Below are 60,948 nucleotides of genomic sequence, written 5' to 3'. Positions count from 1 at the left end.
TCTACAATGTAGGCACCAGAAGTTTTATTTTTGCATCTCTCGGATCTTGCTAGTGTCATAATTGTCTTCCAATCATTAAGACAAAATACAGGAATGTATTTTTTTGCACTTTCAATTGCACTATGTATCGAATCGGCCTCCATGTGCGAGTGACCTTTTTCTAAAAAGTTGTGAGTAATAAACTCTATAGGTAACTGGTTGACTACAAACAACAAAAGAGCCGCAATATATTTATTTGGGTTTTGGCCGCCACATGTGTCGCTAAAGAGTGACACTTCTTTGACAGTATCAGGTAAAGTTTTAAACCACTTCAATAAAGCTGTACCTATTTCACAACTTCCTCGTTGGCTATCAACTTCGGACCAAAGGTAACAATATCCCTTATTTGGTGGAGCTGCTTCATAAATTGCTAAATTGTATGCACATAGCTTTCGACTGTAGTAAAGAGGCGATACATCGGAGCATGGAATTTGCAGGACACTCTGTAAGTCAAAACTTACTGATACAAAAATTTTGTCATGAATTGCTCTTTGTTTATCTAAATCTTTTGCTCTATTAGCATCATCCCTTCGCTTTATGTGAGAAAGAAATTTTTCTGATTTTTCAATAGATTTAGCTTCTTTAACACACAGCAAACATTGATCTTTCTTTGGTTTGAAGAAAGATAAGTTATACTGCGTACAAAACACCCTCCTATATGTTATTGGAGAAACAAAATCCTTTTGATTGCTGATCTGTAAATCATTGTACAATTCATACATTTTAAGAATGGATAAGATAGAGTCAAGATACTTCCGTGTAGTTCCACGTCTACAATAGTGTGATTCCATCACAGGAAATGATTCTATATGTCTCTTCACCTCATTCAAAATGACAGGTTTAGTCTTATTTCCTGGGAAACTTTTCCCAGGAAATAAGACTAAAATAAGACTATTTTTCCTCGTCGATCTTGAATTGAATGATTTATTCCATTTGTGTCTATGTTCATTATAGCAGAATCAACCGGTCCATGACTTATCGACAAGGTTTTTAAGTAAAAATTTTTACAAACTCTTTTCTTTTCTCCGTTTTTAACAAATGTATAAATTTTAGAGACATTTTTTACAGGTCTACTAGAGTCCCTTGTTCGTTTTCTTCGGCATTCAGAAGTTGCAACGGTATTAATTATAAAGTCCTTTTGTCTGTCATAGGATAGACTGTGATACTGTTTACAGATATCTTGTCGACGATCTGCAGGAAATACTTCTGTACATTTGTAGCGGCAATTGTCACAATTTACATTTCTAGGGGACTTTGCAGGCATTTGTTTGCCTTTAGTATTAATATACGCTAAACACGATTTTTTTAATAACTTGTTTTTCTCACGTTTTGTTCCTTGAGAATTTTTTATTACCCATCTGCGTTTTTCTATAACTTGCGTAGGATTTACTAGTGGTTCATTTATTATTAAAGTCGTAGGGCTTGTATTACTAGAATTAGTAGCAAATTCTACCGGAACATCCCTAAGATCATTAATAATTTCTTGTGCGTTGTTATAATAATTTTTCGAACAACTCATTTTGCCACTAAAATAAGGTATTATTGCATTAGCTTATTATTTTTTAAAACTAAATATCCGAAAAACAAAATTATTGTAAAACGTGTAGATAGTTACCAAAGATTAAGTCTAATAACATAGAACGCAATTTTATTTTGATTTAAGTAATAATTGTTATGATTTATGATAAACTGTTTAAACTTCAAACGTCACTCTCTTTTCCCTGTCTGTCACCTCATATTTCTGTATCTTTTCTCTCGTTTTTTTTTCGTTAAGCATAATGCATGGCTATCTTAATTTAAGTCAAATACTAGAGATAAAAATATTGACAAGAAAACATGACTAAGTCCACTTAGTCATTATCTCCTGTACAGGTTTTTACAAAATGGACTTGGTCATTATGGAATTTGAAATTATAAGCATTATTATGGCATTTTGGACTTGTTCATTTTTTCCAGAAAAATAATATTGAATTTCCGGTACATGAGCATTGAAACCTAAAAATCTAAAATTTTGGACTTGGTCACAAGTTTTTGGACTTGTATACCGACGATATAATAAATCATTGTTTGACGGAAGGTGTTTTTCCAATAGCGTCGAAGATAGCACTGGTAAAGCCGTTGCCTAAAGTTAGTCGGCCCTTAGTGTTTGCTGATCTCAGACCTATAAGTGTACTTCCGGTGTTATCAAAGATTGCGGAAAAGGTTATTGCTGGCCAGCTGCAACGCTATATTAATAAAAATAAAATCTTACCAGATGTACAGTTGGATAGGGGCAGAGCTACTGTATTGTGTCTATTAGATTTTTCGAAGGCATTCGATACGATTGATCATGAACTGTTCCGATCCGTGTTGCAGTTTATTGGGATGGATGATATTGCAGTCATTTTGCTATATAATTATGTAACGCATCGGCAACAACACGTTATTATAGATGAGGTGTTATCGTGTCCTATGGATTTAAGGTCCGGTGTGCCGCAGGGTTCTGTCCTGGGCCCGCTTCTATACACTGTCTACACTAGTAGGTTTTATTCTCACTTGACAAAACACTCACAAAATATTGCAGAATACATTTTTATGCAGACGACACTCAGTTGTACCACAGTTTCTTGCCAACAGAGTGTGCGTTAGCTAATCAACACATTAATGATGACTTGCGGAACGTTATTGAGATCTCTCGCAGGCATGACCTTAAAATTAACTTAATGAAACCTGAATTGGTTTTATTCTCACCGCAGAAATATCGGGATTCAATTAAGTCTAGCCTTGATGTTTGTGTTGGTGACGTGAGGGTACCTTTTGCAGCGTCGACAAAGACTTTGGGCCTGATTATTGACGAAAAGCTGAGATTTATTGATCATATAAATAAATGTACTTAGAGAGTTTACGCTAATTTGCGGTCAATCTATAGCAATAGAAAGTTTTTAAACAAAAAAATTAAAACTATACTTTGTAATGCGTTCTTTCCCATTTCAACTTCTGTGATGTCGTGTATTCTCCGCTTTATTATTACGCTTACAGCTCAAAGAATACAACGAGTGCAAAGTTCTTGTTTGAGGCTGATTTTTGGTGTTCGGCGTCGCCAACATATAAGTCATAAGTTGCGGGAGGTAAATTGGTTAAATATGAAGCAGTGACGAGCTCTGCATTCGGCGTGTTTATATTTTACAATACTAAAAACTGAAAAGCCACCGTATCTATATAGAAAAATAGTATTTCGATCAGACGTACACACAATAAATGTCCGTTTTAAAGGTACACTAACTCCTCCTCTACACTCGCGTGAATTTTTTAAAAAATCGTTTACGTATCAGATTACAACAGTTATTAACAGTCACCCAATCAGGAGTTGTAATACGATAAGGCATAAAGTCCCTAGATTTACAAAGTACCACGGTTCATGACGCCTGTTTTCGAGCCAAAATGGCGGTTTGGCAACTTGTCACTGCATCTCACCACTTATTTACAAAAATATTGCCGTCTTGTTGCCTTTGGAGTTGAAAAAATAGCAGTAAGAAGGGCTTTCAATTTTTTAGAGTACCACGAGAAAAAAGAAAGAAATTTTGGAATAATGTTATCAATAGAACGACATAGTTTTAAATTTCCCGCTTGATTTTCGAGCCAAAATGGCTGCAAACCGCGGTACTTTGTAAATCTAGGGACTTTACTTTTGCATTTTTTTTTGAATTATTGTTTTATATTATTATGTTTTGATTGTATTATTATTATTATTTTTTGGTATTATTTTCGTTATTATATTACGTATCTGTATTTTCGCTCTCTTTAGGTTAAGTTGAAAATCAGTATTATACTGAACTTCGCCTTTTCGTTCACCTTTTTATATGCATAAAATATAATTTGTATAATATACAGTATGTCCCCGGATCGAGTTACAAAGAGGAAAAAAATTTTTGTTACTGATTTTTCAAACCTATCTCAGCATAAATAATGCGTCGGATATGTTCAAACTACTAAATCGCATGAATTTTGTACTCTAACTATAAAAGTTAACTAATTATTCCAATTTTTATGTAAAAATTGGACTTTTTTCTAAATTGAAAATTTTTCAAGTTCAATTTATGACATGTAACCATGGAAACCATAAAAGTTAAAACTTATGTTGGTGAGATTAAGTCTTTTCATGCGATGTTGCAACCGTGAAAGAGAGAATTTATTTAGTACTGTGCTATGGTACTAGTGAATCATGTTTTCGTGTAGTTATACAAAAATTCCAGCAAAAATATCCGAACACAAAAATATCTCATGTGGGGCTCGCAAACTGATGAAAAAATTTTTGGAAACGGGTTCTGTATTATCCATAAAGAGGCAAACAAAGAGACTAAACGAGAAAGACGCTGCTTTTCAGATAGTTTTTCAACAAATGACATTGTTTCTTCCCAGCATTGTCATTATTGGATAATTAATTTTTAATTTAATAAATAAATTAAATTATACTTAAATTTTATACGGTCAATGTACTTTCAGCAAGACAGTTACCCAGCTTACCATTCACACATTGTGCCAAATGGTTAAAATTACAATTTCGTCAAAAATGGATTGAATGAAATGGTCCTATTTGATGGCCAGCACGTAGTCCTGATCTTACAATTATGGATTTTTATTTTTGGGGACGATTGAAACAAATTGTTTACAGTGAACCATTAGAAGATGATGCAGAACTATCAAAACTAAGAATAATTAAAGCGATACAATCTCTACCACTGGCGGAAATTCGTACTTCTTATAAAGAATAAACTCGTCTTCAAATATGTGCCGAATTGGGAGGGAATTTGTTTGAATGAGGATTTGTTCACTTACAAATAAATAATATTTATTAATATTTTATTCAATTAGCCATATTTTAATTTGATTTGTCCGTATATTTTTCACTAACATAAGTTATAACTTTTATTTTATTTTATTGGTTTCTATGGTTACGTATCGTAAATTGAACTTGAAAAATTTTTAATTTAGGAAAAGTATAATTTTTACATAAAAATGGGAATAATTAGTTAACTTCTATAGTTAGAATATAAAGTTCGTGCGATTTATTGGTTTGAACATATCCGACGCATTATTTATGTTGAGATAAGTTTGAAAAATCAGTAACAAAAATTTGTTTCCTCTTTGTAACTGGATTCGGAGACATACTGTATATAGGTGTAAGTGAACGAATAAAGTCATTTATTATTATTATTATTATTAAATAGGAGGTGCACAATCAGCGATTGTGTAGAATCGAACTCGCCCGTCACTCGCTTCGCTCGCTCGACTCGCAAACTCAGACTCGTTCGATAAAAACTTACTTTGCTGACTTGGTACATAAATATCTATTATTGAAACATTTTTTTCAAAAAACGTCATTTTATACTCCTGCTTTAATTAAAGGAAAAATAACTCAACAATTTGATATGAATTGCTTTAATTTAAATTTAAATTAAATTAATATCAAATTAGAGAAGAAGAAGAAGATGAGTTTAAAATTAAACATTCATTAATTTAAATTTATATCCAACAATTCTTTTAATATTAAATTTTTAAATGGTGATTAAAATTTCTTTTTTGAAATCAAAGTAGAAATTGTTCTAAACCAAGCATAACATTTTCTAAGATCCTGCAAAAAATTATGTTAATTTTTCTCCAAATATTATTTTATATTATTTTACCCCAGTCATTGAAGGATAAGACACAACACCCAACATTCCGAATTTGATGTTAAAAGTGAGTTGACTTAAACACAAGAAAATCAAAACGTCCTTTTTAAGTTTAACATCCGCATCATACCAATTCATGTCATAAATAGCATCAGTTAAAGAAACGTTCTAAAATCAAAAAGATTAATTTCTTATCTCGTAGTATATTTAATTATTTACCGCATCAATAATACGTTGTCCAATTGAATTAAATATCATCAAAGATAATAAGCATAAGATCATGACACAAAAAACAAATATATCGAATCGCTTAAAAATATGATACAAATGATAAATAAACAATTTAAGTAACACAATTAAATACTAACCAAAGCAAACGCTGAAGCAAGTAAAATAATGAACCCAACACTACAAATTCGTTGAAGCACAATTAGTTTTCCATAAAGTTTATAAACAAAATTAAACAATCCAAAAATTTCTTGATGATACTGCAAAACTCGGCGCAGTTGTACGTTTTCTTTATCCCCAATTTTAAATTTAATTTGATTTATTAACAAAGTAATATGTTTCAAACGAATTATAATCAATTCAAACACGTACACAAAGAAAGCTATCGCCCCTATAACCAAATTCGAAACTGCAATGAAGAAAAACATTTCGCGTACAACCAAAAATCCTTCAAACCACGGTTGGCGTTTATACGGCATATAATATCCCAAATATAAATAACAGGTGTTTCGGGTGTTATTAAAACATTTTTTCCTTAACAACATTGCGTTCCATAGAATTGTATATGAGTACGGTGTGAGATAATAAACATATTTGAAACCGTATTTAACGAAATTATCGATAAAACGAACCTGGGTTGGCACTCCAAAACGAGTAAAATCGCTTAAATCATTCATTACGTTTATTATTTTGCCCCTTTTGTTACCAATTAATAAAGTTACCAGTACTAAATTTGTGTACATTATAAAGGCGAACATGTCGAACAAATATGAATAAAGATCTGATTGAGTATCTTAAAAAAATATTATTACAATTAAGTCTAGATTTTTTTGATCGAAGACTTACCCACAAATTTTTGTATGACGGGATAAATAATCCAGATTAAAGTTAAAATAATATTTAATATGATCCTGTTTTTATAAACTGGTTGAAGTGGAGATGCGTGAATTTGATCAAAAAAATGTTCCACTTTTAAAAAACCTAAGGTTTTAACCCACATCTTGTTTAAACTGTGTTTAAAAGCAAAATGAATGTGAATCAAACGATCGAGTTGTTTTTAAAGAAATTGTCCTTAATGGAATATGATCTGATGATGGTGAATTAAAAATTAAGAACGATTAAATCGTTTTTAAATCGATTTTTATGAGGTACACTTTAATGATTCGAAATAAAAAAATACTTTACATACTGTTCAAACTCTGGGCAGGCCAGATATTTGAAAATGTTTGGGAAAAAATAAACTCCGGGCAAGCCAGATATTTATTTTTGAATGGATTAAACTCCGGGCAGGCCAGACGTTTAATCCAGGAAGGAAATTAGCATTACGAAGATATCAATAATACTCTTTATTAATTCAAAATTTGGGGTTTATATACAAATCTTACTGCTAACTTAACAATTAATAAGCGATTAAAAAACTAATTAATTTAGGTCGCATAATTGCGCGCGGTGTGCGTTACGCAAGTATGCGGTGCGAGCGATGCGTTTGGTAATTTGTCTGCTGATCTTATTAAAAGAAGTAAAAAAAATTAAAAGAAAAATTGAATAAAATATTGTTTAATCGAGATTAAACATTCTGCCCGCCTAAAAAAGAGAAAATTTATTACTTAGTGAGGTTATTGTCTTTTGTTATGTTAATTCACTACACTACACTTCCCTACACCGTATTACTGTTCGGAGTTCATTCTTTGGTGAATTTCCGCGTAGATTGGTTGTAGTTGAATTCCTCCGACTGCAGATGATTCCGAGTTGATCGGTTGCAGAGGAATCCCTTCTTCAATATTGGATGTCTCTTTTGGTTTTGGTTTTCTTTGACATTTCACCTTACACCATTGAGACAATCCCCATGATATGACAACTACAATGACGATTGATAGAGTTGTAAGAGTGCTGATCAATGCTGAATGGTGTTTCACATAACGCCAATTCACGTTTCATATCTCCTCATTTACTAATTCTTCTGTGGCCATAAGCTGAGAAACTTCATCTCCAGCTTTGATGACCTTTTCTTCAGATAGTTTTGGAATGACCCATGGTTTTTTTACGGTGATATTCCTTGGAAGTACGATGGGGTGATTGAAACTGGCTGTTATGGTAATACTGTTGTCTCTCTTGGGTGCTAATATAATTTGTTTAGTTTTTATAACGCAGTCCTGAGAGATCTGGATTACACCAATTGAATTTAATAGTACATCTTCTCGTGTACCAGAACATGTTATAGCGATCTTCGAATTCCTGAATTCCGCATGGTGGCTCATCTTGACGTTTATAAATCTCATTGATGACACAATTGGGATTATTTTCGATGCTTTTTACTAATGTGGGAGCGCATAAGTATTTCGTAACTTCTACCACTATGCACTCATGAATTTCTTCGTGGCTGAGTTGAAAATATTATTGATTGTTGTAATCAATTGCGAAGGTTTCGTTTGGAACTTCTAGTATCCAGTATGTTGCATTTGTAATCTTGAGCGGTATAGTATTGACTTTAATAATTTCGAAGTCAATTACTTCTGCCATGGAAAAATACGTAAATATCGTAATAAACTCTTCATCTTGTTCCATTTTTAGTTTTATGATTGGAGCTTGAAGGATTTGAATATTCGACGGAAGTTTTGAATTTGCTGAAGTAATTATTCTGTGTATGTAAGCTGGTGGCATAATGTCATACAGACCTCCTCTTCCCAAGTGTAGATGCATCACCTTGGTATAAAATTGACTTATTTCCGAAATGATGTTTACAGCTATGTGATATGAGTTCAATACATAGATGTTCAATTGATTCACATCGACTTTGGCGAACCAACGATTCATTTCGTTTAACGCAGAAAGTCCTTGGTTTAGTTTTACGCGAAATTTCTCTAGTTGGGCATAAACTCTTGCTTCGGTAGCGTTGAAAGTGGAAAGTGTAGACATCATGAATTTAGTTTGATGGTTTGATGCTTTTATTAGAGTTTGTTGATTCTTCTCTAACGCCTCGATATATATACTTCTTCGTTGACGCCGAAAACGCTTGTTAATAATCGTCCCAACAGTCCTCTCTTCTGTCTTCTTTGCATGACGTTATATAATCCATCATGAACCCATTTTAGTTGCTTGTTTTCTTCTTCCAGATGATGTAGAAGAGTTTCACAATGAGTAGAATGCCCCATTGCAGTAATATTATCACATAAGTATTTGAAATCTCTAACCGCGCCTGCGGCTGTTTCCATATCTTCGTCTATTTTTGTTTTGTTGATCTTGGACTCGATTCTGAATTGTCCTCTTTCTATTTTCGTATGTCCCATGTGTTCGATGTACAATCCAGAATGTGGATATTTCAGATTGTATGTTGCTGTGACCGAACTGAATATGGTGGTGCATAGGATCAAGAGGGAAATTATGGTTGATATCTTCTTCTTACGACTTCCACTGTTTACGCAGTAGTGATTGCAATTGATATTAACTGCTTGGGTCGGTTCTTCCTGTTTCTCTTTGGTCATTGGTAATGGTACTAAGCTGTGTATCGCTCTTTTCAGGATACTTCCACCAGACTTTTTTAACGTGACCACTCTAACATTGCCATCATCTGATGGATGGACGTCTGTTATTTGTGCTAATGGCCAACGATTGGGATCAACGATATTTTCTTTGATAATAACAACATCACCAGGCTTGAAATTATCTTGTGGAACTTTGCATTTGTGTCTCTGTTGTAAACGACTGAGGTACTCAGTGGACCACGCTTGCCAGAAGTCTTTATTCATTTTTCGAATTAACTTCCATCTCGAAGATAAATCGTGCTCATCTTTGATATAAGGATGATTGTAGGATAACAAGGGTCTACCGATAAGAAAATGGCCAGGAGTCAAAACTGTGGTGTCATTCATGTGGTTACTTAAAGGTGTTAATGGACGGGAATTTAAGGATGCTTCTATTTGATAAAGAAGCGTGGAAAGTTCTTCAAATGTTAATGTTGTCTCCCCAATGACTCGTCTCAAGTGATGTTTGACAGATTTCACTCCGGCTTCCCAAATTCCTCCGACGTGAGGACCTGCGGGCGGATTAAAGTGCCATTGCGTCCCTTGAGTTGCAAGGCTGTCTTGAAATGACCGATCCTGGATGACTGTTGCAATCTCTGGTTGTAATAGCTTACTGGCTCCAACAAAATTTGTTCCGTTATCACTGTACATGTGCTCACAGTGACCACGTCGAGCGGTAAATCTTTTTAGTGCAGCCAGAAACGTTTCTGTGGTCATGTCACTGACTGCTTCCAAATGAATTGCTTTCGTTGTCAGGCATACAAAGACGGCGATGTACCCTTTATATGATTTGTGGCCTCTTCCTTTCGTGGTACGAATTTGAATCGGGCCGGCATAATCTACACCAGTATGAGTGAATGGGGGAGCTGGGCAGACTCTTGGTGCAGGAAGTTCTCCCATCATTTGTTCTGCTGTCTGAGCCTTGTATCTAATGCATTTTACGCATTTTTGGAGGATGTTTCGTACGTCACGTTTTACCATTTATGATCCAATATTTTCTTCTAATATAAGCTAACGTTGCTTGATTTCCTCCATGTAGAGTTGAAGCATGTGCATTTTGGATCAGCATTTGAGAAAATTGCGAATGGTAAGGAATAATTATTGGGTGTTTTTCATCGTAGGCTAGTGGTGATTTTTGTAATCTTCCGCCAACACGAAGTAAACCTTCTTTATCTATGAATGGATTAAGTGTCGAAAGCTTGCTTTTCTTGTCCACTTGGTTATTTTTTCGCAGACTTTTGATTTCCATTTCGAACTTTCTGTTCTGGATTTCGATGATGATTACGTTTAGGGTCGTATTCATCTCGTGAACGGTAAGCTGTCCATGTTCTTTAGCTTTGTTCGAACAATTTGTTATGAATCGACGACAATAAGAAAGTACTCGAATCATTTTTGTCAATGATGAGAATCGTTCGTACTCTTTCGGTATATCGATTGCTTTCACGCAGGCAATAATTCTTGGGATCTTCATCTCCTCATTGGTGTTCTCTATCTCTTCTTGTTGTGGCCAGCATCTTTCTTTTAATAGCCATGATGGACCATTCCACCAAACTTGATGCTGAACTAATTTTTCAAGATGGATACCTCTTGATATGATGTCGGCTGGATTTTCTTCGCCGCTCACGTAATGCCAGTGTTCTTTCGAAATCGTATTGTTTATTTCAATGACTCGATTTGCAACAAACGTCTTCCACTTCGTTGGATCTTCTGTTATCCAAGCTAATGTGATTGTAGAATCTGACCATGCGAAGAGTGGAGTTTCTTGATCTAATTTTAGTGTTCTGGTGGTTCTTTTAAATAATCTTGCAAGTAATACTGCTGCGCAAAGTTCTAATCTTGGTAATGTGGATTTTGTTCTTGCTACTGCTCGACGTTTGGATTCACCAAATTCTGGTTCAGTTTTAAAAGGGATTGTGACAGTGTATGTACCGTCTTCATTTCTCTTTGTGTTGTTTTGGTAATGATCTTCACAATCGGCATCTTCTTTCGTTTGAATTCTTGGAACTAAAACTTCTTCAATTTCCCAGAACTTCTTTAATTGAGCGTCTTCTTCGACTCGATTTATCATACTTATAATTGTGGTAGCTGGTTTCTCTTTCATTGTTCCTGATAAAATCCATCCAAACTCCGTCTTCTGTCCCAATAATCTATGTTCAGCTTTATGAATCCCGTCTTGAATGATTTTTCCACATTCTTCTGCTCCGATGATAGCATCTATGGGACCAGGAATATTATAGGTGGGATCAGCAAGGATTTTGTTGTTCCAGTGTTCGTCTGAGGAAATTGGTAGATTTTTATTTGGTAATGATTGCGTTAGCTTAGATAGAATAAGGAAAGTGGTATTGAGGGTAAAGTTACTCGGAAAATGAGGTTGAACGTTTAGGTCCACTTTCCATTTTGATATCTTTGGTGAGCCGTCTTCCAGCCCAGATATTTTGGCATGTATTTTTTGCCTTGGATGAGCGAGTAAGTTCGCTGCTTCTTCCGTGATGAAGGAGGCTTGGGATCCTGGATCGATAAGTATTCGGAGTTTTTTGGAACTTCCGGAAACTGTCTTGACTTTCACCAGGGCTGTTGCTAGAAGAACTTCACTTTCTAGTCCGCTTGACGCAGTCCTGTTTTTTGTTTCTTTTTTGGTAGAAACTAGGATTACATTTTTTGTAGATTTTGTGCTTTGGTTAATCTGCTTGTTCTCATCTCTATGAAGCAACGTATGATGTGGTTTTTGGCAGATGTGACATCTTGATGTTGAGTTGCACATGTTGCTTTTGTCGTGAGATAAACAATTTCTGCACAATTTTTGAGCTTTGATGTACTCTGTCCTTTCTGGAACTGTAAGTTTTTTGAATTTCATGCAGAAGTGTATTATGTGGTTTTCATTACAATATCTGCACTTATTCTTATTGTAAGCTTCTTTTGCTTGCATTGGATTGTTTCGCTTTTTTGGTTCAGCGATTGCTTCTAGTGTTTGGAAGCGAGTTCTGAGAAACTTAATAAATCTTGGAAGTTTTGTATTTTATGTGGTTCTTTCAACGACAGTTCGTATTGCTTGTTCGTCTCATAGTCCCATTTTCTGACAAGTATTCTTCCTATGATAGGACCCCAAGATTCCGTTGGAATTCCCAGGTTCGATATGGCTTGGAGACACTCGACTGTTGTGTCGTGTAATTCCTTTATCTTTTCCCCGTTTTCAGTCGTAGTTGCTGGCAGATCCAAAATCTTGTCCAGTAGTTTTGATAGAATTAATCGGTTGTTTTGGTAACGTTTTTGTAGAAGTGTCCACGCTGCATCATAATTACTATCGGATATTTGCAGGTGTTGGATTATTCGACTAGCTTCTCCTTTCAAGTACGTCTTCAAATATTGCATTTTTTCGACTTTTGTTAGGGATATACTAGCATGGATTATTTTTTGGAAAAGGTCATAGAAGGTGATCCATTGGTCATAGGATCCATCGAATACGGGAAGTTTTATTTGTGGAAGAGGTATAGCAGTGTTGTTCTGAGGAATATGTCGTGTTTCAGAGGAAGGTGGGTTAGAAATGATGTCTTCTAGTTCTTCCATTACGGCAAAAAATTCCGTCTGAAGGTTGGAATATACATCTTCTTCGAAGTATGGGGCTTGAAATCTTGTTTCTTCTACCTGGATATCTTCTTCCAATCTTGAGATGCTGTCCATTTGTTGTTGAAGTTGACGTCGAAGATATTCATAAGTGCTTTTTTGTTTAGATTGCACCATTTCCAGTTTTACTTTGTCGATTAGTTTACCCATTTCTTTGATTCTTATTTCTTGCCTTTTTATTCTTCGGATCTGTTCTGGATCTTCAGTTGCTTCTTGTACTCTGGTTTCGGGATGTTGTGCTTTTTGACACTCTTTTATGTAGTTTAGAGCATCGTTGTATAATTGCAGGTAATAATTTGAGGTGTAATACGAATGATTGGGTATTTTTATTTCTTCCATTTTGTCATCATTTTCTTCGATCTTCTTCCAAAGCGATTCGAGGGTGTGTAGACGCTTTTGTATATACTCTGGTGTCTTCCGGGACTGTGAATCTTTTGTCATATTGGTGTGTAACTTCTTGATGTTTTGACCGATTTCTTCTTGATTTTGGGCAGATTGGTTTAACGCCTCCATGATTAAGGAAAAGTGTAAGGTTTTGTTTATTTATTTTTATTTATTATATGTTTGAAAAGATAGCTTTGTTACTGAGAGCGGCCTCACTCTCTAATTTGGCCTGGTCCGTAACAAAGTGGATAATTCGCTACTGAGAGCAGCCTCACTCTCTGTTTTATGGCTTGGTCCGTAGCGAGGAATGGAGAACTATAAGTTGTATAGTCAAGGATAAGAATCACTTCTGAGAGCAGCCTCACTCCCAATTTTAGGCTTTGTCCAAAGTGATAGGTAAAGAAAATTGAAGTATGACTTTAATTTTGGTTGATAGTTTGTAAGTGTCGTAGGACCTTTGTTCTGATCCGTAGCGACTGAAGAAATTAAAGTAAGACTTTAATTTTTTGTTGCTGGTTTCTTAAATTGCTCGAAGGACCATGTTCAAACTCCGGGCAGGCCAGATATTTGAAAATGTTTGGGAAAAATAAACTCCGGGCAAGCCAGATATTTATTTTGGAACGGATTAAACTCCGGGCAGGCCAGACGTTTAATCCAGGAAGGAAATGAGCATTACGAAGATATCAATAATACTCTTTATTAATTCAAAATTTGGGGTTTATATACAAATCTTACTGCTAACTTAACAATTAATAAGCGATTAAAAAACTAATTAATTTAGGTCGCATAATTGCGCGCGGTGTGCGTTACGCAATTATGCGGTGCGAGCGATGCGTTTGGTAATTTGTCTGCTGACCTTATTAAAAGAAGTAAAAAAAATTAAAAGAAAAATTGAATAAAATATTGTTTAATCGAGATTAAACACATACCTATAACCATTTACTAACAGACTGTTGATTTTATTTATTGACAGGGTGCAAACCAAAAAAATTACTACATCGAAATTAACGAAAATTAAATCTTTACATTTGAAATAATAAAAATAGATTAAATTTTCTTTAAAGTGCACTTTATTTCACTTTGATATCTTAACTAGTACTTGAAATACGAATTTTTTATTTTTTTTGTGATACTTCTGTTAGTTTTTAAGATATGATTTTTTAATGTTTTGTAATTTTTGGTATAATGTCGATTATTGTCAAACACACAAAATTGTAGTCAAAGCATCATAACGACGAAATGTATTGCAGTTAAGAAATTATACAATGCTCACTAAAAGTATCTTGGAGATACGATTTTTTATGTTAACATTTAACTTTACAACTTGTTAGGTAGTGTTTAACAGATTATTTCGTCCCAAATTTTATGAAACAACTCAAACCATTGTATGCTCTTAAACTAGATACTTTAAGCATTAATTTAGTGTAAAACTTATTTGTTAATTCCTATAATTAAGAGGGATACGATTTTTTAAACTATTCCATTTTTAAAAGAGTGGTTAAACGGATCGTTGTTGGGTTACAATTTTTTTCTATAATCTATAATTAATTAAATTAATAATTACCTAGAATGTGTTCGAATGTTTTCCATTCGCACGATTTTACTATCGTTACTAAATGGACGGGAAAAAAGGTTAATTGGTCTAAGATTTCTTCGTAAACTCTTAAAATATTTTTCAACTCCATCGCTTCTAACACAAATAGTTGTAGACGGTGAAAAATTATTATTACGTTGTAGATTAAATAGTAAATTTTTGGGGATTCGGTGTTGAAGAAACTAAAAATTTCCCCAAGTTTAAATAGTTTTAAAATCGTTTCTGTTGAATTATTTTTTTAATTAAGTAATGATTACCTTAGTGATAGTAATGTAGTTATTAGAAATATAAATTATATTAGTTAGCCTTGTTAATAGTTATTTATATTACAAGTGGGCTAGAAACATAATTACTATAAGAGTGTGAAGAATTGCACGACGAGGTCGTAGACCGAGTCGTGTAATCATACGAGTACTGTAATTATGCTCTAGCCCACGTGTGATATACAGCATTTTAGCCACGACTGCTAAAAATTACTAAAAAATTAATTTCTTTAAAAAAGTCTATTTGACATTTATAAAAATATTTTGAAATGATTGTTGACAATTTTGAATTGTCAGCTTCAACAACATGTTTACTCATCTGGAATAAGTGTTTCGAAATGTAAAAACATAACAATTAATGTTTATAATAAATAGTATTGTTTCTCTGTAAGTAGATAGTACTTTTTCTTTTGTATTGTTGCTCGTTTCAATAAATTAAGTCTGTTCTGATTAGGCTAAAAATACGTTACGTAATGAAACCAGTGCGGTAATGAACTTCATTACGTAACTCAAATCACCTCAAATGAGTGAACATATAATAGTATATTAAGTATCCAGAACGGTAAATTACTTACCGTTCGTGATGGTTATAACATTTTTTGCACGATCGAAATGAATATAAATAATAATTAATTTACTAAAATATGTTGACATTTGTACTGATTTATAAAGTAGGTAAAAAATTTTAATTAATTCTGTTGCCCTGGTTTTATTTACAAAAAAAAAACAAATTGTGTGTAATAAATAATTAAAAGGATTGGAAAATGTGTTTATTTATGTAATGTGCCTGAGGTTGGTAAAGTATGGAAACGCCACGCAAATCAAATACAAGAATGTAGAAGTGTTGAGAGTTCACTGGCGACTTTACCTATCACAGACACAAAAGAAAACACTGAAATAATTGAAATTTTTGATTCTCCTGAACAAGGTACAAGTGTTAATAATAGACCAAAAAGACAAATAATAGCACCTGAACGACTTGCATATGAATAGATTTTTTTTTGACGGAGAGAGTATTTCTATAGGTATGTATATACTACATTAGTTTAATTTTTTTTTAAGGGGAGAGATATAGAATATGGTTTATTTTGGATTATTTTTATAAAACTAGTTTTTATATATGAACCGATGTTTGTGTTGTTGCATGACATTTTTAACTTCAGTCGGAATAAAGCATCTGTACAGAAATGTTGTATTTTATTACAAATTTTACAAAAAGAGCAGAGGAAATCGCGTAGAATTTGATGGAAATTTTTTGTATTATCGGCGCTCCCTGCATTCTGCAGCGATAATGGGCCTGAATTTGCAAATGATGTAATTACCAATTTAGCAAATATGTTCGACGCTAAAATTGTATATCTAAAGTGATATACAATGGTGATTCACAGAGTCAAGGCTCTGTGGGAAGGGCAAACCAAGACGTACGGGACCTTCTTGTTTCTTGGATGAAAAACAATAAAACCAATAAATGGTCAGACGGTTTGCGCTTTGTGCTGTTGCAAAAATAAAAAGTGCGTTGTGTCTTTTAAGACAAGTTAAGTGTAACAGTAAATGTCATCAGTTTTTATCATGCTGCAATAAATAAGGTCAATATTTATTTTAATAATTAAGATATTTTTCGTTGTTCTACTTTTATATTTTTGTAAAAATGGGTTGTATTTTTTGAAAAGTTTGGTTTACTGTTTTTTAATAAAAATGATATTGTACTGTGTTGTTAATGCCATGTTGCACATTCGTATACCTATACTTACAGACATATCATTTATTTCAACCTTAATAAGATCGGCATTTGATTAAATAGGAGGTTCACAATCAGCGATTGTGTAAAATCGTACTCGCCCGTTACTCGCTTTGCTCGCTCGACTCGCAAACTCAGACTCGTTCGATAAAAAATTACTTTGCTGACTTGGTACATAAATATCTAGTATTGAAACAATTTTTTCAAAAAACGTCATTTTATACTCCTGATTTAATTAAAGGAAAAATAACTCAATTTAAATTAAAGGAATTCATATCAAATTATTCTTTTAATCGAAAAATGTTTCGTATAATAGCAAACTCCTGATTCAAAGTAAATGACAGGCGATATCGTGAGTGAAGAGCTTAGAGGCGCAACATTGAGGAGAACAAGACTCGATTTGGGCTATAGCGCCAATGAAGAAGAAGAAGAAGATGAGTTTAAAATTAAACATTTATTAGTATATCCAACAATTCTTTTAATATTAAATTTTTAAATGGTGATTAAAATTTCTTTTTTGAAATCAAAGTAGAAATTGTTTTAAACCAAGCATAACATTTTCTAAGATCCGGCAAAAAAAATATATTAATTTTTCTCCAAATATTATTTTATATTATTTTACCCCAGTCATTGAAGGATAAGACACAACACCCAACATTCCGAATTTGATGTTAAAAGTGAGTTGACTTAAACACAAGAAAATCAAAACGTCCTTTTTAAGTTTAACATCCGCATCATACCAATTCATGTCATAAATAGCCTCAGTTAAAGAAACGTTCTAAAATTAAAAAGATTAATTTCTTATCTCGTAGTATATTTAATTATTTACCGCATCAATAATACGTTGTCCAATTGAATTAAATATCATCAAAGATAATAAGCATGAGATCATGGCACAAAAAACAAATATATCGAATCGCTTAAAATTATGATACAAATGATAAATAAACAATTTAAGTAACACAATTAAATACTAACCAAAGCAAACGCTGAAGCAAGTAAAATAATGAACCCAACACTACAAATTCGTTGAAGCACAATTAGTTTTCCATAAAGTTTATAAACAAAATTAAACAATCCAAAAATTTCTTGATGATACTGCAAAACTCGGCGCAGTTGTACGTTTTCTTTATCCCCAATTTTAAATTTAATTTGATTTATTAACAAAGTAATATGTTTCAAACGAATTATAATCAATTCAAACGTGTACACAAAGAAAGCTATCGCCCCTATAACCAAATTGAAAACTGCAATGAAGAAAAACATTTCGCGTACAACCAAAAATCCTTCAAACCACGGTTGGCGTTTATACGGCATATAATATGCCAAATATAAATAACAGGTGTTTCGAGTATTATTAAAACATTTTTTCCTTAACAACATTGCGTTCCATAGGATTGTATATGAGTACGGTGTGAGATAATAAACATATTTGAAACCGTATTTAACGAAATTATCGATAAAACGAACCTGGGTTGGCACTCCAAAACGAGTAAAATCGCTTAAATCATTCATTACGTTTATCATTTTGCCCCTTTTATTAGTAATTAATAAAGTTACCAGTACTAAATTTGTGTACATTATAAAGGCGAATATGTCGTACAAATATGAATAAAGATCTGATTGAGTATCTTAAAAAAATATTATTACAATTAAGTCTAGATTTTTTTTATCGAAGACTTACCCATAAATTTTTGTATGATGGGATAAATAATCCAGATTAAAGTTAAAATAATATTTAATATGATCCTGTTTTTATAAACTGGTTGAAGTGGAGATGCGTGAATTTGATCAAAAAAATGTTCCACTTTTAAAAAACCTAAGGTTTTAACCCACATCTTGTTTAAACTGTGTTTAAAAGCAAAATGAATGTGAATCAAACGATCGAGGTGTTTTTAAAGAAATTGTCCTTAATGGAATGTGATCTGATGATGGTGAATTAAAAATTAAGAACGATTAAATCGATTTTTATGAGGTACACTTTAATGATTCGAAATAAAAAAATACTTTATATACCTATAACCATTTACTAACAGACTGTTGATTTTATTTATTGACAGGGTGCAAACCAAAAAAATTACAACATCGAGATTAACGAAAATTAAATGTTTACATTTGAAATAATAAAAATAGATTAAATTTTCTTTAAAGTGCACTTTATTTCACTTTGATATCTTAACTAGCACTTGAAATACGAATTTTTTTATTTTACACCACCCTAATTCATGTTGCGGGAAAAATTTTATTCAATGCATCATAACCACGAGATTTAGGAAATCAAAATAATTATTTTTGGTATACCAAAACTAGATTAAATTTGCGTTAAAATGGCTTTTATCTCGTTGTGATACTTCTGTTAGTTTTTAAGATATTGATATTTAAAATAATAAATATAGATTAAATTTGCTTTACAATGCACTTTATTTCACTTTGATATCTCAATCAGTTCTTGGGATCGAATTTTTTATCACCTATTAACCGATTAAATTTGCGTTAAAATGCTGTTCGTTTTTGTTAGTTTTTAAGATAATATATGATTTTTTTATTGTTTTGTCATTTTTGGTATAATGTCGATTATCGTCAAACACACAAAATTGTAGTCAAATCTCATAACGACGAAATGTATTGCAGTTAAGAAATTATACAATGGTCACTGAAAGTATCTTGGAGATACGATTTTTTTATGTTAACATTTAACTTTACAACTATAACTTGTTAGGTAGTGTTTAACAGATTATTTCGTCCCAAATTTTATGAAAGAACGGAAACCATTGTATGCTCTTAAACTAGATACTTGAAACATTAAGTTAGTGTAAAACTTCTCTCGTGTGGACCGGTTATTTTTTGCGGCGGCTCGACCCGTTTCAGGGCTCGTTCAGAGTGGGATTTCACGGGACGGTCCTATTTTGATTGACCGAGCGGGCTGAAGAGTTTCCGGAACGTTCCATCGTAGACAATATTGGGGACAAAGAAAGCGAGGTGTTTAAACCAATAGCAGCTCTGGTGAGATCGCCGCAGAGTACAAGAGACCCGGATGGAAGAAAGAAAGAGGAAACCAAAGGGAAGAAAGGTGAAAAGAAAAGGTACAAGAGAAGAAGAGAAGCGGAGGAAGAAGCGAGGGGTAAAGTCACGGGGACGAAAAAGGCGGTAAGGGACGTAGTAAGGGAAATGGAAGGGGAAAACAAGAAGAAAGGGGTAGGGAAAGATGAACGAAAATTAAATGTTTACATTTGAAATAATAAAAATAGATTAAATTTTCTTTATCGCCAACCGGCAGCAAAACCATACTTTATGTTATCCATTTGCGTCAGTAAAGTGACACTTTGTGCTACTATCTAGTAAACTGTGCATTTAGCGGCAGACAAAGTACTTTTTCTTCAAACGTCATTAAATGACAACTTTGTTGTCGTGTTTACTCGCGGTAGAAGTAAGTCATTGTTGCATAACGATGGTTGGTAAGATCAACATAGCAAAAAAGTACTTCAGCGTTATGGCGCTAAAGTAAATTTCACTTTAGCGCCATAGCGCTGAAGCACATGTCACTTTAGCGCCGTATTGGAAAATAAGTTAATTGTCATTTTATTAAATTTATTAAAATTTATATTGCAATTATTTGCAACGTTTGAAGAAAAAATACTATGTTTTATTCGGAAGAGAAGCAGATTCGTTTGTGGCTGGTCCGTCATTGCCGGACTCACTTCGTTCGTCCGGCAAACTGTCGGACACGCCACAATTTTAACGGCTCATCTGTCATTAGCGACAGACCACGCCATAAAAAGCACTGCTTCTCTTCCATATAAAACAATATACTATTACCTGCCGCTAATTGCTGTCAATTTGAAAAAAATGCCGTTGAACAGCTGGATTTGAACCCGGTACCTTCTATATGAAAGCGCACTTCCCTCTCCACTATACTACCGACCTTTGATACATAGTGTAACTTTACCGAGGTATATTAACAAAACAAATCGTTTGACACGTCATAATATTGGTAAGTTAGAATATCTTCATATCGTTAAATTTTGCGGTTGGCGATAAAATGTTGTATGCAACACGTCAGCAAAGTGTCTTTATCGAACTCGCCTGTTTACTCGCCTCGCTCGCTTCGCTCGCTCGACTCGCAAACTCAGACTCGTTCGATAAAGCATCACTTTGCCGACTTGGTACATAAATAACTATTTCCGTCGACCGTGCATTTATAAGATTTATAAATGTATACAAAATCATTCATTAATGACACCTATTAATAAACGATTTTCTATTAATAAACGATTTTAAGAAAGTCCTACCGAACTAAATAGTAGTCAATTTAATAAATATTCTCCAATGAAAGTTGTAATACCGACCCAACCGACCACTATATCTATTCGGTAAGACTACAAAAATAAATTATGACACATTAAAAGTGAGGTTATTTTGCCAGTGACAGAATTGGGAGATTTTTCAACGATGGATTTTCTCTATTTTGTTGAAAAGACGGTCAACGGAAAAATATTGTAACTAACTCGTATATTAAAATGCGATTAATTATCTCAATAATTAACGCGTTCGCTTCGCTTCGCTCGCTCACGCGTTAAAATATCTCGATAATTAATCGCCTTCATTAATAGACTTGTTGGTTAAATAACTATTTAAGTGCACTTTATTTCACTTTGATATCTTAACTAGTAAGGTAAATTGAATAAATATTACTTTCTATTTTACTGTTAATCGATGTATTAATTTAAATATTTCCTTTACATGTTTCGGCTTATTAGGCCATCATCAGAAGGTTTCTATCAAAATAACAAATTTCAAATTAAAGAAATCAAATTTTGAAGGTTATGTTAGGATATGTTAGGTTTTTTTTTTGTAAATACTAAACTTATTTATTACTTACAACGTTAATATGGTTGGGGAGGAATTGGAACTTTAATTTAACTTTACATTACTAATAACATCAAGGGAACGATGTTCATTTTATTGGGACGAGATTTGAGGCTATGGACGTATCATGCAACGGTAACGTTCGTGAAGGTACAAGTTTATGTCTATAAATAGACATGAGTTTAAATTTAGTTTTATGGAAAGGGAAAGTTGTGGAAGGTAAATGGATAAAGGGAAATATGGATAAAGGGTAGAATTGGGATATGGGGATGTCCGCTGGAGTGCGGGAAGTTAGCCCCCCATTTTTTGATTTTTAAATTTTTTATTGTTGTTCTGGATTGTTCTAGAGTTGTTCTACATTGTTCCAAAGTGGCAAATCGAAAAAATAAGAACTCCGCGAAAAAACCGAAAAAACTGGTTTTTTGGCTAGCCCCCCATTTTTGAAAAAATAAAATTTTCTTTGTTGTTCTGGGTTGTTCTAGTCGTTCTAGTTATTGTTCTAGAAAATCAAAATTATGGGATATAGCATTACGAAGTTATAACTAAAAATAGGTTTGGCCGCCGAAATGTCTAGTTGATTGCTGTGACCATAGTTTTTCTATTATAAATTCCATGTTACAAATATATACTTATTATAGCTAACGCAATCTGGAACAGCTATTATTTTTACTAGAACAACTCTCTAAAGGGCACTTTACTCTTTGAAAATTAAAGTTTTTAGAAGTTTCAGTCAGTAATTCTTATGTCAGCGGTTTTATATTACACAATAAGAATTAAAAAACATAGACCAATCTAAAATAACTCAAACTTTGCCGATTCAAATTGTTCTAGATGTGTTTTACGTTTAACACGGACATTAATTTTGCAAAATCACATATTTTTTGTTGCTCTAAATTGTTCTTGTTGTTCTAGGTACTTAAAATGTTTATTTAATTACTGCGGCTTTAGTTCTTTTAAAGTTTCATATTAAAAATTAGTACTTACAACAATTAAAACAATTCAGAACAGCTGTTATTTTCACTGGAAAAACCTTAAATTTGAGTTGTTGTGATATCGGACAGGTTTTGTTGAATCAATGAACCCAACCTTTAATATAATAATAGTTTTAAAAAATTAAAATTTATGGAATAATCTGACCTAAAAATCACCTTTCTCTTTAAACTTATAATAATAAAACATCAGTTGCGATTTAAAGTGTATTTTATTTTGTAAAACAAAGTAATAAATTAATAAATAAACTAAACTAACAAAAGTAGGTTGGGCTCAAGGACAGTAGAATCTAAAAGGACTGCTATATTCATTGTTGTGACAACGTGCCCGCACACTACGTCACACCATTTGCCACGCCCAGTCAGCTGTTATTGTGTTCTATGCGTTTGCTGTGTATTTTTAGAGGTTATATCGTATATCGTAGACGTATTCATATAACTTCAAAAGTAAATCTTGTATTGACAAAAATTTTATTACAAAAATATAAAAAGGAAACTCAATTTATTTTTAAAATAAACTAAATTTAATTTAACGTTTATCTTACTTTGGGTTAACTAAACCCACAAATACATACCTACTCCTGATAATATGAAAAAAAAATGAAGAAAATGGTTCCAACTTATTAACATATAAGTAAAATAAAAAAAAATGAATGAAAAATATTCCTAATGCATCAATAAACCATAATTCATAATTATTTCCTATTTATCTATCACCAGCTTCTAATGATATAGCATAAATCACCAAAATGTCGAAATTGGGCGATTTTTCTAAATAAAATTAACTATAACGTAAGTGCTAGAACTGATGGAGAAAGACGTTACGAATAAAATATATTAATAATGTATCAATAAACCATAATTCATAATTATTTCATATTTATCTATCACCAGCTTGTAATGATATAGCATAAATCACCAAAATGTTAAAGTTGGAATACGTTTCTTAATAAAATCAAATACAACGTATGTACGAAAACGGATGGAGAAAGACGTTTTGAATAGAAAATGTTGCTTATGCATCAATAAATCATAATCCATAATTATATTATATTTATCTATCACCAGCTTGTAATGATATAGTATAAATCACCAAAATGTCAAAATTAGACGATGTTTCTTAATAAGATCAAATACAACGTATGTACTAAAATTGATGGAGAAAACCGTTAGGAATAGAAAATGTTGCTAACGCATGAAGAAATCATAACCCATAATTATTTTATATTTATCTATCACCAGCTTTTAATGAAATAGAATAAATCACTAAAATGTCAAAATTGGACGATGTTTCTTAATAAAATCAACTACAACGTACGTACTAAAACTGATGGAGAAAGACGTTATGAATAAAAAACGTTGCTAATGTATTAAGAAATCATAATCTATAATTATTTCATATTTATCTATCACCAGCTTGTAATGATGTAGCATAAATCACCAAAATGTCAAAATTGGACGATGTTTCTTAATAAAATCAACTATAACGTATGTACTAAAACTGATGGAGAAAGACGTTATGAATAAAAAACATTGCTAATGCATCATTAAATCATAATCTATAATTATTTCATATTTATCTATTACTAGCTTGTAATGATGTAGCATAAATCACCAAAATGTCAAAATTGAACGATGTTTCTTAATAAAATCAACTACAACGTACGTACTAAAACTGATGGAGAAAGACGTTTTGAATAGAAAATGTTGCTAATGCATCAAGAAACCATAATCCATAATAATTTGATATTTATCTATCACCAGCTTGTAATGATGTAGCATAAATCACCAAAATGTCAAAATTGAACGATGTTTCTTAATAAAATCAACTACAACGTACGTACTAAAACTGATGGAGAAAGACGTTTTGAATAGAAAATGTTGCTAATGCATCAAGAAACCATAATCCATAATTATTTTATATTTATCTATCACTAGCTTGTAATGATATAGCATAAATCACCGAAGTGTTAAAATTGGACGATGTTTCTTAATAAAATCAACTATAACGTATGTACTAAAACTGATGGAGAAAGACGTTATAAATAAAAAACATTGCTAATGCATCATTAAATCATAATCTATAATTATTTTATATTTATCTATCACTAGCTTGTAAAGATATAGCATAAATCACCAAAGTGTTAAAATTGGACGATGTTTCTTAATAAAATCAACTACAACGTATGTACTAAAACTGATAGAGAAGGACGTTTTGAATAGAAAATGTCGCTAATGCATCAAGAAATCATAATCCATAATTATATTATATTTATCTATCACCAGCTTGTAATGATGTAGCATAAATCACCAAAATGTCAAAATTAGACGATTCTTTCTGTAACTATGACTATATATACAGGTGTCCTACGAAAGCGGCAAAGTACATAAATGACAAATGAACCGAGATAAAAACTTTTCTTTAGATCGAAGTTGTAGGAAACTAACAACACTCCCGTAAAAATACCGAATATATTTTTATACATACATGGTGTTTCATATCGACGTACCAAAATAAACATTGTTATTTTAATTGCAATGATATGGTTTTTATTACCTATTTTGATTCTACACACAAAAATACGTCGATTTTAATAAGACATATTGACACCTAGCGCTTTTAGTTTTTGAGTTATTTTAATTAGAAACTTTTTTTAATGACTTTTAAATCGTAAGTTCTCAACGATCGAACGTGTTAGAAAGTCAAAATTTGGTATAGTTACTGCTTGGATATCCTTAAATAAAGCGCTATTAACTATATGGGTCTATCGTATACAGGATGTTCAAAAATGTAACTACTAAGTACTAATAAACAAAATCTGCCATTTTTTGCATGATTTTGATTAATTCCGCAATATCTCAAAAACCACAACTGATAGGTATAGGGACATTTAGAGAAAATTTGTGGAGAATTAAATTCTCTATCAGATAAGCGAATCAAATATGGGATGTTACGTTTAAAATTTTCGACTTTTTTGCAATTAAATATGATAAAATAGTAGTTTTATTTATAAACAAGCAGTCCCCCCATTCCAGGGAGATAATGGTACTTGAGAGTACCGTCAAGCATTAAAATATATTTTAGTGATGTTGGAGTATACAAAAACTTTTATTGCTAATATAAAAATACTACATTTTTTATTACGTTAGAAAATAAGTACCACAAGTGTCTAAAAAGATGCTAATTTAAAAATTCTTGGAAGCCGTATTTATTGAAATTAAGGAATGAGACTTATTCTAAGTTAAAGCTCAAAGCTTTCTATTTAAAATGATATATAATAATTGTTGGGTTAGATTGGAAAAATATTGGGAAAAAAAATGTGGAAGTGAAACTTACATTTTCGTACAACCTAAAATTGTCAAAAAAGATGTTAATTTAAAAATTCCTGGAAACCGTATTTATTGAAATTAAGGAATGAGACTTGTTCCAAATTAAAGCTCAAAGCTTTCTCTTTAAAATGATGTATAATAATTGTTGGATTAGATTGGAAAAATATTGATAAAAAAAATTTTGAAATAATACTTACATTTTAGTTTAACCTAAGTGTCAAAAAAGATGCTAATTTAAAAATTCCTGGAAGACGTGTTTATTCAAATTAAGGAGTGAGACTTATTCTAAATTAAAGCTCAAAGCTTTCTCTTTAAAATGATGTATAATAATTGTTGGGTTAGATTGGAAAAATATTGAAAAAAAAATTTTGAAATAATACTTACATTTTAGTTTAACCTAAGTGTCAAAAAAGATGTTAATTTAAAAATTCCTGGAAGACGTGTTTATTCAAATTAAGGAATGAGACTTATTTTAAATTAAAGCCCAAAGCTTTCTCTTTAAAATGATGTATAATAATTGCAGGGTTAGATTGGAAAAATATTGAGAAAAAAAATTTTGAAGTAAAACTTACATTTTAGTATAACCTAAGTGTCAAAAAAGATGCTAATTTAAAAATTCCTGGAAGCCGTGTTTATTGAAATAAAGGAATAAGACTTATTTTAAATTAAAACTCAAAGCTTTCTTTTTAAAATGATGTATAATAATTGTTAGGTTGGATTGGAAAAATATTGAGAAAAAACATTTTGAAACAAAACTTACAGTTTCGTACAACCTGTACAAAGAGGTTGAAAACTGATTACAGCTTTGCAAAATTGTTCAATATCATTGAAATTGGGTTTGTAATCGTTTGAAACTTGCCTAAATGGTAAAAACTTTTTTGCAAGTGTTCATAATTGTTCAAAATGATGGAAATCTCTTGGAAATTATTGAATATCGAAATTTTAAGATTTATAACATGATATGTATGTTAAATTGAAGCTTTATTGAAATTTCCAGGAAAATATGATTAAAAAAGAAATTTTGTAGTCAACAAGTTATTATTGTAACTCAAAAAAATATATAATTTAAAACTACGTTGTTTCAACCTAACCCAAAAGTTGAAATTGCTTCCTAACTTCAACATCATACGGATACTTCTCATTTAAAAAGTAATTCGGCACAAATTGGTTCTTAAAAAAGTGCGTAAAATACTTTCCAAGTTTCAAAGTCTTATCGAACCCACACTTTAACCCACACTGCAACAAATTTCCTTGAGCCACATATTTCTTGCTACCATCTTCCAATAAAACTTTATAAAACGGTTGGGGTTGGCCCAATTTAAACTGTTCGTAAGTTATTTCTTGCTGCCAAGGAGCTTTTCTATCACAAGTATTATCCCAGCCATAAATCACGCATGCGTAGTTGTATAATTTGTGCTTCATCACCATTCCAACAGCGAATATAACGTTACCATTCCTTGTGGGGGGAAATATAGGAGAATTTATTGGATACATTCCATGAAGAGGAAAGCCATCGTGACATAAATAGGTGAAAACATGACTTCCGGTACTTGTAAATGAATTTCTGTGAAGATATCGTAAATTTGTTGCTGGGAGTATTTCGATGTTATATCTCCTGTAAAAAGCACTAAACGCAAACATTGCTTGTAAATTGGTTGGATGAGTTCTAAGATTTAATTCTAAAATTGAAGGTGTTAAGGATTCGTCTTGATGCAGCGATTGTGCTAAATCATTTATGATTCGTTTGAGAACCTTAAAAAATTTTTTTAATGTGTTATAAAGATAGGTGTATTGAAATACTTACTGATTCGCTATCAAGAATTGAATTTGGATTTGTAATTGATCCGTGAGTTGCTAAAATGAGTTTACCCCCATTTGAAACGTCAACGTAATAAATTTTCCTTTCTGAGTTATCAAGTTGGATAAATCGCAACAAAAAACCACCTGGGGCATTCACCCAATCCAATTTGACCCCCAATCGTCGCGCAACCCCCTCGAAAATGACCAAGCGAGTAATTTTGAATCCAGGTTTTAATTCAAACATTTCCAAAGTAAATGAATTTGGATCATTGTCTTTGTCAAGAGCGTTTTGGGACATAACTTGGGTAATTGTGGACAAAATTTGTTGGGAATTTATCAAAGAAAATTTATTCTCTTTAATGATCTTGTTTCGCCACAATTTTGAATCATCTTGGTTCGTTTTCAGTAAAGGATGTCTTGGGTGATTAATTCTCAAACAATTTTTAACTTTCTCTGCTATTCCATCAAATTCTTTGTGAACTTTTCCCACTTTAATATTAAATTGTGGTTTAGACCATTTCATTAAAAGTGCAGCACCAATTTCCAAAATGCGATCATCTTCATCTAACGAGATAAATTTCTCCCAAAGCACTTTAAAATTCTCGAGTCCCAAATAATACAACGTTTCCAAACTATAATACTTAATCGTTAAATTCCCTGGAGTATTTAACGGAACCACGTCGTACGTTTTAATTTGTGATGGGTCTTTTAAGATCTCTCTTAAATAATGCACCAAATACTCTGCGTTTAAACACCTCGATTTGATCATGTGGATAAATGGTGCGAAATCAGCTGGGAGTAGTAACTCTTTATGCATGCAAAGTGAGGTTAATCTGGTTAAAATCCCATCAATCTCGTGATGTAGTTTGTAAATATAGGAAACTTCGGCAAAGTAATTATCAATTTTTGGGGATCTTTCTGCTATTTCAAACCACCTCTTGCGATAATAACTCCTCCAAAGATTATTGTTGTTGAGTACAAAGCCTTGCAACAATGAGCAAGTCGAAGAAATGTTGATTAAATCAGGAAAATCCAAACAATCTTGATTAAGAATCATTTCGAGGATTTCCGCTGGGAGGTTATCCAACATCTTGCAAAAATCAACCACTTTAACTAAAATAAAGCACGTGAATGTGTCAAACGACCACTTCGTACAAAAGAGGATAAGAGACTGATTTTAATGTGGCGAGTACCAGCTGAGTTTGGTTAAAACTTCAGTGGTTCTAAAACTAATTAAAAAAAATCATTTTAAGATTAAGAATATCACCAAAATTTGCTGGGATTATCGATTGGGGAGAAAACTTTGTTGGGATTGTTGAAGAAAATGACTTTTTAGAAAGAAATTTTGTGATTATATTCATATAAATCATTCGTAAAGAAATGGAAAGAAAACAGTTTGCGAATCACTGGGTTATGGTGACGTTTGAAACGTGTTGCATCATGTTTCCTAGAAATGACAAAACATGTGTTAACAAAACGGAAAAAATTATTTTCACCAAAACGGCCATGATTTAATCATTAAAATTAATTCATGGTGTAAAGGAACGTTTATGCTTACAACATACAAAGTTAAAAGTTAACAATTTAATATAAATTTGTCCATATGAACTCAACCTCAATTATGTAGTGAAAAAACTTTTACATTATATCAAAAAATCGTTAAAAATCGAATTCTTAAGATATCTTTATGAAATATTCCCATCGTATAGAAGAAAGTGCGTATTTTTTTACAAACAAAACCGCACTTGAATATCTCAATTCGTTCTTTTTAACTCAACTTTAATTATGTAGTAAAAAAATTATTTACATTATTTTAAAAAATCGTGGAAAATCGAGTTCTCAAGATATCTTTATGAAATATTGCTATTTAATAGAAGAAACTGCGTTATTTTTAGGAAATAAAACCACACTTCAAAATGAACGTTATGAAATTGAATGTGAAACTTAACACCTTAAAATTGAAGAACGTTCTTCAATTTTAACGTGTTAACTTGTTATTTCGTCTTAAACTTAAAAGAATTTTTTTAAATAATTACATTTATGAACATAATACTTTGCGATATGACCTTTTTGTGAGCTCTTGTAAAATTGGTCTGTGAGGATGGCCATGGGCCGAAACTAGTAAGACTTAATTAATTAATAAAACCAGTTTCAAAAGTACAATACTGAGAAAATTAAGTTTAATTACCTTTTCACAAATTCTTAAGATATCTTTATGAAACATTCCTATCTTGTAGAAGAAAGTACATATTTTTTTACAATCAAAGCCGCACTTGAATATCTCAATTAATTTTTGAGATAATCATTTTTGAACTCAACCTCAATTATGTAGTAAAAAAATACCGGATAGTTGCCGGATATCCGTTCCATCACTAATACAGATGATATAATTTTTTGAAAATTTCGTATTTTTAATTTATAAATTTGACAATTTCTTTTAAGCTTCAATTTAACATATATATCATATCATGATCCTTAAAAATGCAGATGATATGGTTTTTTGAAAATTCCGTACTCTTTTTTATTTTATTTATTTATTTTATTTATTCGTTTCGGGATGCAGACAGGTTACCCCAATAAAGCATCCACTAATCTTACAAACAAAATACAGATATAACATAATAAGTCCTAAACTATAAAGCTAAACAGATATGAAAGAAAAAAAACAAAAATACAATCCAAAAGCAACAACTAAAAGTAAATTTCACCTCAACATTTCAGTCAATGTTGGGAAGCAACATACATTTCTTTTTAAACGACACAAAAGAATAATTAAAAATATCAATCGACTGGCAAACTTTATTATAACAATTTAATATGCGCAGGATAGGCGAATTAGTATACGCATTAGACGCCGAAGGAGGTATTCTAAACAAAAAACTATCGCGAGTGCGATATTGCGGGACATTAAAACTAATTAAAAATAAGAGTTCTGGGTTATCAATAAGCCGGGTAACCAGTTTATATAATAAACTCAAGTCCCTCACAAATCTACGGCGAGGCAGAGAAATCAATCCGAACACCGCACAAGCAACCGAGTACTCACAATAAGGTAAGTGAAATTTATGAGCTAGAAACCTAACAAAACGACGCTGAACCAACTCCAAACGGTCAATGTATATGTGATACATTGGATTCCAAACCACCGAGCAAAAAGATAGAATACTATTAACATATGCCATATAAGCAGATTTTAAGCAATCAAGATTTGAGAAGACATAGGTAGTTCTTAGAATAAACCCCAATTGTCTCATAGCTTTGAAAAAGATATACTCAATGTGATCTGAAAATAAGAGTTTTGAATCTAGCATCACACCAAGGTCTTTGATAGAAGTAACACATTTAATAGATTCAACACCAAGCAGATATGAAAAATCAATGTTATATCTTTTTCTGCTAAAAGAAATTTTGGAGCATTTTTCATAATTAAGAAGAAGTTTGTTCATAGAACAATAAGTGTTAAAACGATAAAGATCGCTTTGCAATTTAATACAGTCAGCAACTGTACGTATAGAGGAAAAAATTTTGCAATCATCCGCATATAATAAGAAACTGGAATGCATAAAACACGATCCAATGTCGTTAATGTAAATTACAAATAATAACGGGCCGAGATGGCTCCCCTGGGGTACTCCAGACGTAACAGCTCGAGATTTCGAAATACAGTCAAATAAACGAACTAGAAGGCAGGCTTCTATTCGAAATATATGATTTTAACAAAGCAATGATTGAACCAGGCAACGGGAAAGTTACTAGTTTGGAAATTAAGATATTATGATCGATCTTATCGAATGCTTTACTGAAGTCTGTGTAAATAGAATCAACTTGACAGTTATCATTAAGTGAGCTTTTTGATTTATAAATATGACAATTTCTTCTTCAACAATTTATTCCTGGAAATTTCATTAATATTATCTCATAGTTTTTATATCATATCATAAACTACAATTTTTAAGCTTCAATTTAACATATATATCATATCATGATCCTTAAAAATGCAGATGATATGGTTTTTTGAAAATTCCGTACTCTTTTTGATTTATAAATATGACAGTTTCATCTTCAACAATTTATTCCTGAAAATTTCATTAATATTATCTCATAGTTTTATATCATATCACAAGCTACAATCTTTAAGCTTGAATTCAACATAGAAACCATGTCATGTTTCTTAAAAATGCAGATGATGTGGTTTTTTGAAAATTTCGTACTCTTTTTGATGTATAAATATGACAATTTCTTCTTCAATAATTTATTCCTGGAAATTTCATTAATATTATCTCAACATTTTATATCATATCACAAACTACAATCTTTAAGCTTCAATTCAACATAGAAATCATATCATGTTCCTTAAAAATGCAGATGATATGGTTTTTTGAAAATTTGATACTCTTTTTGATTTATAAATATGACGATTTCTTCTTCAATAATTTATTCCTGGAAATTTCATTAATATTATCTCTTAGTTTTATATCATATCACAAACTACAACCTTTAAGCTTCAATTCAACATAGAAATTATATTATGTACGTTAAAAATGCAGATGATATGGTTTTTTGAAAATTTGATACTCTTTTTGATTTATAAATATGACAATTTCTTCTTCAATAATTTATTCCTGGAAATTTCATTAATATTATCTCATAGTTTTATATCATATCACAAACTACAATCTTTAAGCTTCAATTTAATATAGAAATCATATCATGTTTCTTAAAAATGCACATGATATGGTTTTTTGACAATTTGATACTCTTTTTGATTTATAAACATGACAATTTCTTCTTCAATAATTTATTCCTGGAAATTTCATTAATATTATCTCATAGTTTTATATCATATCACATTCCACATTTGGTAGAAACAATTCTATCTAACGACAGGTAATTGTCGTTATGCATTGATAGCCTAAGAAATAAGGTTTTCATCCGTAAATATGTTGTAATCTCAATAAGTTTAGTGAAAATAACTTTTTATTTTGTGCGCGGGTATAGATTAAACAATTTCAGGTTAGGATTTAATACGAAAATGCATATTTAACATTGCTTTGAACTTCCAAAAAGAAACGTCAAATCGCAACTTTAAAGTGATTTTTCGGTAAGTACTACACTTTTCCGCACTTTTTTTTATCATTAACACATCTTTTGAGTCATTTCCTACCGATTAAAAAAAAATCATCGATTTTTAAGTGAGACAGGTATTCTTTAATTATTCCCAAACTACAATCTTTAAGCTTCAATTTAATATAGAAATTATATCATGTTTCTTAAAAATGCAAATGATATGGTTTTTTGACAATTTGATACTCTTTTTGATTTATAAATATGACAATTTCTTCTTCAATAATTTATTCCTGGAAATTTCATTAATATTATGTCATAGTTTTATATCATATCACAAACTACAATCTTTAAGCTTCAATTCAACATAGAAATCATATCATGTTTCTTAAAAATGCAGATGATATGGTTTTTTGAAAATTTCGTACTCTCTTTGATTTATAAATATGACAATTTCTTCTTCAACAATTTTTGAAAATTTTGTGATATTAATTATTCTCGTTATGTTTAAAAACTAATTTCTCAAAAACTAAAAGATAAATTAATTGAAAATCCGTTTCTTTTATTAAAAAGCCAACAATTTGTATTGGAAATGCTGATAATTTCATAAGAATTTATTAAAACAACGATTTATTGCGATTTTTTGAAAATGAATGATGATAATTGTTTATCCCGAAAAAGATGAGAAAATGACTTCTGTTAAAAGGTTGATATCTCAAAAGTCAAGTAAATCAATCCGATTGGCAAGTAAATACTTCTGTAGAGTGCACACAAAAATAAGATATAATTTCACAAAATTTTTATTTATTTTTTATTAAATCCAATCCAGGAGGAATTAAATTCGGTTCAACTTTAGCAATTTGTCTAAATTGCCCCTTCATCAACTTAAAACTATTTGATAATCTCAAACCGACGCCAAATTCATTCATGGTCTCCTCAAACACCTGATAAATAAACTTCAACAATCCATGATCGATCGTTGGGAAAAGATGGTGAAGAGCGTGTTGCCCAAAAGTGGTCAAAGTCCATAAATGCGACCCCAAAATCTCCTCGCGATCGATAACTGCATCTAATTGAGCTATCCCAAAATCTTTTTCATCCCTCGCAGCATCCCCATCATGGAAGATATCAGGAGCATGATGTGCTGCATTAGTTCCAATGGTAGCGAAAATAAACGAATCGGATAAAATGATACAAGTCCAAAAATAAAAACAAGTTATTACTGGTTGATTTGAGAAAGTTACAAGAAAAATCGGTAAAGAAAATGGAATTAAATCGGAAATATTAAATTCTTTTTTGTTGTATTTAAAGAATTCGCGGAGTCTTAAAAAGAAACTGCCATGAAAAACTAAACACTAAATCAATGGTGAAACCAACCAGGGTAAATAACGCTTCAAAAAAGATTTAATTTTTGGAAAATACGTTGCTAGTGGCTCAAAAATGTGCATCTCCATGTCGATTATGGTGTTTGGAAATAAATGGTGGCTTAAAGCGTGGCTAACTCTCCATTCTCTATAAAAAAATTGTAATACATGTGTTAATTTTTTTTTAATCGACGTACTTAACACTTTGAAATCCTAATTGGAAATAAAACATCCTAAAGTTATCAGCTAGATGGAAATAATTGTGAGCTGAGACTCTCCAAAAAACGTTTTCGGCCCCGTCGATTTGTTTTCTTCGAGGAAGAAATTATTAAAGAAGAAATTGATACATTTATTACTAAAGGATAATAGGAAATTTTCAAAAAAAACGTATCAATTGTATTTTTAAGAAGCATGATATATATGTTAAATTGAAGCTTAAATATTCTAGTTTATGATGTGATATAAAAAGTATTAGATAATATTATCGAAATTTGAAGGAAAAAGAATTATAAAAGAATTTGTCAAATTTCGTATAATTTTCATAATTTGACAGTTTAACTTTTAATAATTTTTTACAGGAAATTTTAATAATATTATCCTATAATTTTTATATCATATCATAAACTAGAATGTTTAGGCATCAATTAGACATACATATCATATCATAATTCTTAAAAATACGGTCGACACGATTTTTTGACAATCTTGTGTTATCTTTGATTCATAAATTTGACAGTTTCCCCTTTAATATTTTTTTCCTGGAAATTTTAATAATGTTACCTTATAATTTTTATATTATATCATCACTATCTCATTTTTCTGGAGAAACAATTATTTGCAATAATTTTCAAAAAATCATAACAAATAGGGATTTCAATAAATCATTACGGTATTATCAGCAATTGCAGTATAAATTATAAGCTCTCCAATGACAGAAACGGATTTTCAAAATATCTGTTAGTTTTTGAGATAGATATTAACTTTTTAACACAAGGCGTTTTCTCATCTTTTTCGGAATAACCAATTTTTTTCACTTGTTTTCAAGGAATCGCAACAAATCGTTTTAATAAATTCTTATGAAATTATCAGTATTTGCAATACAAATTATTGGCTATGAAATGAAATAAACGGATTTTCAAAACATGCTTTAGTTTTTGAAAAATTAGTTTTTAAACATAACGAGAACAATTAATATCACAACATTTTCAAGAAATCGCAATAAATCGTTGTTTTAACAAATTCTTATGAAATTACCAGCATTGGCAATACAAATTATTGGCTTTCCAATGAAAGAAACGGATTTTTGAAATATCGTTTAGTTTTTGAGATATTAATTTATAAAGGTAATAATGCGTTTTTTTATTTTTTTGGAGTAACAATTATTTTCAATACAAGATACGTGTTATATCATGAACCTTAAAAGCAAAGATGATATGATTTTTTGAAAATTAGAAATTTTTGATTCCTAAACTTGACAGTTTCCTCTTTAATAACTTTTTCCAGGAAATTTTAATAATATTAACTTATAACTTTTATATCATATCATAAACTAGAATGTTTAAACTGTAATTGAACATACGTATTATATCATGATTCTTAAAATTACAGATGATATTATTTTTGGAAAATTTCGTATAATTTTTGATTCATAAATTTGACAGCTTCCTCTTTAATAAACTTTTTTTTGAAAATTTTAATATTATGTCATAATTTTTATATGATATCATAAACTAGAATGTTTAGAATATTTTTGTTTAGCCTCTTTTTAATTCTTAATCGCGATAAATTCTTTGAAACGAATCCAAACACGATAATGTTGAAAATAATCGGGAGACGGTTACTTTCGGTTTAGAGTTTTAATTTTAATTTGGGTTAAAATCGATCAAAATGAATCCAAACAAGATGTTATGTTTAAAAGTTAATATCTCAAAAACTAAAAGATATTTCGAAAATCCGTTTATTTCATTGGAAAGCTGATAATTTGTATTGCAAATCCTGATAATTTTATAAAAATTATTATTTAAAATCCGTTTATTTCATTGGAAAGCCGATAATTTGTATTGCAAATCCTGATAATTTTATAAAAATTTGTTAAAACAACGATTTATTGCGATTTTTGATGAAAATAATTGTTTATAATAATAATAATAGGACTTTATTTCACACAGGTACCACCAAGTTACAGGAAAAAAAAATATAACATCACAATATTTAAATTAACTAAATGAAAAAGATATAGCTATAAGCAAAAATACAAACTAATATAACCTAATAAACTAATCGTAATCATAACTAACAATCTACTGCATGCCGAAATGATATAAGGTTACCGCAACCACCGTGTTCAAGGAATCAAAAAACATATCGCAATGCGGCGAAACTTGATTGCCGGAATCGGACATTAACGAGACAGGAGATTTTCGTAAAGTGTTACTATTACTACGACAATTATAGAACGTGAGGGGACAGCGTGCGTTGAGACGCAGTACAAGAAAGGATAACCTTTCCAACAACCAGCCGCAATCAATATCATAATGCAACAGTTTATGAATAAATTTAACTATGTAAACAACTCTAGGCTGTTGTAGTGAAAGAAAACCAAACCGCGAAAGGAGAAACGCGTAATCTGCACCCCTAGGCGGGTAAACACGTTCCAGTCGAAAGCATAGATACTTTAAAAATGTCTTTTGTATAGATTCAAGCGCATTCGCGTAAAACTGATAGAACGGATACCAAACAATTACCGCATACTCTAACCGCGATCTAATCAACGCAAAATACAACGTACATAAACATCTGATGGACAGACCCTTACAGTTTCGAACAATAAACCCGTAAATTTCATAACAATTAGCAACTATGTTAAGAATGTGTTCGTTAAAAGTCAGTCCACTGTCAAACAGTACCCCAAGGTTAGAGAACTTACGTTCGGACATCAACGGTTGATTGGCCAAGTAATATGCACAGTCAATTGTGTTTAATTTTTTAGCAAATGTCATGGTAAAACATTAAGAAATATTAGGTGATAAACGGTTGCTAAGGCACCAATGCTCAACAAGAATCAGGTTTTCTTGCAAGCGAAAATCATGGAAATGTCGGAAATTTGTTAAGGTAGTTTTAAATCGATCATTGGTACCAATGGAAGCATAGGAAGGGACATTAAAATCACCAAGAAGACCAACGCATTGATTAGCCAGATATTCAAACGAATTAAACGTGTCAAAAAATAGTTCAAATGCATCAAAAGTGACAGAAGGTGGTATATATAAAGCAAATACATATATTATTTTCCCACGTACACCCTGAATGTTGACTCCTATCACATCAATTACTGGTACCACTTTGGATAAATCAGAGAGATCAAGCTGACTTGCTTTTAAGGTGTTCTTAAGACAAATCAAAACGCCACCCTCCTAGATAGGCCATGCGCAGCAAAATTACGATCGCTCCAAAACGTAATCCAATCATCGGGACAAAATTCAGCGTCAAAAATATCATCGGATAGCCAAGTCTCCGATAAGGCCACAACATCAAAACAAGACTCACACAATGAATTCAGAAGAGAAATTGACATTTTGGTAATAACAAGACAAGACATTATAACTGGGTGGTATAGTCAGAATCACTCGACCGCTGGCCAGCAAGATCCTCACGCAAACTTCGCAACTGCTCGCATAAGTCCTCACGCAGCTTGTCAACAAACACCGCGAATTCAGCTTTCATTGTTGACAATAAAGCTTATATATTTTTAAGATGGGACATATTCCCGTTACAGGAATTACAGACGAATTTGATGGATTTCGACTTCTGGCGCGTTATAACAAAATCACGCTCCGTGAGACCGACACAATGAACGTGCAGACGGCCCTGACACGAGTCGTGGACGACTCCGAAGTGATCGCCTTTTGGCAATTGGACCAATTCATTGTTGACAAGAAAAAGATAAAAATATATAACTCACATTCTCAATGCTGAGAAAGGCAACGCCCGACATGCTGCCCGTTCCACCCCGAAATGGACAGGTCTCCTCATGTAAACCTGTCGGAAGAAAAACCCGTGCACAACGGCACGGCTTGATACGCGTTAGACAAAAATCAGGAAAAGATCCGCACTATGACAATATTTAAACTTCAATAATACAACCGATACACGCGAAACTACGGCTGAAACCAATAGTAAACACAAAGTCAAGAATCCGGAGAATAAGACGGTACAAAAAAAATAAGTCAAAATTCGGCAAAAGCTATCTAAATACTGTAAAGTGTGTCAGGTCTAGACATGGCACAATACGATATGGCTGACCTTGATTTTGCGCGAAATCTGAAACAGCATAGCAACCGATGACCCTGATTTCATGACTAGGCAGACAGGAGTAAGTGAAAAAAGACATTAACAATTTGCTATGTGTAATATATAATTTTTATATAATTTACTATGTAAATCATCCTGTTTTTGCAGAATGAAAATGCTGATGTCGATGATATTGAAACAGATATCCCACATCCTTCTACGCCAGATATGCCACCAACATCTTCATCAGCTACCTCTATATAATCAAAATCATCTACAAACAAACCACATAGGCAAAAAAAAGTAAAATAGGCAGTGATAGTATTCTACAAGTCGTTGGAGAAAAACTCCAAAATTCACGAGCAGAAGATGAATTTGATATTGTAGGTCGAAATGTGGCAGAAAAATTGCGAAAATTTAACCCTAAATATGAGAATAATTGTGGATAAATTGCAATACCTTGCTTGAGGGACAGTTGAGAACATTAAACAGATACGCCCACATTGTCATTCCACAGGTTTCTCAACATTCAACAAAGCAACATGCTCATCAGCCATTCTACAACTATCAGGATGTCGATTCCCAACTGAGCACGCCATTACCAATTACAATATCATTGGCATATTATATGGCAATATTATTCTCAATTCTGTGGGTCATCGAGATGTCCTGTCCGGCTGAAAATAGGATTATCGAGAAATATGAAGAAAACGAGTGTTACTCACGTTATACGATTTCTTTTATTCCAACAATAATCGGTGTAATAAGCGGGGTTTATCCATCTTTACTACGCCAACTACAGCTGCTGGACATTCCCGAGAAGCAGGCGTAAAGCGTGATAATGGGAATGCAGAAGACAGTAATCCTGGGCTCCCTGCACATTCTTCGATCCCACGAAGCTGGTCACCAAACATCGTAGGACCAGAATCCTCTCTCCCCACATCGCCCTTGGACGACGAGGAATAGGAACAACAGGCGGAGAGAAGTAATCGCGAGCTGCCTGTCTCCGTCAACCGACATGCCGATTAATAGAAGATGTGAAAGTGTTTTTATTTCTTTATTGTTAACAATAAATACATCATCACTTAGCCTACATCCTATCTCCTGGGTCCCTGGCTGCCTGTGCCCGCCATCCAGTATGGGTTGGCGGGTGCGGGGGGTTGGAGGCTCCGGGGGGTTGCCGGCATGGTTGGCAAAAAAAAAGTAATAATAATAATATTTATTGACAACTCGTACAGACATTACAACTCACAGAATAAAGGAAATAAAATAAAATAAAAATAAAAAATAAACGTAACTTCAAAAGTTGTCAAAAGGAGTCGAGTCAATGCACCCAAGTAGCGTACTATCGCATTTCATCGCCCCTTGAAAATTTTGAAAAACAAGGAAAGAATAAACAAAAAAAAATATAAGAAAAATAATAGTAATACATAAGAGAAACAGGACGCAGGTACTTGATATAATAACATGATATATAAAAAAAAAATAAATGTAGTACAACATTTTGAGACAATAAAATTATACACCTAACAATTTAAATTTATATAAGTTTCAACTGGGTCGACTCAGCTGAACTTCCTCTGCTGTAGAAGCAGCAAATGTTTTAAACTCTTCTTAAAAGCGGAAGCGCTCATTCCACCCGTATCAGTCATGACGTCTACATATTTATTAACCAAATTAGCAATACAATATGAATATGATATCTAAAAAAGTTTTATAGAGATTTATGCCGTGGTATGTCTAACCAATGATGATGTCTAACACTGATGTTGTGCACATCAGTGCGAAATCGGACAGAATTGGACAGAATAATGCGACGGAACAAACATATCGAATGAAGTACACGCCTCCGCGACATACTGACCCAACCAGAAAGTGCGATACTCGATTTAGCCTACGCAAACCATAAATGAACCGCAGACACGCATTTTGCGCCCTTTGAATTCTAGAAACATCCACACCATCCAGATCAGGATGATAGAGCACATCACCGAAATTAAATAGGGACAACACTAGGATCTCACAAAGATGAATTTTGATCTGTCTACTGAACAGATGCCTGTTACTATATAACAATCTAAGAGTAGAATAAGCTCGTTGCCATAACAAACAAAAGGCATGTCGCCTTCTAAACCTTAAACTGCTATCCAAGATAATGCCCAAGTTACGTCCCTCCTTAACAACATTAAGCTTATTTCCATCAATGACGACACTAAAATCATCTCCAACTGACTCAATAACGTTATCATTACTAAACAATTGAACAACTAACTTTTTGGGTTTATTTGCAAACATAGTTTATTAGCCTCTCCGATAAGCTCTGCCAAATCCGAATTTAACTGTTCTTGTGCAGAATTAATAGAATTAATTTGAAAACTATGTAATAGTTCGGTATCATCAGCATACGTATACGCTGAACAATGCTGCAAAACTGTGCAAAGACGGTAAGTGTAAATTAAATAAAGAATCGGACCCAAAACTGAACCCTGAGGAACACTTGATACAATTTGAAGTTTTTCAGATTCTAAATTGTTAAACCTGACTACTTGTGCGCGACCTAGCAGGTAAGATCTAAACAGACCCACAGCAGCATCGGAGAAGCCAACATGGTGCAACAAAGCAAGTAAAGTCGCATGGTGTAATGTATCAAAGGCTTTAGAAAAGTCCAACAATACGAGAGCAGCAGCATACCTATCATCACGTGCCCGAATGATGTCATCCACAACATCCAATAATGCAGTACTGCAACTAAAACCTGACTGCAGTTGAGGCAAGATATTCAATAACTGTGAAAATGAACCCACGCGCACAGCAACAATCTTTTCAAAAATCTTAGATGGGTCTTAAATCATTCAGCTCCTTGGGGTTGTTGGATTTCGCAACCGGCGCAATCACAGCAAGCTTCCACTGCTCAGGAAATACCAAAAATTCAATACACCAATTCATGATATGACACAGAAAAGGCAAGATCACAGGACAGCACAAACGTAACATTCTAAGACTGATCCCATCGGCACCAACAGCATTGCTTTGAATATCGTTCAAGATCTTCCATATTTCTTCCTCATCTGTAAAAGAAATCTGAAAACATTCGCTTACTTGTGGTATGACGTTAGAGTGAAAATCGGAAATCATATCTGCATTGCCATGATGAAATGTTTGGGTTGACAGAAAGAAATTGTTAATTGGATCTACAGTGCCGATTTGACCACGAATAGAACGATTTCTCGCAGGGATAACCCATGGATGCAAAAGTACTCCACATCTCTCGCGCACACCTGCCCCGAAAGAAGCGATTAATACCCTTTTCTCCTTCCTAATGGCACCATTTGCATAATTACGCAATAGTTTATAGTAACTAAAATTGGCTAAAATTATTGGCTGGGATCTATATTTAGAATATGCCTTATTCCTCAGTTTAAACAACAACTTAATATTATCTGTTATCCATGACTTATGTTTACGACGCAGAATAACAGTACGCACCGGGCCATGCACATCAAACAGCGAAAGAATATGAAAATTTATAAAGTCAACTTTGTCACTAATACTGCTGAATTGAGTCACATGATGCCAGGGAACAGCACTAAGATCGGATGAGAAAGCATCAACAATAAAACTATGAATGTCACGGAATGACACCAGCCGCAGCGCACTACCATCTACAGAAGCGAAATTCAAGACCACATATACCATGTGATGATCTGCAACATTGTGTATATCTACAACACCAGAGTCAGTAACAGGGTTGCCAGGTTACACATATGGAATGTCGTGAGCCATGTCATAAAAAATCATGAGAAATGGTGAGATGTTGAAATTTGTTTAAAAATCACTCAATTTTAATAATATGTGTTACATATAGGCATATGATTCAAGTAAAATAGTTTAGACAACGTTTGCATATAAAAGTCATATAATTAAAAGAAAATAAAATATTACAGTTTAAGTTAAAGTCCCTAGATTATCAAAGTATCGCGGTTCATAAAGCCTGTGTATGTATTCGAAATATTCGAGCCAAAATGGCGGTTTGACAGCTTGTCAGTGCATGTTACCACTTATTTACAAAAATAATGCCGTCGTGGAGTTGTAAAAATAGCAGTAAGAACGGCTTTCGACTCTTCAGAGTACCACGAGAAAAAAAAGAAAGGAAATTTGGCGTAATTTTATCAACAAAACGAAATAGTTTTAAATTTCCCGCGTGAATTTTGTGTCAAAATGGCGACCACCGCGGTACTTTGTAAATCTAGGGACTATAGTTTAAGTAATTTCTTGACTAATAGAGAAATTTACAGTAACCTAAATTCGAGTTGAAAATGCTGATTTTACTTTGATTTTATTAACACTAATTATTATATTATTTTTGTAATAAAATCGTGAGAAGTACATGTCAAATCGTGAAATCGTGAGATTAGAGGTAATATCATGAGATCTCACGATAAATCGTGAGACCTGGCAACCTTGGTCAGTAACATCATTAACCGAGGTGATAATAAAATCAGTCAATGTAGAAGATATACCAGTTGTGCGTGTAGGCATAGTTATTATTAAGAGAAAACGCTTCAATTGCTGACAAAAGACGAGAATAAGGACCATAAATATTTAAAGCATTCAGATCGCCAAGACAAATTAATTTATCGCTATCAGTAACAAAAATAGACAAGGCACCTTCAAAAGATGTCAAAAAATGCTCCAAATTTGCACGCGGTCTATAGACTACACCAATTATCATGGTAATGTTATTTAATTTGATCTTAATCCACATGTGCTCAATAAATTGATTCACCTCTGACATAAGTATTTCGAAAGTGTAATTGTTCCCAATATAGAAACCAACACCACCACCACGACCAACCTCACGACCAGCAAAGATTATAATTGGAATAAGAGTAAACCCAAGTTTCGGTCATCGCAAAAATAGCCAGCTCATTCTCAACTACTAAGTTAGTGACATTCGCAAAGTGAGCAGACAAAGACTAAACATTTAAACGAGCAACTCTCATTAAATTATGCATATTAAAATGACGCAGAAGAATTCAACCGAACCCACCCAAAAGAATAAAGAAAGAACTAAAGAAAATAATAACAAAATAAAGAGAAGAAAAATACAGTGAAATTCCCCTAACTCGAACCACTAAGGGAGCGGAAGAACACTTCGAGTTACTACGAGTTATTTAAACACATTTGAAGCCTAGTCAAACGCTTAGGCTTATGAAAATTATTCGACTTAGAGGATAATTCGAGATGTAGAAGTTCGAGTTAGGGGAATTTCACTGTATAACTAATGCTATAGCACAATTATTACTTTTTACCAATATAATTTCTTATTCTACCTTGCACAATCGGCGACGTTTGTGCAAAATGAAATACAATCAATTAAATATATAAAAAAAAGAAAAGAAAAATAACCTTACTATTGTTTACTATTGATTGAGTCAGTTGTTGAAGTGTGGACAGAATTCCAGATTGAAACTTCACAAACTCATCACGAAGCGCCATCACTGTTCACAGGAAGCTTCTGATTAGAGACCGGTTGACTGAGCATAGCCTTATCTACTATCCGTGAAAAAGTCAAGGCCCCTCACTTTCGAGATCGATATCTTCGCAACCGTTCGATAAAAAAAATTGCGACAAAGTTTGTTGTAATCACTGAACATTTCTACGTAACATATGTTAATTTGAATTTTCGGATCCACGCTTTTCTTTTTATCGCGAGTTAAATGAAAAAAATGCCCGATTTTTTATCGTACCGGCAACTTTGTCAACTTTGCGATTTTTTTTTCCAAAACTATCCTACAAAAAAATTTGAATTTTGAACATATTTTATTTTTTCGGTATTCCTTTCATACGTTTCGCGAAAAATCGCGGTTTAGTAAGACGCCGTTATGTCGAAAACGGCTGGGTGAATTTCCTCGCGGATTTGACCAAAATATGTCAAATAATGTCGGTTGTCGGATTCCGTTATCAGTTTTTCAAAATTAGAGCTCCCTAATTTTTTAAGAGTGATTTAATGGAATTACAAATTAAAGAGAAACAGAAATAAGGTCTGCGGGATGACGGGTTCCGTCCAATCGGAACAGATGGTGCATCCCAGACAGGACGTCGCGCCGTATTTCTTTATGTAGGTAAGATAAAGGCGCGACGTACTGTCTGGGACTCACCATCTGTTCCGATTGGACGGAACCCTCCTCTCCCCGCATAGCTTATTTCTGTTTCTCTTTAATTTGTAATACCATAAAATCGCTCTTAAAAAATTAGGGAGCCCTAATTTTGAAAAACTGATAACGGAATCCGACAACCGACATTATTTGACATATTTTGGTAAAAACCGCTGAACCGTTGAAATCCGCCAGGTCGTTTTCGAAATAACCGCATCCTACTAAACCGCGATTTTCCGCGAAATTATATTGAATATCGAAAAAATAAAATATCCCCACATTAAGAACAGACCGGTTTACCACCAGTTTAAATTTAAATTTAAAAATCATCATTTCAATAAAAGAAAAATAGCGAAAATTTCCAAATTAACATGTGATACGCAGAAATGTTCACTGATTACAATAAACTTCACCGCAATTTTTTCCATCGAGCGGTTACGAAGATATCGATCTCTAAAGTGAGGGGCGTTGACGTTTTGCACAGATAGTAGGCGACTATTAAAGTCACTCATAGATTTCTTAAACTTCATCGTTGATGGATGTCAACAGTTTTAAACCTGCAATCGCACCTTGACCTCTCGACATTGTCGCTTATGTAACCAATGTAATATAAACTCAAACCGGTTTCATAGCTGGACCACCCACACCACGCTGAGAATAGTCGTTTTGAAACTCAAATATCAAAAATAATACTTAATTCGCAAGTAATGCCACACTAAAAACGCCATCAGTTGAAAAGAGCGACTAATGAACCATTAGTTACCAGTTTTAAAATATCTGACGATGTAAATCAACTAAAATATCACAATAATCGCGGATCGACTCGGCACACACCAGGTTAGCTCGATATCTCTCTTACGTATGAAATCGTTTGTCGCATGTCATATAATATTGATAACTTACAATATCTTCATATCGTTGTTCTACTTTTCTATTTTTGTAAAAATAGGTTGTATTTTTTGAAAAGTTTGGTTTACTGTTTTGTATTGATTGTTGTATTGATATTGTATTGTGTTGTTAATGCCGTGTTGCACATTCGTATACCTATACTTACAGACATATAATTTATTTCAACCTTATTAAGATCGGCATCTGATCAAATAGGAGGTGCACAGTCAGCGATTGTGTAGAATCGAACTCGCCCGTTACTCGCTTCGCTCGCTCGACTCGCAAACTCAGACTCGTTCGATAAAAAACTGCTTTGCTGAATTGGTACATAAATATCTATTATTGAAACAATTTTTTCAAAAAACGTCATTTTATACTCCTGCTTTAATTATTAAAAGAAAAATAACTCAATAATTTCATATGAATTGCTTTAATTTAAATTTAAATTACTCGTTTAATTTAAATTTAAATTAAAGCAATTCATATAAAATTATTCTTTTAACCAAAAAATGTTTCGTATAATAGCAAACTCCTGATTCAAAGTAAATGACAGGCGATATCGTGAGTGAAGAGCTTGGTGCCGCAACAGTGAGGAGAACAAGACTCGATTTGGGCTATAGCGCCAATAAAGAAGAAGAAGAAGATGAGTTTAAAATTAAACATTTATTAATTTAAATTTATATCCAACAATTCTTTTAATATTAAATTTTTAAATGGTGATTAAAATTTCTTTTTTGAAATCAAAGTAGAAATTGTTCTAAACCAAGCATAACATTTTCTAAGATCCTGCAAAAAAGTTATGTTAATTTTTCTCCAAATATTTTTTTATATTATTTTACCCCAGTCATTGAAGGATAAGACACAACACCCAACATCCCGAATTTGATGTTAAAATTGAGTTGACTTAAACACAAGAAAATCAAAACGTCCTTTTTAAGTTTAACATCCGCATCATACCAATTCATGTCATAAATAGCCTCAGTTAAAGAAACGTTCTAAAATTAAAAAGATTAATTTCTTATCTCGTAGTATATTTAATTATTTACCGCATCAATAATACGTTGTCCAATTGAATTAAATATCATCAAAGATAATAAGCATGAGATCATGACACAAAAAACAAATATATCGAATCGCTTAAAAATATGATACAAATGATAAATAAACAATTTAAGTAACACAATTAAATACTAACCAAAGCAAACGCTGAAGCAACTAAAATAATGAACCCAACACTACAAATTCGTTGTAGCACAATTAGTTTTCCATAAACTTTATAAACAAAATTAAACAGTCTAAAAATTTCTTGATGATACTGCAAAACTCGGCGCAGTTGTACGTTTTCTTTATCCCCAATTTTAAATTTAATTTGATTTATTAACAAAGTAATATGTTTTAAACGAATTATAATCAATTCAAACGAGTACGCAAACAAAGCTATCAACCCTATAATCAAATTCAAAACTGCAACGAAGAAAAACATTTCACGTACAACCAAAAATCCTTCAAACCACGGTTGGAGTTTATACGGGATATAATATCCCAAATATAAATAACAGGTGTTTCGAGTGTTATTAAAACATTTTTTTCTTAACAACATTCCGTTCCATAAAATTGTAAATGAGTACGGTGTGAGATAATAAACATATTTGAAACCGTATTTAACGAAATTATCGATAAAACGAATCTGGGTTGGAACTCCAAATCGATTAAAATCGCTTAAATCATTCATTGGGTTTATCATTTTGCCCCGTTTGTTACTAATTAATAAAGTTACCAGTACCAAATTTGTGTACATTATAAAGGCGAACACGTCGAACAAATATGAATAAAGATCTGTATGAGTATCTTAAAAAAATATTATTACAATTAAGTCTAGATTTTTTTTATGGAAGACTTACCCATAAATTTTTGTATGATGGGATAAATAATCCAGATTAAAGTTAAAATAATATTTAATATGATCCTGTTTTTATAAACTGGTTGAAGTGGAGATGCGTGAATTTGATAAAAAAAATGTTCCACTTTTAAAAAACCTAAGGTTTCAACCCACATCTTGTTTAAACTGTGCTTAAAAGCAAAATGAATGTGAATCAAACGATCGAGTTGTTTTTAAAGAAATTGTCCTTAATGGAATGTGATCTGATGATGGTGAATTAAAAATTAAGAACGATTAAATCGATTTTTATGAGGTACACTTTAATGATTCGAAATAAAAAAATACTATATATACCTACATATAACCATTTACTAACAGACTTTTGATTTTATTTATTAATGTGCAAACCAAAAAAATTACTATATCGTAATTAACGAAAATTAAATGTTTACATTTGAAATAATAAAAATAGATTAAATTTTCATTAAAGTGCACTTTATTTCACATTGATATCTTAACTAGTACTTGAAATACGAATTTTTTTATTTTACGCCACACTAATTCATGTTGCGGGAAAAATTTTATTCAAAGCATCATAACCACGGGATTTAGAAAATCAAAATAATTATTTTTGGTATACCAAAACTAGATTAAATTTGCGTTAAAATATCTCGTTGTGATACTTCTGTTAGTTTTTAAGATATTGATATTTAAAATAATAAATATAGATTAAATTTGCTTTACAATGCACTTTATTCCACTTTGATATCTAAATCAGTTCTTGAGATACGAATTTTTTTATTTTACATCACCTCTTAACCGATTGAATTTGCGTTAAAATGCTGTTAGTTTTTAAGATAATATATGATTTTTTATTGTTTGGTCATTTTTGGTATAATGTCGATTATTGTCAAACACACAAAATTGTAGTCAAAGCATCATAACGACGAAATGTATTGCAGTTAAAAAATTATACAATGCTCACTAAAAGTATCTTGGAGATACGACTTTTTTATGTTAACATTTAACTTTACAACTATAACTTGTTAGGTAGTGTTTAACAGATTATTTCGTCCTAAATTTTATGAAAAAACTCAAACCATTGTATGCTCTTAAACTAGATACTTTAAGCATTAATTTAGTGTAAATCTTATTTGTTAATTCCTATAATTAAGAGGGATACGATTTTTTAAACTATTCCATTTTTAAAAGAGTGTTGAAACGGAACGTTGTTTGGTAATGTTACAATTTTTTTCTATAATGTATAATTAATTAAATTAATAATTACCTAGAATAACAGCAGCCGAAGAATAAGATAAATAATAGCAGCTGTTAACTCGGAAATATAAGCAGCAACGCAAAATCATTTCGTTGTTGTAGGAACCGGAATCACACTATACAACACCAGCACTTTCTTACATTCCACTTCTTCATTTAAAAATTCCTCCGGGCTCATCTTGACATTATAAAACAAAGGCGTCCCCGTCGTTATAATTGTCGTCATTAAAACGCATCCAACCTAACATATCGATACCATCTCGATTTTTCTCACCCCCATTTCGATATCTTTCATAAATTGTCCCCCAAACGATGTTAAAAAGTCGTATTCGTAACGAATGTCTTCCTTCGTTACGATGTCTTATGAGGTTAACTTTCTTCTAATTCCATCACAAACCGAACGATTTTACTATCGTTACTAAATGGACGGGAAAAAAGGTTAATTGGTCCAAGATTTCTTCGTAGACTCTTAAAATATTTTTTAACTCCATCGCTTCTAACACAAATAGTTGTAGACGGTGAAATATTATTATTAAGTTGTAGATTAAATAGTAAATTTTTGGGGATTCGGTGTTGAAGAAACTAAAAATTTCCCCAAGTGTAAATAGTGGTAAAATCGTTTCTGTTAAATTATTTTATTTAATTAAGTAATGATTACCTTAGTGATAGTAATATAGTTATTAGAAATATAATAGTTATTTATATTACAAGTGGGCTAGAAACATAATTACAGTACGAGTGTGGAGAATTGCACGACGAGGTCGTAGACCGAGTCGTGTAATCATACGAGTACTATAATTAGTAAAAAAATCTTAGTAGGCTTTGCAATTATATAGCATAAGTCACCAAAATGTCAAAATTGGGCAATGTTTCTTAATAAAATCGACTATATCGTAAGTACTAGAACTGATGGAGAAAGACGTTATGAATAAAAATATTCCTAATGCATCAATAAATCATAATCCATAATTATTTCATATTTCTCTATCACTATAATATAAAATAATTATGGATTATGATTTCTTGATGCATTAGTAACATTTTCTATTCAAAACGTCTTTCTCCATAACTGCATTGTAACTTTTAACAGCGTATTCCTTTAAATCTACATCTTTGGTTATTACACCGTAAAATATTTCCTTATCAGCTTTATCTAGCTTTCCTTCTAGTTCGATACATTTGCTGTTATCAAATGTCCATTTTCTGACTGTAAATTGCCGCACAGTTTGAATTGATGTTTTTGAATGGTAACCAAGCTAAAATTTGAAAACGTTAAACAAAATTAATAGGAAATCGACCAAGAATGCTGGAATTAATTGAAAGATAAAGGATACAGTCATAAATATATAATAAGATTTTGTAATGTATACTTCAGGGTACCAAAGAGCATGTTTGAATGGTTCTTTACGCGTTATTGCCATAAAAACATCAATTATATAACGCCAAGTGTATGGAAATCTATTAGTTATGTTTACTGTAGGAGTTGATAAGTAACTGAAAGAGTTGAAATAAATTTTAATTTTATCTGATTATTAAAGAAATATTTACTTGGTCTTTGCTCTTTCGTATCCACAACATATCACGTTATTTATAGCGAAATCTACGGGAATAACTTCCGGTACACTATCGCCATCCACTATACGTGATTTCAAAATCCCTTTTCTACCCACTATAAACATTCCCATGGGGCCATAAAATTATCAACCCAACCAGGCGTTGGTTCAAAAAAAGAAGGAAGAAGTAAAAAACAATAATTTTCCTTCTGCAATTATTTGAAACGTACCCATAGGTCTTGTTATAATTAATGGTATTTTATCACCCATATCAACGGCTATCATTTCAGCAAGTCGTTTAGTGTACGTATAAGTATTTGGAGGAGGACCTAATAACCTTTTAGTAATAGCATTTAAGCACTTTTCATCCATCCACTCCACCATATCAATAATATTGAATGGATCAACATCAATTGGATACACTTTCTAGTCCATATTCTCAATTTCAACGTTGCAATAAGCAGTGGATAAATGAACAGCCTGGAAGACCATTTTTAACTAGTATTTAACATAAAAAGCCAAAGCATGGTTGGAAGCGACGGAGACGGTGAGGAAGAAGCTATGGAAGCTATGGTATCACAGAACAGATGACAGAGAGAGTGAAGGAGGTGTACAAGGAGACGATAGCCAAGGTTAAAGTGGGGGAAAAGATAAGTGAGGTATTCTGGACGACGAAGGGATTGAGACCTTCTTAGTCCCACACTATTTGCGATGTATACGACGAACTTGGAAGAGAGACTTGATAGGGGGCAGATGGGTGGGGTGGTGATAGGAGGAACGAAGGTTCACGCGTTGGCGTGATGATTTGGTGGTTGTGGCAAGAGAGGCGTGGAGATGATAAGGTTTCTGGAGAGATATTTTAGGGCGAAGGGGGTAAATGTCGAGAAGACAAAGATCATGAAGTTCTGGGGAGAGAAGAAAGAGGGAAACATGGAGGTGGCAGGGAGGAGAGATAGAGGAAGTGAAGGAGGAGAGTGGGATATTCACTAACTGGGATCGACATCAGAAGAAAATGACTAGAAAGTGAGATTCTAGACTTTTCACTAGAAAATAAAATGCGCAGAATACCACTGTAGCTAAAGTAAAAGCATTTATTGGTATTTTAATAATGAGATCTTAGTTTACTGGCCATATGGAATACCGATGACACTGGTATTGAATTTGTTCGGTTATGCATGAGCTGTAATTTGTTCTACTGGCTCTGGAATTGCTCAATAATTATTCCCTTAGCCTTGTTGGTACTTTTAAAAAACGTTCTACCAAGCAGACATCGCCAAGCAAAAAGCAGTCTATTTGGTTATAAATACAAAATGTACCAAAGAAGTCTAAATCGGTTGTACTTGTTTTGACTTTTCATGATAACATTTTACACCATCATCAAAGGTGGCGTAGATGTTGTAGACCAGCTTTCTGCCACATACACCTATTCAAGAAGAACAAAGAGGTGGCCATTGACCTATAATATAATATAATACTTTTTGCCTTATTAAATATTGCAGGCATAAACGCATTTGTAATTTATAATTGGACCGCGTTATACAACACTTGACTAAGCGGCATTTTATCGTTTTTAGAGATTTTCAAGCTGTCTGGTAGGTAAATGTGTAACTTATCTTAAAAAAATTGCAATATATCGAAAGACCTAAAATACCATTTGTTTTAAAGGATAAACCTAAGCGACAATCACGTTATACGATTTTAAGTCCGATTTGCATCATATGTCTAAGAACCGACTTAGATACGACACTTAGATACACCAAGAAATTCTACAATAGCAAAATAGATCAACCTACATTTTCGGACCAGGTGTAGTTTTGTAGATGTTAGAATAAAATTAAAAGTTTAAGTCTTTTATTATATGTAGAATTTAAGTCTAACTTGAACTAATACTAGACCTAGAACTAGAAATATTCGGGTTTAGCCGTGCGTCTGAAGATCAAGGACTGACGGAGAAAGACGTTATGAATGAAAAATTTTCCTAATGCATCAACAAACCATAATTCATAATTATTTCATATTTATCTATCACCAGCTTGTAATAATATAGCATAAATCACCAAAATGTTAAAATTGGAATATATTTCTTAATAAAATCAAATACAACATATGTACTAAAACTGATGGAGAAAACCGTTAGGAATAGAAAATGTTTCTAATGCATCAAGAAATCATAGTCCATAATTGTTTTATATTTATCTATCACCAGCTTGTAATGATATAGCACAAATCACCAAAATGTCAAAATTGGACGATGTTTCTTAATAAAATCAACTACAACGTATGTACTAAAACTGATGGAGAAAGACGTTATGAATAAAAAACGTTGCTAATGCATCATTAAATCATAATCCATAATTATTTCATATTTATCTATTACTAGCTTGTAATGATGTAGCATAAATCACCAAAATGTCAAAATTGGACGATGTTTCTTAATAAAATCAACTATAACGCATGTACTAAAACTGATGGAGAAAGACGTTATGAATAAAAAACGTTGCTAATGCATCATTAAATCATAATCCATAATTATTTCATATTTATCTATTACTAGCTTGTAATGATGTAGCATCAATCTCAAAAGTGTTAAAATTGGACGATGTTTCTTAATAAAATCAACTACAACGTATGTACTAAAACTGATGGAGAAAGACGTGTTGAATAGAAAATGTTTCTAATGCATCAAGAAATTATAATCCGTAATTATTTTATATTTATCTATCACCAGCTTGTAATGATATAGCATAAATCACTAAAATGTCAAAATTGGACGATGTTTCTTAATAAAATCAACTACAACGTATGTACTAAAACTGATAGAGAAAGACATTTTGAATAGAAAATGTTGCTAATGCATCAAGAAATCAGAATCCATAATTATATTATATTTATCTATCACCAGCTTGTAATGATGTAGCATATATCACCAAAATGTCAAAATTGGACGATTCTTTCTGTGACTATGACTATATATACAGGTGTCCTATGAAAGCGACAAAGTACATAAATGACAAATGAGCCGAGATAAAAACTTTTCTTTAGATAGAAGTTGTAGGAGTCTAATAACACTTCCGTAAAAATACCGAATATATTTTTATACATACAGGATGTTTCATATCGACGTATCAAAATAAACGTTGTTATTTTAATTGCAATGATATAGTTTTTATTACCTATTTTGATTCTACACACAAAAGACCGGCGAGACGATAGCAACAAACCGCCCAGCAACAAACTTTTTCCTTTATATTTCCACCTACTTCTAGGGCCCATATCTTCGTTATCTAGAAAGATAGCGAAAAACTAAGCACACGGTTGGATAGCTTGGTCTTTTTTCCATCTTAAACCGAGTTTTCGTCCGCCGATATGTTGATAATAAGAGCAAGAAAAAATAAGAAACGTCGCGCTGCATTCAATTTACCTCAAAATTACCAAACTTCACGGCCTTGTGCAGCCGTTGCCAGATGGAAATTTAGTAAATGGTTTACATGTTCGGAAAGAGCTGACCATGGACTATCTTATTCCAAGTTTTTGTCCGCCAATATCTATCAGCGTCTGTAAGAAAAACGCACTTGAAAAAGCCCCTACCGATGAAAACACGCATATATTTCTTGCACTAATAACTTTCCTATTTGACGGGGAAAGACTCTACAACTATATTCAGCTTATGGGAAATTTCCTGCTCTTTAAAACGATGTGTGACACACCGTGATCACACGTTTGCACAATCCTTTTTTCTAACTATGAACTACCTAAACCACGAATTTTTGCCGTGGCTAAACCACGCTTAGGTCAATAACTCTCTTGTATGACGAGGAGAAAACTCTAGAACTATATTCATCTTATGGAAAATTTTCTGCTGTTTCCAACGGTGTGCGACGCACTTCGCTTACGCGTTTGCATACGCGTTTTTTAAATTGATGAACTGAGTTAAAAACCATCAAAACACAATTTAACAATTCGAGTCTAAAATCGTTCAAATTCTTCCAGATTCTGATAAAATAGGTGTAACATGAAATAATCTTTCCGTTTTGAACAGTTTAACATGTTTCTAAACGTAAAACTAAAACTAGAACTAACACTAGCACTATCACTAGAACTAACACTAGACCTAGAACTAGAAACTTTAGGGTTCCAACTAGTTTTCTGAAGAAGGTTGCAACATAGCACCCGAAACGTCAAACATTTGTTCAAAAAACGCACGGCTCAACCCGAAAGTTTCTAGTTCTAGGTCTAGTGTTAGTTGTAGTGATAGTGCTAGTGTTAGTTTTATTAACAACGGCCGTGAAAGCATTCGTACTTATATGTTTTTAAACGGTTTTAAATAAATTAAGAGTGAATGAAAAATTATCTGTCAAAATGAAATGAAGTTAGGATTCTCTCTCGGGTAAAACTTTGTTCCAATTTTTCCTTCATCAAATAAGAAAGTTAGGGTAAGAAGTGATTGCGTTCTGCTACCTGTAGGTTGTTTTTCAGGTGCGTTTCTTTTACCGACGCTGGCAGATATTGACAGATATGAAAACTCGAAATAAGACAGGCCAAGGTTAGTTCTTTTCGAATATGTAAACCATTTGTTGAATTTCCTTCTGATAACGCTTGCACAAGGCCTTAAAGTGGGGCAATTTTGAGGTGATTTAAATGAAAAGACCAAACTTTCCAACCGTGTTATTAGTTTTTCGCTATTTTTCTAGATAACGAAAATATTGGACCAACAAGTAGACGGAAATGCAAGAGGAAAGTTTGTTGCTGGCCTGAAAAACGATTGTGCAAACGTGTGATTGAGATGTGTTATATACCGTTGAAAAGAGCAGAAAATTTGCCATAGGATGAATATAGAGTTTTCTCCCCGTCATATAAGCGAGAATTAATTTGTAGAGAATTAAATTCTCTATCAGATAAGCGAATCAAATAGGGGGTGTTATACTTAAAATTTTCGACTTTTTTGCAATTAAATATGATAAAATAGTAGTTTTATTTATAAACATGCAATCCCCCCATTCCAAGCAGAAAATGGTACTTGAGAGTACCGTCAAGCATTAAAATATATTTTAGTGATGTTGCAGTATACAAATACTTTTATTGCTAATATAAAAATAATACATTTTTTATTACCTTAGAAAATAAGTAACACAAGTGTCTAAAAAGATGCTAATTTAAAAATTCTTGGAAGCCGTATTTATTGAAATTAAAGATTGAGACTTATTCTAAATTAAAGGTCAAAGCTTTCTCTTTAAAATGATGTATAATAATTGTTGGGTTAGATTGGAAAAATATTGAGAAAAAAATTTTGAAACAAAACTTACATTTTCGTATAACATAAAAGTGTTAAAAAGATGCTAATTTAAAAATTCCTGGAAGCCGTATTTATTGAAATTAGGGAATGAGACTTATTCTAAATTAAAGCTCAAAGCTTTCTCTTTAAGGTGATGTATAATAATTGTTGGGATAGATTGGAAAAATATTGAGAAAAAAAATGTTGAAGTAAAACTTAGATTTTCGTACAACCTAAAATTGTCAAAAAAGATGTTAATTTAAAAATTCTTTGAAGTCGTGTTTATTGAAATTAAGGAATGAGACTTATTTTAAATTAAAGCTCAAAGCTTTCTCTTTAAAATGATGTATAATAATTGTTGGGTTGGATAGGAAAAATATTGAGAAAAAAAATGTGGACATAAAACTTACATTTTCGTATAACCTAAAAGTGCCAAAAAAGATGCCAATTTAAAAATTCCTGGAAGCCGTGTTTATTGAAATTCAGGAATAAGACTTACTCGAAATTAAAGCTCAAAGCATTCTCTTTAAAATGATGTATAATAATTGTTGGATTAGATTGAAAATAAAAAAAAAAAAATTTTTGAAATAAAACTTACATTTTAGTTCAACCTAAGTGTCAAAAAAGATGCTAATTTAAAAATTCCTGGAAGCCGTGTTTATTGAAATTAAGGAATGAGATTTATTTTAAATTAAAGCCCAAAGCATTCTCTTTAAAATGGTGTATAGTAATTGTTGGATTAGGTTGGAAAAATATTGAAAAAAAAAATTTTAAATAAAACTTACATTTTAGTTTAACCTAAGTGTCAAAAAAGATGCTAATTTAAAAATTCCTGGAAGCCGTGTTTATTGAAATTAAGGAATGAGATTTATTGTAAATTAAAGCTCAAAGCTTTCTCTTTAAAATGATGTATAATAATTGTTGGATTAGATTGGAAAAATATTGAAAAAAAAAATTTTGAAATAAAACTTACATTTTACTTTAACCTAAGTGTCAAAAAAGATGCAAATTTAAAAATTCCTGGAAGACGTGTTTATTGAAATTAAGCAATAATAATAATAAACAAGTTTATTGAATGAGATTTATTTTAAATTAAAGCCCAAAGCATTCTCTTTAAAATGATGTATAATAATTGTTGGGTTAGATTGGAAAAATATTGAGAAAAAAAATTTTTTAAATAAAACTTACATTTTAGTATAACCTAAGTGTCAAAAAAGATGCCAATTTAAGAATTCCTGGAAGCCGTGTTTATTGAAATTAAGGAATGTGACTTATTCTAAATTAAAGCTCAAAGCTTTCTCTTTAAAATGATGTATAATAATTGTTGGGTTAGATTGGAAAAATATTGAGAAAAAAAATGTTGAAACAAAACTTACATTTTCGTATAACATAAACGTGTTAAAAAAGATGCTAATTTAAAAATTCCTGGAAGCCGTATTTATTGAAATAAAGGAATGAGACTTATTCTAAATTAAAGCTCAAAGCTTTCCTTTTAAAGTGATGTATAATAATTGTTGGATTAGATTGGAAAAATATTGAAAAAAAAATTTTGAAATAAAACTTACATTTTAGTTAAACCTAAGTGTCAAAAAAGATGCTAATTTAAAAATTCCTGGACGCCGTGTTTATTGAAATTGAGGAATGAGACTTATTCTAAATTAAAGCTCAAAGCTTTCTCTTTCAAATGATGTATAATAATTGTTAGGTTGGATTGGAAAAATATTGAAAAAAAAAATTTTGAAATAAAACTTACATTTTAGTTAAACCTAAGTGTCAAAAAAGATGCTAATTTAAAAATTCCTGGAAGCCGTGTTTATTGAAATTAAGGAATGAGACTTATTTTGAATTAAAGCTCAAAACTTTGTTTTTAAAATGATGTATAATAATTGTTAGGTTGGATTGGAAAAATATTGAAAAAAAAGATTTTGAAATAAAATTTACCATTTTAGTTTAACCTAAGTGTCAATAAAGATGCTAATTTAAAAATTCTTTTCACCAAAAAAATTATTTTCACCAAAACGGCCATGATTTAATCATTAAAATTAATTCATGGTATAAAGGAACGTTTGTGCTTACAACATACAAAGTTAAAAGTTAACAATTTAATATAAATTTGTCCATATGAACTCAACTTCAATTATGTAGTAAAAAAACTTTTACATTATATCGAAAAATCGAATTCTAAAGATATCTTTATGAAATATTGCTATTTAACAATTTTTTTTTCAAAATTTTAATAATATTATCTTATAATTTTTATGTCATATCATAAACTAGAATGTTTAAGCTACAATTTAACAAACATATTATATTAGAGTGCGAGAAGTTAGCTCCCCATTTTTTGGTTTTTTAATTTTTTTATTGTTATTCTAAATTGTTCTAGAGTTGTTCCACATTGTTCCAAAGCGGCAAATCGAAAAAATAAAAACTCCGCGAGAAAACCGAAAAAACGGGTTTTTTAACTAGCCCCCCATTTTGTTGTTCTAGGTTGTTCTAGTTATTGTTCTAGAAAATCAAAATCATGGTTACGAAGTTATACCTAAAAATAGGTTTGGCCGCCTAAATGTCTAGTTGATAGCTAGACCACTATTACCATAGTTTTTCTATTATCAATTCCATATTACAAATATATACTTATTGTAGCTAACGCAATCTGGAACAGCTATTATTTTCACTAGAACAATTCTCTAAAGGGCACTTTACTGTTTGAAGATTAAAGTTTTTGGAAGTTTCAATCAGTAATTCTTGTGTCAGCGGTGTTATATTACACAATAAGAATTAAAAAACATAGAACAATCTAAAACAACTCAATTAGATATTATTTAATGACTTCAGAAAAAAATCTGTACTAGGCTAAATATCCATATGATGTGTGCATTTTTCAAAAAACCCTAATTATCTCCCAAACTATTAATATTAGGTATGGGACATATGGGATATAAAAGATGTAGAATGAGACACCGAACACGATTAAGAAATAAAATATGGGGGTGCTATTTAAAAAAATGAAGTTATGGTACTTCCAAATTTTGAAAAGTTAACGTGCCATAGTAAAGTGACCAAACGTTCTAGACCGCAGTTCTCGGCACCAAAACATACTCCATCATGTTGCTTAAGCATGTTCTCAATCCTAAATTGATATCCCAAAAATTGAGTGTTTTCTGATTTTTTGAACAAATGTCTGCTGGAGCAGATTTTTCTAGAAAAATTCGAGTAACTCGAGAATTGCTGGTTCAAATTGCAAAAAGTAAAGTTATTTATAAACCTTGAAAATAGACAAATCCAAATATGTAAAAATATACAGGATGTTCCGTTTAAAAAAATAAAGTAGGTGGCGACTTCCGGTATAACCGGAAGTGCTAGAAATCTGAAAATATTTTAGATGAAGAGAACGGAATTGATAATACTTAAGTCTGAATACATCAAATAATGCCTATGCAAAAATCTGCGTACAGATCAAGGCGACTTCTATATAAAATATATTAGTAGGAGGTCGGATAACCCTTACGTTTAATGACCTCCCTTAAACGTTTCGGCATGGATTGTATTAATTTCTTCGTGTCTTTCCTAGTGATTTTTGCCCATTCGTCAATCATAACACTTTTTAGCACTTCCTTCGATGTTATATTATGTTGACGAATCCTGCGTTCCAATAAATCCCACAAGTGTTCAATCGGAGTTAAGTCCGGTGACTGTGGGGGTGTTTTCAATTGTTTTGGGGTGTTATATAGCAGCCAAAGTTTGGTATTGTGGGCACAATGTTTAGGGTCGTTGTCTTGTTGAAAAATGTATTCGGACCCCAAACCCAAGTTGTCGGTGCTTGGCTTCAAATTTTCCTTTAAAATGTCTATAATATATAGTTTATGGTCCATTGTAGATGTTATAAATGCCAATTTTCCTACTCCTTTGGCGCACATACACCCCCAAACCATCACTCCCCCACCTCCATGTTTTACAGTAGCATTTAAGTTTTGAGGATCAAGAGCAGTACCGGGTTTTCTCCACACAAGTTGTTTTCCTTTCATGCCGAAGATGCAAAATTTGCTCTCATCTGTAAAAAGAACCTTCTCGCAGAACTCTATAGGCTTATTTAGGAGTTCTTTAGCAAAGGCACCATCTGATACAAATGGTTTTTTTCGTGCAACGTGACTGGTAATTGGCCTTTGATAATATTCTTCTCACTGTATCTTTGCTGATTGTCTTATGAAAGTGCTGTTGTACATTTTCTGCTATTTTTGTTGCTGTCAGCCTAGGTTCTTTTCGTACCTGCTGCACAATGCTTCGCTCCTCTCGGTATGTTAGAAGGGATGGTCGACCCGTTCGCGATCGTGAGACGTAGTCTCCAGTGTTTTTGTAGTTATTAATGACTCTCTGAATAGAGGAATGTGATCTGCCTACAGTTGCCCCTATTTCTCGTAGAGTTTTTCCCTCTTTCCATAGCTTTACAATAATCTTTCTTTCTCCAACTTCAATTTCTTTTCCTTTCGTCTCCATTCTAACTTTTAGCTTCCAATTCTCTACTAATGCAATTGAAATCAACTGTTTTGTTGTTAAAACCGGAAACACCTATTTACAAAACCGGTTTACACTAGTCGCTTTGCTCTGTACGTAGATTTTTCCATAGGCATTATTTGAAGTATTTTTAGTTTAAATTTTTTTTATTAAGTAATGATTATATTTTATTGATTTATATTTTGTTAATAAATTTATATATTGTTAACATGCAGAAAAAATATGAGTTGAAGTTTATCGCATTAGATTATCACTATTTTTTTACCGCTTAAAGCATTCTACGTTCGTTGTACGCAGACTTCTGCTGCTGAGTGTATCTTTATAAATGAGCAAAGTGGTGTAATCGTATTATTCCATGATATTAGTTTATTTATCTACGACTGCTTGGATAAATCATCATTACCGCACTCATTTGAGGTGATTTGAGTTACGTAATGAAGTTCATTACCGCACTGGTTTCATTACGTAACGCATTTTTAGCCTAATCAAGACAGACTTAATTTATTGAAACGAGCAACAATACAAAAGAAAAAGTGCTATCTACTTACAGAGAAACAATACTATTTATTATAAACATTAATTGTTATGTTTTTACATTTCAAACACTTATTCCAGATGAGTAAACATGTTGTTGAAACTGACAATTCAAAATTGTCAATGATTTCA

General features: G+C 32.1%; 2 protein-coding genes and 1 pseudogene across 2 annotated transcripts; all 3 read right to left on the bottom strand.

The window, feature by feature from the left end:
• Positions 1 to 10,406: 10,406 nt before the first annotated feature.
• LOC139432440 (uncharacterized) lies at positions 10,407 to 12,200 on the bottom strand. The gene has a single exon (XM_071200969.1). The coding sequence runs from the start codon at positions 12,198 to 12,200 to the stop codon at positions 10,407 to 10,409; it is 1,794 nt and encodes a 597-aa protein (XP_071057070.1).
• A 15,105-nt stretch (positions 12,201 to 27,305) lies between these two features.
• On the bottom strand, positions 27,306 to 29,293 carry LOC111422107 (F-box only protein 21-like). Its single transcript, XM_023052723.2, has 2 exons — positions 28,029 to 29,293; positions 27,306 to 27,976 (listed from the first exon to the last, which is right to left on the bottom strand). The coding sequence occupies exons 1-2, from the start codon at positions 29,112 to 29,114 to the stop codon at positions 27,311 to 27,313; spliced, it is 1,752 nt and encodes a 583-aa protein (XP_022908491.2). The 5' UTR covers positions 29,115 to 29,293; the 3' UTR covers positions 27,306 to 27,310.
• A 4,579-nt stretch (positions 29,294 to 33,872) lies between these two features.
• On the bottom strand, positions 33,873 to 34,719 carry LOC111419846 (cytochrome b5-related protein-like; annotated as a pseudogene).
• Between the last annotated feature and the right edge of the window lie 26,229 nt (positions 34,720 to 60,948).

Source organism: Onthophagus taurus, unplaced genomic scaffold, assembly GCF_036711975.1.
Source record: "Onthophagus taurus isolate NC unplaced genomic scaffold, IU_Otau_3.0 ScKx7SY_15, whole genome shotgun sequence".
Taxonomy (NCBI): domain Eukaryota; kingdom Metazoa; phylum Arthropoda; class Insecta; order Coleoptera; family Scarabaeidae; genus Onthophagus; species Onthophagus taurus.
The sequence above is the reverse complement of the archived record's forward strand: the minus strand, read 5'-3'. Positions and strand labels throughout refer to the sequence as shown.

What these genes read in the sequence shown, in the direction of transcription:
- LOC111422107 (XM_023052723.2), bottom strand. Translation starts at nt 29,114, where the DNA reads ATGTTGGATAACCTCCCAGCGGAAATCCTCGAAATGATTCTTAATCAA. An exon ending in CAATTCTTGATAGCGAATCA is followed by an intron (nt 27,977 to 28,028) that starts GTAAGTATTTCA and finishes AAATTTTTTAAG; the next exon opens with GTTCTCAAACGAATCATAAA.
- LOC139432440 (XM_071200969.1), bottom strand. Translation starts at nt 12,200, where the DNA reads ATGTGCAACTCAACATCAAGATGTCACATCTGCCAAAAACCACATCAT.